The sequence below is a fragment of the Impatiens glandulifera genome, chromosome 6 (assembly GCF_907164915.1).
Source record: "Impatiens glandulifera chromosome 6, dImpGla2.1, whole genome shotgun sequence".
In the NCBI taxonomy this organism is placed as follows: domain Eukaryota; kingdom Viridiplantae; phylum Streptophyta; class Magnoliopsida; order Ericales; family Balsaminaceae; genus Impatiens; species Impatiens glandulifera.
In genome coordinates, this window is record NC_061867.1 from 34,428,482 (window position 1) to 34,500,570 (window position 72,089).

Consider the following 72,089-nt stretch of genomic DNA (forward strand, 5'->3'; position numbering starts at 1 on the left):
ATGCAGAATTGGAAATTTCATCCATCAGTTGACGTCTTGTCCTTCGAGGAGAAAAAGGATTTCCAATTATCAGTTCTGGTGGATGATTTCTGTTCCATCTAAAGTTGGAACTAAGGGGATTGGTCACCTGAACCGGTGACACCGCGACATCCAAACTCTCAACTTCTTGTTGATCAGGAGTTTTCACATCTGGTTGAGCTTCAACCGGATCAGTCAGAGGATCGGATAGAGCCATCCGCTTGTCCAAGGTTTCTTCTTCTTCACTCACAGATTCAAGACTAGCCGCTTGCAGTCTCTCAGCAAGATCAATGGATTCATTGGATTTGCTCTCAACAGGCTCATCAAATACTACATGAAGGTATTCTTCAACAGTATGTGTTCTTTTGTTGTATACTCTGTAAGTCTTGCTTACTGATGAGTATCCTAACATGAATCCTTCATCTACTTTAGCATCAAAAGCAGTTAAATAAACCTTTCCATTGTTATGGATAAAACATTTACACCCAAAAATCTTAAAGTAAGAGACTGTGGGAATTCTCCCATAATACAGTTCATAGGGAGTTTTATCAAAACGTTTGTTAATTATTGATCGGTTTTGAGTGTAGCAAGCAGTACTAATGGCTTCTGTCCAGAACCTCTGAGGAACATCTGATTCAGCAAGCATAGATCTTGCTGCTTCTTTCAGAGTTCTCACTCTTCTTTCAGCAATGCCGTTTTGCTGTGGTGTTCTGGCACTAGACAACTCGTGCCTAATTCCAGTCTCCTCAAGATACGATGATAGGTATCTGTTAGTGAATTCAGTTCCCTGATCACTTCTAATACATGTGATATTTAGAGATTTCTGATTCTGAATTCCTCTAAATATCATAATCAAATTTTCAGCAGTTTTATCTTTTGATGGTAAAAATGCAACCCATGTAAAATGTGAAAAGTCATCAATAACAATTAAGACAAATCTCATTCCTCCTACACTTTTTACAGGAATTGGACCAAAAAGATCCATATGTAAAAGTTCTAGGATACGGCTGGATTGTGATATTCCTTTACTTTTGAACGATGATCTGCCCTGTTTGCCTAACTAGCAAGCAGTACAAATCTTTTCCTTTAAAAACTGAAGGTTGGGTAAACCAATAACTAAATTGTTTGAACAAATATTGTTGATGGTTTTAAAATTCAAATGGTTCAAACGTTTATGCCATAACCATTTCTGGTCATTCTTGGCAATCATGCACATAGGATTAGATGTCTCTTTTTGCCAATTCATTTTATATGAGTTTCCTACTCTACTTCCAATTAATAAAATGTTTCCATCTTTGTCTTTAACTAAACATGCATGAGTTTGAAAGTCTACTGACAAACCATTATCACATAATTGACTGATACTGATTAAATTATAACACAAGTTGTCAACCAGCAGCACGTCATTAATAGTTAGGTTACCATGGATAATCTTACCCTTACCCATGGTCTTACCCTTCTTGTTGTCACCAAATGTGATCTTAGGTCCAGAGCAATCTGATATATCGGTGAGAAGTCGTCTGTTTCCTGTCATATGCCTGGAACATCCGCTATCAAAATACCATACAGATTCCTCCAGTCGTTCATTTATTCGTACATACATAAATAAATATTTACAATCTTTTGGTACCCACCTTTAATTGGGTCCTCGGTCAATCAGTCCTTTAGGAATCTATATTTGAGTTATTCTAATGGATTTCTCATTCTGAGATGTAACTAATGCGTATGTTTTTGACTTAGCAGACGACTTTCTGCTAGCCAATGATCCTTTAATCTTTGAAGAAGGTTTTCTTTTAAAACTCCTTGACTTAGAGTCAGGTTTTAAGTTACCAGACTTATTAGCCTTTTCTAATTTATTCTTGAGTCAGCTAACAGTTGGTGGAACATAATCTATTTCCTTTTTGAAAGCAACTTCTTCATGAATAGGATCAGATTCAATGTTAGTCATACTCCTTTTGACAAATTTTATTGGCTTAAACTTATCAGTTATAGAGGTTGACTTTTTGCATGACAGATTAGGGTCATTGCTGTCAAATTCCAAACCGGATCTAGATCTAGAAGGTTTCAACATGCTAATATGATATTTGACAGCATCTCCTGATCTTGTCCATGCACTGACAATATAGTTCAGTCTCTTGTTTTCGGGCGAAAGAGTTTGAATCTGTTCTTTGAGCATCTCATTCTCAGATGAGATCTCTGTTAGGTTTTCATCAAAAACATCTGATTCAGGTTCTTGCTTTGAAGAGAAAGCAGTTTATTCATATTTAACTTTTATTTCATAAAAAGAGTCAGCTAACTTCTTGTACTCAACATCCATTTAATTGAGTGCATTAGTTAACTCCTCGTCTGTAAATTCTAGTACAGAGATATCATTTACCTTAGATTGGTCATCTTTCATCAGACATGTTACAGCTTCATTCTCTTTTTCAACAGGAGACTCCTCCGAATCGCTGTCAGCCCATCTGGATTTATTCTGACTGCAAATGAATGCTTCCTGGTTGTTCTTTGCTTGAGGGCTCACTCCGTGGATCTAGCTGAGCTTATCCCATATTTCTTTTGCAGTGGAACAGGACTTAATCTCACAGAACATCTTCGTGTTGAGAGACTGGAACTGAATGTTCTTAGAAAAATTATCCAGGTTGTTGGTCACATTATCTTCAGTGGTCCACTCAATTCTTGGTTTTGAAATCTTTATGGGGCCATCGGTGATGACACTCCACATATCATAGTCAATAGCAGTCAAGTGAGCTTGCATTCTTACCATCCACACATCATAGTTGTCCTTTGACAGAAGAGAAATTTCATTGATGCAATACATGATTTGGGTACTTGATGCTTGAGAATAGAAACAAGGCTCTGATACCAATTGATAGGATCGGCTTTATCGTTAGAGACGGGGGTCTGGCTAAGGATGAAGGCTTATGAAAACGGTTTGATAGAAATCATGTTAAGGATTAATATTTCTTTGTATTCTACGCAAACTTGTGTAAACACTTGAAACAGATTCAAGGCGGAATTGTTTACTTGGGTTTGAAGCACAAGATGAAATATGAAAAGATGACAGAAATGAAGAACACAACAGTTTGTTTATGGATGTTCGGAGAAACTCTCCTACGTCACCCCTTCTTCCAACCACCGGAAGGATTCACTATAAGATGATAAGAATCAAATACAGTTTACACAAACTTAGCTCACTATTGAACATAACACTTTCTGTTCAATTTACAAGATGAAGAATATCACTCAGCTAAGGTGCTTTGATTCTAGCTTTCTCTCTCGATTCACACACAGTACAATCAGAAAGAAGTTTCACAGAATAAGTTCAGTAAGCAAGATGATTGAGTAGTCTCTCTCTCTGCAAAATCAGAATGTTTGTTCGTTCGGCAAAATTCTTAAGGCAAAAGTCACTTCCTCGTCCGTTGTCCTTAGGATTTGTTTAAATACTGAGCAGGAGCTAACGGTCGAATCTTCAAGAATGATACGTGGCACTCTTCCATTGGAAAGCCTCCATTGTACACAGCAGGTTCTGAGCACAAGGATCGTGGCCGTACCGAACTGGTAGTGCGCCGAATATTCCATCAGGAATGTACCTGCAAAACGGGTAATGTGAGGAAAATTCTCTTACGTGGCATTCCTTGATTGGATGCATATAGCTGTTGTACTAATCTTCACTGGAAAGTGGAGCAGGAGTAGGGTACAGCTATAGCACGTGGGTAGGAGAAATGCTAGATTCAAGAGTACTGTTTAAACAGAGCATTAGACGTATTTTAGTTAGACGAATTTGAGGAAATCAGTCTAATGAAATAAGTCAACTCCTTCTAATAAAAAATGTCTATTAGACCACCTGGTCAAATAGAATTAGACTCGCGTCTAATTACAATAACCATTAGACGGGTACGTCTAACTCCACTGAGTTAGACTACACGTCTAATTCCGGTTCTACATCAGACTAATCTGAAAGAGTTAGACTCACGTCTAACATTCACTAATTAGACTACCCGTCTAATTATTAAATAACCATTAGATCGACACGTCTAACTCCACTAAGTTAGACTGACGCGTCTAATTCCGGTTCTACCTCAGATTAACCTGAAGGAGTTAGACTCACGTCTAACTTTCACTAATTAGACTACCTGTCTAATTCTTAAATAACCATTAGACCGACACGTCTAACTCCACTGAGTTAGACTGACGCGTCTAATTCCGGTTCTACCTCAGACTAATCTGAAGGAGTTAGACTCACGTCTAACTTTCACTAATTAGACTACAAGTCTAATTATCCAATAACCATTAGACCAACACGTCTAACTCCAATGAGTTAGACTGGAACGTCTAATTCCGCGTATTCATTAGACTATCCATATAATTCTTTACGTCTATTAGACTTACACGTCTAACTCCGATGAGTTAGACTGTACGTCTAATTCTATTAGACTCACGTCTAATTCCATTAGACTTACGTCTAATTCCGTGCATTCATTAGACTATCCGTCTAATTCTTTACACATCTATTAGACTTACACGTCTAACTCCGATGAGTTAGACTGTACGTCTAATTCTTTACGTCTATTAGACTTACACGTCCAACTCCGATTAGTTAGACTGTACGTCTAATTCCATTAGACTTACGTCTAATTCCGTGCATTCATTAGACTATCCGTCTAATTCTTTACACATCTATTAGACTTACACGTCTAACTCCGATGAGTTAGACTGTACGTCTAATTCTATTAGACTCACGTCTAATTGCGTTAGACTTACGTCTAATTTTATGCGAGTGGAGATCAAAATCGGTCTAATGACCCTCATTAGATCCAAGTGTAATAACGTGTAGTCTTAATACACCTGTATCAAAACTCATAAATTATTTCATCATCAAAATATCATTGGGTAAATTATTTCAACACTTAGTCAAAATAATTTGACCCAACACCGTTAATAATCAAGTTCAATAAATCAAGTATTATATGGAGTATGTTTATCGTGAGTATGGGATTGATAATGTTTCCGAGGGATTGGGCCGAGATCAAAGTTGTTGCCCTAAGTAAGGCGAAAAGTAATAAGTTTCCAGCAAATGTGTTTAAGTGCGATTTTGCTTTAATTATCTATCACCTATGAGTCAAAAGAAACGTGTGAGTATTTGGAAGTCCGTAGAAGTGTGGGAAAAGTTTGGAATGATATCGTGTTCGATTATGGAGATATTATGAGGACTTGGAGGTGAATTCCCGAGGGCGAGCAAGAATTGAACTTATGTCAAGAATAGAAGATTCTGTATAATAAAGTCACTAGTTCAAGAAATTTCATAGTTAGATAAAATGATAAAAACGTTTAGGTTAGAAATTTCATAGTTAGATAAAAAGATAAAAACGTTTAGGTTGTAATGTTATAAGACTTGTAATTTATACGTTTACTTTGTTTACTCCGAACTTGTTATCGTTCTAGGTTGTTAGAATATATTCTGTTTTTTTTTTTTTTAGTTTTTTTAATAAAATGAAACTAGGTCGTTTTTCCTCAAATAAAAGAATATATAGCAATCAACACAATCAATTATAAATAGATCATTTCCCAAAATACTTTAGAAATAAACCAAAATAATTTGTGAAATTGAGTATTATTAACCATGGCTAGAATACAACAATTAATCCTCTATAATTAATTATTAACTGTAAAGGACCCTCTAAAGGCTAAAATATCTAAAAGTTAAAATGAATACTAGAATTCGATAAATAAAACTAGATGTAAAACTAATAAAGTTGATATATTGTTTTACAATCTTTAATCATGACAACGTTGGCCGATTAATTTATTTAATTATACATGATTGGTTATATATAACGCTATAAATCGTGAAATTTTTACTAGTAATATGTGTCATTATTGTATGTGTCATAAGGAAGAGAGATTGATGATTCACTTATTTTTGTATTGTTATTGTCTAGAGGTGACTAATATATAAAAATTTGTGTGAAATATGAATGAGACTCACTAGGTGATACACAAATCTTTGGTAGTTAGAAGTTTGGATGGAGTCGGCTAATAATTCTCCATGGATTTCGAACCTGAACTCTGATTTGACATATCTACATATTTAGGTTATCATCCCGATTATTTTATAATAGATTATCTGTTTGAAAAAAATTGTTAAACCTTAAATGATAATAGTCGTCTAATGCGTATCTTTCATAATATTATTATTATATTGTTTTTTTAGATTCGTTTTTCAAAATGTCTAGAAGTTAGTCGAGGATCTACGAACTTCTTAATTATGAACAATATATTTATATAATTTGTTTCATATTTTTAATTTTATAATGTAATTTTGTAATATGATTAAGCGATGATTATTATTATTATTATTATTATTATTATTATTTACAATAAAAAAATAAATAAATAAAGTCAAAATTAACCTAAATAAATTAATAAATAAATAAAGCCAACTACTAAAATAAATATATACTAACGTACAGCTGTTTTCAGAGAAAAATTGAAAAATTGAAAAATTGAAAAATTGAAAAATTGAAAAATTGACACACAACTCTATTATACGATATAGTTGAAAATTTGACTTTAATGGTTTTTCTTTGTGTCATAGAGATATAGAGATAGAGTGCAAGTGAACTGGAGCTTCTCTGGAAACAGCTGGATGTTATTACATATTTATTTTAGTAGTTGGCTTTATTTATTTATTTAGGTTAATTTGGACTTTTTATTTAATTTTAATGTAATAATAATAATAATAATAATAATAATAATAATAATAATAATAATAATAATAATAATAATAATAATAATAATCGGTTTAACCACGGTACAAAATTATATTAGAAAATAAAAGTCACCGAACATAAAATATGAAATAAATTATATAAACACATTGTTCATGATTAAGAATGAAAAGTTAATAAGTTTTCAGGAATAACGATTAACTCCCCCATTAACATTTTAGACTTTTCAGAAAAAATCTAAATAAATATTATAATAATAACACCATTAATAATACGCATAAGACGTTTACTATCATTTAAGGTTTATCGATTTTTTTTTAACCAGATAATTCGTTGGAAAATAATTAAGATGATAACTCAAATATGTAGATATATCAAATTAGTCGACTCATTCCAAACTTCTGATACACATATCACTCATAATATAGCTTTCATACCAAGAACAAGATCTAAAATAAAATATTTAACTAATAGACCTTCTTCCAACCAAAATAATATGAGCTCGAAGTATGACACTTGTCTGACCTAATAGTCTAACTTAATATTATTTTATTGTTATGTGTTTACCTTTTCAGTTATAGATCTCAATATTTAATTTTGTCATAACTTATATTCTATTAATTTAGTTTTTTTTTTCTAATTTGATAATGTAGTTGCTATTGGAGATTAATGAAAATATTACAACTTTTATCCAAAATAAATGCAATTCAAGTATTCAAAGTGACATAAAATATAAAGTTAGGGTTTATAGGGGTAAAGAAAATACACAAATTACGTACATAGAGTTAAACAATCAACTCCCATTCAACTAAATAAATATCATCTTGGGCAAACCATATTTTTAGAGATCCAAAATAATAAAGAAAAATCGTTTGATTCAATCGGACCTAAGGTGCTTTCCATCAAAGGGTATCTCCAACCTTCGTTAATGATCGTCCATCACTTCGAGAGACCCATTTCCGCATAGAAGAAGATTAGGTACACAAAACAATTTGTTTTAAAATTTTTAAATATATTTTAAAAAGTAAATAAATCAGATTAAAGACATGTAATATTGTATGCATATGTACTAATAAAAAACATAATTAGTTAGTTAGGTTGATGACTTTGAGATGTTTTTGATAAGAATAAAACGTAATAATCACCACACTCGTGATAATAAATTATTCCTCACAATTGATTGGATCTTTAGGAACGAAAAACAACAAACATAAAAGAAAATATAAATGAAACAAGAACACTAAGAATTTAACGTGGAAAACCTCCTCAAATAAGGTGTAAAACCACGAGACTTTTGTCCAAAAGAAGTTTCACTATAATTAAATGTTAAACACGAAATAATTGAAGATAAGAGCTAAACAAATAAGAGATCTCACTATCTCTCTACAAGTATATGCTAGATTTCTTTTGATAAGCCACTTCCTCTACCTTTTATTGCAGAACGAGAACAGCTCAAGAGTCTTTTACCAATAAGACAACTTTGCCCCTATTTAATACAAAAATACTCTTGAGTTTCTGGACTTCTAGGCTTCTGGGTTTCTAAACTTCTGGGCTTCTAGCTTCTGGACTTCTTAAAATGGACTGGGCATTTTATTTCATAGTTGGGAGCCCAATCAAATAACCCAACAAACTCCCCCATCACAACTATGGAAGGGTTGTTGTCAAACCCGCGGTTGAAAAAAAACTCGAACTTGCCTTTTGGTAGTGTTTTGGTGAGCATATCAGTGCCATTATCATCTGTATGCACTTTCTCTAAAACTAACTTTTTATCTAGAACATCACGTATCCAATGATAACTCACATCAATGTGCTTCGATCTAGAGTGAAATGTTGAGTTTTTAGCGAGGTAAATCACACTTTGACTATCACAATAAAGCACGTATTTATTCTACACAAAACCAAGTTCAAATAATAATTTCTTAACCCAAATTAATTCTTTACAAGCTTCAGTTGCTGCAATAAGTTCAACTTCAGCGGTTGACAACGCAACACATTTTTGAAGTCTAGATTTCCAGGCAACAACTCCCCATGCAAAATTAATCAAATAACCAGAAGTAGATTTTCTATCAACATCACCTGCCATATCAAAGTCTGTATAACGAACTAAATTCGGACTCTCATTTCCAAGGCTAAGTCTCAAACTTGATGTACCTCGAAGATATTTCAATATCCATTTGACAGTTTCCCAATGTTCTTTTCCTGGATTGGAAAGGAACCTACTCATAGTGCCAACGGCATGAGCAATATCTGGTATTGTGCTAACCATGGCATACATAAGACTTCCAACAGTAGAACCATAAGGAATATTCTTCATATCTTCTTTCTAATCATCGTTAGAAGGAAAAAGTTCAAAGCTCAATTTAAAATGTGATGCAAGAGGTGTGGAAACACTATTGGCCTTCTCCATATCCTAAGCAAATAGTTTGAAGATGATGTTCAAGGATTTTGGTTATTGACTACTCTACCCGATTCGTGGGAAACGTTTAAGGTTTCTCTTTGTAATTCTATTGCTAATGGTGCAGTAACTCTACAAATGGCCAAAGGTGGCATCATGAATGAGTAATTAAGAAGAAAATCTCAAGGGTCTTCGATAAATTCAAATGTGTATGTTACTGAAAATAGGGGGGACAGACTAACGGGGTTGGAAAAGACAATGCGAGACATAAGAGTCGAAGTAAATCCAAATCCAAGTACAAGTCAGTTGAATGTTATCATTGCGGTAAAAGGGGGCACATTAAGAAAGATTGCTTTAAGTTGAAACGCGAAATGAGCAAATCTAATCAAAATAAAGATGCTGGTGAAGATCGCATGTCAATAGCGACTTCAAATGATCTTGTAATTGTCCACTATGAGAATACAATTAACCTTGTATGTAATGAGTCGATTTGGGTGTTTGACACCGGAGCTTCCTTGCTTGTTACGTCAAGGAAAGACTATTTTACGTCTTATACTTCAAGTAATTTTGGAGTATTGAAGATGGGTAACGACGGCTAAGTAAGGTTATTGGTATTGGTGACGTTTGTTTGGATTCTGGTAATGGGTCAAAGTTATTACTTAAGGATGTTCGACATGCTCCAGATATTAGGCTGAATTTGATATCAACTAGAAAACTTGATGATGATAGTTTCACGAGTAGTTTTGGTTTTGGAAAATGGAAACTTTCTAAAGGTAACTTGATTATAGCTCAAGGAGAGAAATATTCTAATTTATATTTGATACAAACTTCGATATGCAAGGATAATGTGAATGTTGTACAGAGTAAAGATGCTTCTAAATTATAGCACAAAAGACTTGGTCACATCAGTGAAAATGGATTGAATCTGTTGGTTAAGAAAAATGTTATTTCTGGTTTGAGTGAGACCGATTTGGATAAATGTTCTCATTGTGTTGCTGGAAAACAAACTAGAGTATCGTTCAAACATAATCTTCCTTCAAGAAAGTCAAAAGTCTTAGAGCTGGTGCATTCAGACGTTTGTGGTCCTTTAAAGGTACGAACTATTAGTGGTGCTCTTTATTTTGTAACGTTTATTGATGATCATTCCAAGAAGTTTTGAGTATATGTTTTGAAGTATAAAGACGAGGTTTTAGACAAGTTCAAAGAGTTTCGTGCTCTTGTTGAAAGAGAGAGTGGGAAGAAGATCAAGTGCATTCGTAGTGATAATGGTGGTGAATATTGTGGTCCATTCGATGCATACTGCAGACAATAAGGGATTAGACATCAGAAAAACACCTCCAAAGACTCCTCAGTTGAATGGTCTTGCAGAAAGGATGAACAGAACAATTATTGAGATGATTAGATGTTTGCTTTCAGAAGCAAAGTTATCTCAAACATTTTGGGGTGAAACATTACTCACAGTAGTACATGTTATTAATTTGAGTCCTACAGTCGCTTTAGACGGTAAAGTTCCAAATAAGGTATGGACTCGTAAAAATATTTTGTATGATCATTTACGAGTATTTGGATGCAGGTGCTCTGTTCATATTCCAAAGGATGAAAGATCAAAGTTGGATGTGAAGAGTCGAAAATGCATTTTCTTGGGTTATGGCCAAGATGAATTTGGTTACAGATTATACGATCCAGTTGCAAAGAAGCTTGTTAAAAGTCGTGATGTCATCTTTTATGAAGATGAGACTATTGAAAACATTGATAAAGCTAAAAAATAGTGAGTTGAAAGAAAAAAGCGATTGGATAGATTCAGATCCAGTTCAATTATTTGAATCACCTAATTCAACAGAACATCAGTTGCAACAGGATGATTCTCAAGATGAACATGACGTTCAAGTGGAGAATATTAGTAACGAGCAATAGGAATTATCTACAATTCCATCTAGAAGATCAACAAGAGATATACAACCTTCTATGAAATATTCTATTAATGAATATGTTTTAATGACCGATGGGGGAGAGTCAGAGTCATATAAAGAAGCTATGGATAGTGAATCCAAGCATAAATGGGTTGATGCTATCAAAGATGAGATGAAATCTCTACACGATAATCATACTTTTGAGTTGGTAAAATTACCAAAAGGAAAGAAAGCTTTGAAGAACAGGTGGGTATACAGACTGAAGCAAGATGATCATACTTCAGCTCCACGATACAAAGCTCGTTTGGTTGTCAAAGGGTTTAGTCAAAGAAAGGGAATTGACTTTGACGAAATTTTCTCTCATGTTGATAAGATGACTTCAATCAGAACTATATTGAGTTTGGCAGCTAGTCTTGCTTTTTGGAAGTTGAACAGATGGACGTGAAAACGACATTTCTTCACGGTGATTTAGACAAAGAGATTTATATGGATCAACCTGATGGTTTTGAGGTCAAGGTTAAAGAGAATTGTGTTTGCAAGTTGAATAAGAGTTTGTATGGATTGAAGTAGGCTCCACGACAATGGTACAAAAAGTTTGAGTTATTTATGAAGCAACACGGATATAAAAAGACTACTTCCGACCATTGTGTGTTTGTGCAAAAATTCTCTCTTGATGATTTTGTTATTCTGTTACTTTATGTTGATGATATGTTTATTATTGGTCAAAGTGCTACGAGAATTGATAGGTTGAAACAAGACCTAAGGAAATCCTTTGCAATGAATGATCTTGGACAAGCAAAGCAGATTCTTGGAATTAGAATCAGTCGTGATAGAAAGATGAAAAAGTTATGGTTGTCTCAAGAAAAATATATTGAGAAAGTGTTACAAAGATTCAATATGGAGAATGCTAAAGGTGTTGGCACACCTTTAGCGAATCATTTTAAATTGAGCTCTGAATATAGTCCTTCAAATGATGATGAGAAGGAATATATGAAGAATGTTCCCTATAGTTTAGTTGTTGGTAGTCTTATGTATGCTATGGTTAGCACGAGACCAGATTTAGCTTATGTTGTTGGTACTGTTAGTAGGTTTCTTTCAAATCCGGGAAAAGAATACTGGGAAGCGGTGAAGTGGATATTGAGATATCTTAGAGGCACATCAAGTATGAAACTTTGCATTGGAAATGAGAATTCAAATTTAGTTGGTTATACCGACTCAAATATGGCAGGTGATGCTAATTTAAGAAAATCCACTTCAAGCTATTTGATTAATTTTGGAGGGGGGGCTATTTCTTGGCAATCGAGACTACAGAAGTGTGTTGCGTTGTCAACCGCGGAGGCTGAGCTTATTGCATCAACAGAAGCTTGTAAGGAGCTGATTTGGGTTAAGAAGTTATTATTTGAACTTGATATTGAGCAAGAAAGGTATGTGCTTCTCTGTGATAGTCAAAGCGCTATTTATCTAGTGAAAAATTCAACATTTCATTCTAGATCTAAACATATTGATGTGAGGTATCATTAGATACGGGATGCGTTAGATGAAAAGTTGTTGATTTTAGAAAAGGTGCATACAGACGATAATGGCACCGATATAATGACTAAGGCACTACCACTAAGAAAGTTCAAGTTGTGTTGTTCAACTGCCGGGTTGACAACATTTTTTCCATAGTTGTGAGGGGGGAGTTTGTTGGGTTTAGTTTGGGCTCCCAACTATGAAAAAGTCCCAATAGGGTTCAAGTTCACTTTTAATTAAGGATATTATAGTATTTAAAGGGTTATGTTATAACCTAATTGCTCTAATATTTAAAGAGTGGCTGCCGTCATTAAGAAACAGAAGTCAAAAATTTAAAAGAGATGAAGAAAGAAAATCTTGTATTAGATTTTTGCCTACAGTCGCGCAGGTTCATCAAACTCACGATCGGAGATTCAAACGGAGTTTTTCTGGGCTTAAAAGTTCTTCCTAATTTAAGTTTTTATTTGACTTGTTTGGGACCAAAAAAGTTGTATCTTTTTGGGTATGCCCTTTTATCTTTCTATGGTATTAAAAGGTTGTTATACCTTGTTTGTATTCCCGACTTTGATTTTAGTGAAGCTTAAACTAGACGTAATGTCGCGTGGTTTTTACTCCTTGATTTGAGGAAGTTTTCCACGTAAAAATTTTGTGTGTGCATTGTGTTATTTATTTCCGCTTTTACTTGTGCTTTATTTGCTCCTAAGTTTTTCAATCAAGTAAGGAATAGAATATACGTTTTTTCCCAACAGTAAGTCATCTAATCAATTTAAATAATTATTTTACTTAATTATATTAATGTAATTATGGATGTAGGGTTATTTAACTTCTGTTATTTACTTTAGTTTCGGATAGATTGAAATTAGTATTATTGTAGTATATGTGCTCTTATTTATTAAAGAATATCTTGTGGCTTCGAAATTTTATTTATTTTAATTTTTTATATCCCTCCCTCTTTCCTCCAACATTCATTTATATGTTGAAACGGGAGTATCTTTTTACAAAATTAATGAATTTAGAAGGGTGTGTAAAATTTTGAATCAATTAAAGTTTTCAAAAAGGTGGTGTGGAAACTGACAAATAAAAGAAGAAACAAAAAGAAAGAACACGCTAAATATTTGATAATGAAGTTCGGTTACGTCTCCAAACACTAATACTATCAATTAATAAGGAAGAAGAGATAATATTGGGTGCATAAAATCAAAGGGAGGAGAGTTTCTTTTATAGATTAAGAAACTTCATTCACTCCCATCATCTTCCGATATTTGATTATAATTGTGCCAAAAGTATGAAAATCTTCACCTAGACACAATATCCAATAAAATCTTCATCATTAAAAAATAATTCTTAAGTACTTCCAATTTAGCACACTTTAGCGCTGACTTAAACACGCAAGATATGTACAAAATCAAAACAATAATTAAATTTGGATTTTGTCACCACCTTGGTCAGAATATCTGCAGGATTCTTTGTAGTAAAAATTTTATGGAGAAGTACTACCTCTTTTTCAAGAATTTCCCACACAAATTGATATCGAACATCAAAATGCTTCGATATTGCATGAAAAATATGATTTCCTGATAAGTGAATAACATTGAAAATTAGAATATACCACCATGTGTTCATGAGCAATTAATCCCAAGTCTTTTAGCATTCTTTGAAGCCAAATTGCCTCCTTCACAACATCCATAATCGCCAAATACTTTGCCTATGTTATAGACAAAGTAACTGTTTTTTTTTAGAAATGGCTTACTTCATTAATTTAAAAAGACCCAAAATGGGTAAAAGGAGTACAAGAGTCAAAATTGAGCTTACAATAGTTTGCTCAAAGTCAACACACTGTTGACTTGACTGCAAATTAGATTTCAAACTGATTGGCGCTTTGACTAGCGTGAACAAATAGCCAATTGTTGATCTTCGTTTATCTAAGTCACCTTCATAATCAGAATCACAATATATCCAACTATACATTAACCAAATGATTTATCCTACTCAAATATTAAATTGATATCTGTTAGGATCGGGATTTCCCTTGGAGGACCGGGGTTCCGGTTTCAAGGGAGAACGCTTAACAACACAACACACACATACTAGTGATAGTCCGGTTAGAGACTAAAACCGCTTCTTAACACTACACAAGTTGCCACAAACCTCTTGAACCGGGTTCAAGTGCGGAAATTGTTTGTTTCAACTTGAAGCAACACACACAGTTCAGTTTGAAGGTTATTTAGGATATACCGGTTTAAGAAGAAAGCCGGTTTGATTTAGGAGTATATTAGTTATCTTGGTTTAGATGTTTCGGTTAAGTTTGAGAGAGTAAGCCGGAATATGAAGGTAAAGAACACGAGACAGGATTTTATGGATGTTCGGAGTTTAATCTATTACGTCACCCCTTCTTTTCAAACAATGAGAACGATATTCACTAAGGAATATTACACAATCACAACACACAATCCGAACGAGTAACAGCTCGTCGGTTACACCACTCACAATGATGTAATATAATACTTTTACACTTGGTAAAATACACACACAATACACAAACACTTTCAGGAATTTCAATTACTATGCGTAAGATCTTATGTTTTCTGTTTCTTCTCTCTTGAATAAGCTTTTTCGTAGTGATCTCACGCATGTGTTTCTTCTGCACCATGAGCTTCTATTTATATAGAAAATATGACAACGGTCATACTTTTCTCTCTCCTCTTGATTGGTCATTTGGAGTCACGCCGATCCGGTTTAGAAGTTCCGTGCAGGCTTTGTAATTTCGGACACTTGACAGTCATACACTCAGACCGGCTTGCATTTTTGACACATAGCATGCATGCACCAAGTCATCCGCCTGAATTAGAGGTTGCTTGTAGAGTTGGATAACCAGTTTCATCATTGTTTTCATTGCATGCTTCTAATCCGGATCTTATCTTCTTTTGTATTTTCGAGAAATCTCTATATCGTCATATTACATCATTTTCTCAGATTCGCCACTTTTCATATTTTCCGTTGAACTTTTATGATCTTCAATAAGAGTGTGTCAGCCGGATGAATCAGCTTTGGCTAGCCGATCTGGTTGAGGAGTTCAGTCGGTTTTATAGACTATGACCGGATCATTGAATCATGTATTTCAGCTGGTATGATGCGGCTTGATTTGTACCTGCACAATAATATTGAGATTGATTAAGTTCTTTGGCTGGTTAAAATTAATCTACTTAATTTTTCTAACAATTTCTCCCTTTTTGATTATTTAGAATAGATATTCAAAACTTGTAATATATGGCCGGTTTAAAAATTAATCTACTTAATTTTTCTAACAATTTCTCCCTTTTTGATTATTTAGAATAAATATTCAAAACTTGTAATGTATGGCCGGTTTAAAGATTGTTTTGAAAAATGTTTTTAGTAATTTCTTCCTTTTTGATACTTTTCAAAGAAAAGTGTCAAAATATGTTGTTTGAAATATGTATGATGAACCTAAGCTGGTTGAAAGAGTTGATTTTTCAAGAATTAACTTTATAAGTAAAATAAAAGGAAATTAGGTGTAATAAGTTCATAAGTTCAAGACATAAATAAAATAAGTAAGCTATGGATCGGATGGTCCTCCCTTTTCTTGCTCTTTGAGCCTTTTCTCCTGCTCGACGTCCCATTCCTTTTCTCTTCGATCCGCATCCATGCTCCATCCGGCTAAGAGGCTTGTTCTTCCGGGAGGTAAGGTGTTGAAGGGGAAGGATCCACTTGTCGGTCTGGTTGGTCGAGATGGGGGAACAGCTGATGTTCCTTGGCTTGTTGATAGAGCGGATGAGGACAGTGCAGCTTTCTTCTTCTTTGGTTGTAGAGGAGTGTCATCCTCTTCTTCAACGTTGAGTGGACCGAGAAGGCCACTTTGTTCTACCCGGGTCAATAATTCAGCAACTTTCTTTCTTTTAGTCAGTCGCCGTGTCACTACTCCTTTAGCCTGAACCGGTGTGACTTGTTTTTGTTTTGCCTTTTCTGTCTCATCAAATTCCCGGGCTATTCTCGAGTCATTTTCCTCCTGTTCTTTTCTCAACCGTTCTTCTTTTTCCTCTTCGGCTTGAATTCGAAGGGATGCTTCCGCATCGGATCGGATCTAGTCTTGAGTGTTAGCCGCTTTTAACTTTGTCAGCTCCTCAATCTGAGTCGCCATAAGTTGCATCGTTTCTAACAACGGAGCGGTTGATGACTCAATTGTTTCTTTAACCGATTCAATCAACTCGGCTTTGAGTGTAGAGGTTCTGGCTTCCGTGACATTGTGTCATTCATTCATTGAAGTGGCAACAGCATTATCGATGATACCCTTGATGTGTTTAGATGTATGCTCAATTTTATGACTTAGTTGAGTATGAACTGACATTGCAGTTTTTGATTTCTTTTGGCCGGTGGAATTGTTGTTATCCTTAGAGGCAGAATGAGAGGGGGACTTACTTGGAGGGATGGGACTGTCGGCTTTATCCTCATTTGGATGCGGTTGAGAACCCTCTTCCCGGTTCCCTGCTGCTCTGGAGCTTTCCCCAATTTCAAAGACCGACTTACTTCGATACTCGTCCGAATGAAAGAGACAGTCATTGCATATCGGTTCTAGTTCTTCCTCTAGCTATTTGATGTTGAGGAGGGTATCGTTTCTCACCTTGGTGAACCGTTCAATCATTATCTTTTCCATCTCATTTGGATCCCTTTGAACGTTCTTGAATGCTTCATCCAATGCCTTCAGCCTGGCCTGCTCATCGATCAGGGATCCTCTTGCTAATGTCATCGAGATAATATCGGTTTTTGCAAGACCGAAGGCTTCCTCCTCAATGACCAACAGTTCCGATCAGTACTTGTTTACGGTAAGATCGGGAAGCATGTGTGAGAATTTGGTTTGGCTTCTGATCCTGCCCCACAAGTGATAAGGACGCGTTATTCCTTCAGTCGCTTCGTTCAGATGAGTTGATAGTAGCTGAAACATGTTCTCTACTTCCTGTTCAGAAACCGGAGGAGCAGAATCCGGTATGATTTCGAGTTGTTCTGGTTCCTAAGTAATGGGACCGGTTGACCCATTCTGAGATCCGTTTCCTCCATGCATCGGAGGATCATCCTTAGTCACTTCTTGATTTTCTTTATTACCCGGATTTGAGCCTTCCGACGTAATAACTTGGTTCATTGGCCCTTCTTGAGCCGGTTCTAGGTTGGATCCGGTTGGGACAGAGTCTCCCACAGTCGAACCGGATGACTGTCTTTCTTTATTATCTCCCTCTCGCACCGGAGGGACTTCAGTTTCAATATTGTTCGTTTCTTCGACCGGATTGTCTTTGGTTTGATCAGTTGCACCAACCTGACCAGGTTCTTTAATAATACTCGTCACCTCTTCTTCATTAGCACGGGTGACATCTTGTACCACTTTCCCTATAGTATTCTGAGCAGATTTAGAGTGGACGGAGTGAGTACTAACCTTGTCAGACGGATAGAGTGTTGAGGAGACAAGAACCAGAATGTCAATCCTTAAGGGAGTGGGTTGAAATAGAGGATCAAATGATCGAGGGGATTGCTCGGAAGGAGTTTTCTCAGCATTATTTGTCTTGCCAGCCGCTTTCTTCTTAGCCGGCTTCTTGGCTCTCTTCGCCACAGACTTGATTCTTCATGTCTTCTCTTTCGCCACTTCGGTTTCTTTAGCTTTGCCCTTACCTTTTGGCTCGACTTCTTCACGGCCTGCGCCTTCCGGTGCAGCCGGTTCGGCTTCTTTAGAACCCCTAGTCCTTGGAGCTCTTTCCTTTGCCGGTTTAACAATCCGGGTCTATACACTCTCAGCATTCATGATTTTGGAGTTAGAGAGAGGTGTACCTTCACTTATTCGGATCTTTAGGTGTTAAAGGATTTTCTCGATCGGCATGGCGTAAGCTTGAACCCGATCATTTGTCTTGGCAACCACTTCGCATAGTTGCTCAAATAAGATGCAACTCCAGTCAATCTTATCATCGCGGACTATGGCCATCATCATTTCTAGCTTCAGCCGGGTCATGTTATCAAAATTTCCTCCTTTTCCTTTTAGGGATTTGGAGACGATATCAAGAAGCCACCGGAACTCTGGATTCAAAGTATTCTTCTAGCTAGTGTGATCCACTAGGTCACCCGCATCTTTTGAAAGGGCTAGTCGGACCGCCTCGGAGTCGGCTTCTGATAGACTGGTTTGGAAATCTCTTCCGACAGTTGGTAACCGAGGGCTTCAGCAAACAACTCCTTAGTAACCTCAAAAGTAGTACCGCTCACAATGGCGGTGATAGTTCTCTTCGTCGGACTTGCCTGGTTGAGGAACTCCATGACTTCATCCTGATGAAGGACAAACGGACTAGAGAGAAACGTTTTCAGCCCAGAATCCCTCAAAGATCCGATCAATGCCTTGTATTCATTGGTTCCATTTTCGTCGATGTCTTTGAAGTCGACCTGCAAGATGTAGGTGAAAAGAGGGTTATCTCGTCCCATGATGATTGATAAAGATGATGAAGATGATGAAGATGATCGAGAGAGATAGATATGCAGATTTGCTTTTGGAGTTTCTAGAGAGAGAGAGTGAGTGGGTGAATAATGATTTAACTTCCAGTTTATATAGTGGGCGGTTACTTGACGGTTAAGAAACTGAACCGTCGCTTGGTTCTTGGTTTTGGCACCAAATTTCCCTCCAAAAGTTACTGTAGTAACTTTTTGGCGGTAAATAAGGGAGGTAAATTTGAGCGGTAATCTAGGGGCGGTAACTGTTGGCGGTAAACTGTTGGCGGTTAATTTGAAGTTTAGCCGAATGTTAATGTTTAAGATTCATTGCTTTAACTGGAAGCTTTGTTAACCGGAAGCTTTTAGTGTTTGACCGAAGTTTTGGTAAACCGGAAAGATGATGTTAAGCTTGAAGATTTGGCAAACTGGAAAAATTAAGTTGAGTAGTAAGCCGGAAGAAAAAAATGAAAATATTATAAATAAGCCGGGAGAAATGATGATATAGATGGTCACCTGGTCGTACAACAAAATGACCGAGATGACCGAAAACAAAAACAAAAATAATAAATTTTAAGACTGTTAGAAGTCTCCTTCTTCTATTTTCTCGATCCATTCCTCCACGGTATTGTCGGTCCGGTTCTCGATTCTTCCGATTCAACTTTCCAGCATGTGGCTGGTCAGTGTGTTGGTCGGACCTACAGGGATTCTTGGTCCAAGATTGGGGATGACGGAACGAATGTATCGGGTTATTTGAGGGAAAACCCGATTCTTCTTCTCGGGGCTTTAATGAGCTCCTTCAAGTTGTTGAAAATAAAAGAGGCCCAGTTTATGGGAGAGAGTTTGATTATAGAGATCATGAGGTCAAACACTTCCCGAGAGTAGTTTTGATTCGCCATTCGGCCCAGAATGGACCGCTGGATCAAGTCCTGAAGGACTTGGAAGTGGGGAGCTAGGTCATCTTTCAGACTGTGGTCTTCAACCGGATGAGTGGTGCCGGATAAGATGAATAAATAATGTTCTTTGAAAGTGGGGGTTGGAAAATTCGAAAATCCTTCGGATGGTAGGTTGAAGAAATTTGTGAATGACTCTTCAGTGAGCCAATATAATACACCTTCAATGAAAGTAACGATGCTGACATTCTCCCTTACGTGTCCATTGTTGAAGAACTCGTGCACCTCCTCTTCGAGGATGGTGTTCGATCCTTCAAGGAAGGTTCGTAAGCCGGATATGAGCAGAGGTTGAATAAGAACACCTTCAAATCTGGAGTTGATAACCGATTCAAAGTCAATGATGATTGAGTTCTGAAGTTCAGCATTCATCTTGAAGAACAAATTGAGAGACGGAAATATGAAGATGAAGGTTCAAAATATAGAGAGAGAAAGATACTTCTGAAATGTGATTTGTTTGTAGAAGAATGATGTCTTTATATAGTGCAGGCGGTTGAGGAGCATTTAATGAGAATATTTTGAAAAATCTGACCGTTTATGCATAGTCAATGAATGCATTAAATGTTTGATGTCTTTTCAAGGGAATAACTTGCTTGGAAAAGATGTGATGTATACTAACTAGTCTATCCGGACTAGGCGCGCCTTTTGGAGAGTGAATAAATTTGTTCCCAGGAATGATTTTAGATTGTTCGATGTAGAATATTTCAGAATATTAATGTTTTTATTTTCTCAAGATTTGACTAAAAGAGGAAAGAAATGATTTTCATTAATAGATGTACCGAACCAGTAGTACAACAAAATTACCGGTTCAGTAGAATAAGAAAATGAGATGTCATGGTTAAAGAAAGGACATGAAAAGATTAAACGTTGGATGATCCAACGGTTGAGGTCTTCTTAGTCGTTGCCTTGTCCCATCGGTCGATCATCTCTTGAACTCTCTCCTTGGTTAGCACATGCTTCGGGTGGAGAGTGACAAATGGTCCAGAGTGGATGTCGAGACTAGCACAAAAACCGCTCTACTGGGGAGCGTAGCCGGTTTTGTTGGTGGTGATCATCTTCTTCAGATTGATGAAAATGATCTAGGACCAGTTGACCGGGGTGCCAACCGTGATAGCAATCATCATTTCAAATATTTGCTGGGTATAGTAGTAGCTCTTTTCCCTACCCAAAACTGTTTTTCCCAGAATCACGCTGAGAATCTAGTACTTGTGAGAAAGTTGACTCTTAGGACCCCAGGTTTTAATCGGGATATTAGAGCTTGAAAACAAGTGACACATTTCTTCAATGGTCACCAGAGAGTATGTGAGATCGGTTACCCCTTCAGTGGGTAAACTGCAGTATTCGGCAAAATCCGTCTCGTTGAATAAAAAGGTTTAGCTATAGACTTGCGCCAGGATGATATCCCGGTGCACTTCTTTAGCGGTTTCAAAGAATTCATCGACTACCAAGTAGTCGATGATGAAACGATTCTCCAAGAATTTTCTTTGCCCGGTTTTTTCAAGGGTAAGAAACAATCCCTTAATGTCGTATTCTTCATATTGGTATATCGAATCGAAGTCGGCTAAAAGGATCTTTTTAGAGAGAGGAGAAGAGTTCATGTTTTTGTGATAAACTTTGCTCAAGTATTTTGTTGATAATGTTCTTGTGAGATGTTTTAAGATATGAAGGGTTATTTATATAGCCAAGGGTTCGGCTAGGTTAAGGATGTGAGCGTGCTTAGTGATGTCATCAAGTAATTAATATGAGGTTAACTTGTTTAGATGTACAATGTTTAGTTCCAATGCAATAGTAATGATGGCTAAAGATTTTCATGATTAAAATAAATATATGGACAAAATGTTAGTCTTCCTCTCTTGATGATGGACACATGTCGTCATCTCGATTGAGGTAGACTATTTTATGATTTATAGGTTCCATTTTCAAGGTATGCATGGAAACACGGTCAGCCGTCCCAAGTTAGCCGGAAAACTTCAATTTACCGAAATCATGATGATTTTATTGGTTGGTTTTCCATGACTGGTTTTATCGAGATAGCTTATTCTGGTGTGAAGAAATGTCGAAATAGATCGACATTTGTTCAACTTTGGATTGAACTATCTGTTTTACCAAGTCATTTGAACCGCTCAATATAAATACATGTGATTTGATATTATGAGATTGTCATGCATAACCGGAGACATATTTCCGGTTAGCATCCTTGAATGTTTAATTTCCTATTTATGTACGGATTGAGAAGCGAGAGCTTCTTCCTGAGTTCATACCCCGATTTTTCATGATGATGTATGTTTGAGAGAATGCATTAATGTTTATGGCATAAGTTGTTTACTATCGGTAAGTCCTAAAATATTTCTGAAATAAGAGAACTTAGCTTCTTGTAGCGGTTTAGTGAAAATATTGGCTACTTGTTGTTCAGTTGAGACATACTCCAGCCGGATGTGTTTTTGCTGCACATGCTCCCGGATGAAATGATGTCTTATGTCAATGTGTTTAGTTCTTGAATGCAACACCGGATTGTATGTGATTGCTATTGCGCTTGTGTTGTCGCAGAAGATTGAAGATTCTTCGGCATTTACACCGAAATCCCTAAGCTGCTGTTGGATCCAGAGGAGTTGTGCACAGCAGTTTTCAGCTTCTAGGTACTCCGCCTCTACGGTTGAAGTAGCAACTGAAGTTTGCTTTTTGCTGTACCATAAGACCAGCCGGTCTCCCAGAAACTAACAAGTCTCACTTGTACTCTTTCAATCGATTTTGCAGCCTGCATAGTCTGCATTAGAATAACTTATTAGATTAAAGTTGGAGTCTTTTGAATACCATAATCCCACGTCTTGGGTTCTTTTCAGATATTTTAGAATTCTTTTAGCCGCGGTATAATGTGATTACTTTGGATTGGCTTGAAATCTCCCGCATACTCCGACCGCGAACAGGATGTCCAGTCGACTGGCTGTTAGGTAAAGTAGTGAACCAATGATTCCTCGATATGCTGTTATGTTTACTACTTGACCGTCCTCATCTTTATCTAACTTCATGGATGAACTCATCGGTGTAGCCGCCTCGGCACATGTGTCCATTCCAAATTTCTTCAACAGTTCGGCTGTGTACTTTGGCTGACTTATGAAAGTTCTCGTTTCAATCTGCTTGACCTAAAGAACTAAGAATAAACTCAATTCTCCCATCATACTCATTTGAAATTTGTCAGTCATCATTTTTGAAAATTTATCACATAATTTTGGATCGGTTGATCCGAAAATGATATCATCAACATAGATTTGAACAAGTAATATGTGTTCCTTTTTCTCAAATTTGAAAAGAGTTTTATCAACCGAGCCTATTGTAAACTTGTGATCAAATAAAAATGCGGTTAATGTATCATACCAGGCTCTTGGAGCCTGTTTCAAACTGTAAAGGGCTTTGTTTAGTCGGTAAACATAATTCATGTGTTCTGGATTCTTAAAGCCTGGAGGTTGATCAACATACACCTCTTCATTTATTTTTACCATTTAGAAAAACACTTTTAACATTCATTTGGTAAACATTGAAATTTTTGAAAGCCGCAAATGCCAAAAATATTCTAATGGCCTCAAGTCTAGCCACATGAGCAAATGATTCTTCAAAATCAATGCCTTCTTCCTATTTGTAACATTGAGCCACTTACCGGGCTTTGTTCCTCGTAACTAAACCGTCTTCATTGAGTTTATTTCTGAATACCCATCTTGTTTCTATGATCGATTTATGTTTCGGTCTAAGGACTAAGTACCAGACTTTATTTCTCTCAAACTCGTTTAATTTCTCTTGCATTGCTAAAATCCAATCGGGATCTAGCAAAACTTCATCCACTTTTTTCGGCTCAATTTGTGATATGGAAGCTGAGTTTTTATAGTGTTCCAAATTTTGTCGCCTAGTTCGGACGGGTGATGAGATGTTACCTATTACTAGTTCAAGTGGATGATTTTTATTCCTTCTGAGGTTTATCCGGGATGTGTCTTCCAAGCATCCACTTGGCTGATCAAGGTTAGACTGGTCGGTAGGCTGAACAGAGTCAGACCGACCAATTTCTTCAATTGAAACTGAAGCGTCAACTTTCTGCGGTAAGGCAGCTTGATCAGGCTGAGGTTCAGTATCAACCGCTTGATCATTGACAAACCGTCTGTAAACCAGAACCTCATCTTCATCATCAGAATAGATATTGAAATTTTCTATTTTGTTATGAAGGTCGAAGAGTAATGCAGTGTTTCGTTCAACCAATTCATCAAAATAACATGAGATGTTTCTTCAACCGTTAAAGTTCTAGTGTTATAAACTCTATATGTAATACTTACGGCTGAATAACTCAACATTATTCCTTCATCAGATTTAGCATCAAATGCGGTCAAATAAATTTTGTCGTTGATGTGAATATAACATTTACAGCCAAAGATCCTAAGATATCGGATATTAGGAACTTTGTCATGCTATATTTTAAAAGGAGTTTTAGTAAAACGTTTAGTAATTAAAGACCGGTTTTGAGTATAACAAGCAGTATTGATAGCTTCGGCCTAAAATTTTTTAGCAACACCCGAATCAGCTATCATGGACCTTGCGGTTTCCTTGAGAGTTCGGATTTTTCTCTCAGTCAGGCCGTTTTGTTGAGGTGTTCTAGCACTAGACAACTCGTGCCTAATACCAGAATCATTAAGAAAAGTAGTTAAAGTACTATTTGTAAATTCAGTTCCTCTATCACTTTTGATTCGGTTAATTCGAATAGATTTCTCATTTTATATTCTCAAAAGTAGTTTTATTAGATTCGGCGTAGCTTGACTTTTAAATTCCAAAAATGTTACCCAAGTAAATCTAGAATAATCATCAACAACTACCATGGTATATTGCATGCCTCCTAGACTAGTTACTCTAACCGAACCAAACAAATCCATATGCAATAATTCTAAACATCGTTCGGATTGAAAGTTTCCATTGCTTTTGAAAGATGATTTTATTTGTTTTCCCATTTGACATGCAACACATACTTTATCTTTGGAAAATTTGATGTTTGGAAAACCATGAACCAATTCTTTAGAACATATAAAGTTTAAGGTTTTGAAGTTTAGATGGTTTAGCCGTTTGTGATAGAGCCAGTTCGGATCATTCCTAGCTATCATGCAAACAGGATTTTCAATCTTAGTTTTCCAATCAACTTTGTAAATGTTTCCAATCCGGTTTCCGGTTAATAATGTATCACCTTGATGATTTTTAACAATGCATGCATGTTTATGAAATTCAACCGTGTACCATATATCACACATTTGACTTATACTTAATAAGTTAAAATGCAAGTTTTCAACTAAAAGCACGTTATTTATAGATAGGTTACCATGGACAATCTTACCCTTGCCCACAGTTCTACATTTTGAGTTGTCTCCAAACGTGATCATTGCTCCGGTTTCATAGATGATATCGTCTAGAAGTCCGATGTTGCCGGTCATGTGTCTTGAACACCCGTTGTCCAAGTACCATTCCGAGTTCTCCAACCGCGTGCTCCTCCTAACCTACAAAAAATAAATATTTACAACTTTCTGGTACCCACATTCAGTTGGGTCCGTCGTTGATTAGTCCCTTTGGGATCCAAACTTTAATAAGTCGGATCACTTTCCCAGTGATTGTCTTAATTGATTTTCCGGTACCCGACTTGACAATTTCTTGTCTGCCGAATAGTACCTTATGTTGTTGTGATGGTGATGCTATATTAGTTCTTGTTGAACGTGTATTGGTTTGTCTATTCACTGACCGGTTGGCTTTCCTTCTCTCAGGATGAAGTCATTTCTCCGAGTCGGTTGGACTTACATATTTTATCTCTTTTTCCGATTTTAGGTTATGTTCTGCCTCAATGTTGGCTGAAGAGCTCTTGACAAATCTTATGAAAGGAAGATTGTCTTTTGTGAGTTTCATCCCATTTAGAGAGGTCTTGTTGTCGGGTTTGTCGTTTTTGTAACCGAGACCGTATTTGCATTTAGGATGTCTTTTATAGTTACACATTTGATTTACGGCTTCATGGGATCTTTCCCAAGCAACCGTAACATATTTGGTTCTTTCATCGTCTTCGGTTACCGGTTAGACTATCTCCTTGAGCTTCTCATTCTATAAGGATAGTCCGACCGGTTCATATACTGTGGTTTCGCATGGCTCACCAGCGGTACCACTTGACTCTCCGATTTCATAGTTTGACCGGGTCGGTATATAAGTAGACAAGTTTTTAAACTCAGCGACCATGTCGTTGAGTGCAGTAACTAGATCTTCTTTAGTAAATTCATCAGATGCGAAATCAAATACCTCTTATTCATGTGCCATGAAGCATGTAATTCTTTCTTCTTCGTTTTCGGTATCGGAGTTAGCCCAATCGCTTCCACTGTCGGATGCGATGAGTGCCTTCTGGATTTCATTTCCTGCACCGATTTGCTGGTTGTTGTTCATTTGATAGTTGTTTCCTTGGTTGTCATTTCTTTGGTAATCGTTCATGTGGTAGTTGTTTCTTTGGTAGTTGTTTCCCTGATAATTGTTTTCCGGTTTTCGGTCGTCTCTCCTCGGTTTCCTGCATTCCGACCTGTAATGACCAAAACCGTCACAGTTAAAACATCTTAAATTTGATTTATCGGCATAGTTGTAGTTGAAGTTGTTGTTCGATGGTTGATTCTTCTTCATGAATCTTCCGAATTTCTGGGCTAACATGGCCATCACGTCTTCACTAATCTGGTCAGCGCTTTTGACGGAAGCCGGAGTGGTTGATACATGGACCGCCGATTCCACCGATATCACCAAGGCTCTGGTTGCGGTTGATGTTGAAGCTTCATCTTCGATCCGGGATTTTATCTCGAATTCGTAAGTCTTCAGGTCCTCAAACACATCGTGCAACTTCATTTGTCCGAGGTTGCTTGATTCCCTCATCACCATGGTTTTGATGTCACATGCACTAGGTAAGGATCTCAACGCTTTTATGATGATCTCCCGGTTGTCATATCTCTTTCCAACTGTGTGTAGCTCGTTGACTACACTAGTGAACCGGTCACTGAACTCTTTCATGTTTTCTCCCGGTTTCATCTTGATGTTCTCATATTTTTGAGTTGCCACCAAGATTTTGTTCTCCTTAGTTCTGTCATATCCTTCATGGATCTGAATGATCGTTTCCCAAGTTTCTTTGCATTTTGACAATCTAAGATTTTGTTGAACGTGTTGTCATCTATCGCTTTGAAGATATATGTCTCATACAATGGTTGTCCAGGTTGTTTCTTCTTCGATCTTCATCCATTCATTCTTCCGTCTCCTTGTTAATCTTTATCGGACCCTCCTTTAGAACTTTGCTCATCTCATCATCGAGCGTGATCAGATAAAAATACATTTGTTTCTTCCAGCCGCTAAATCCTTCACTGTTTAGCATCAGTGGTTTGTCGTTGTGGGTCATGCTTCCCATCCCCATCTTCTTCGGTTGCTTGAGTATTAAGATTCCTGCTCGGATACCACTTGTTAGGATCGGGATCGTCCTTGGAGGACCGGGGTTCCGGTTTCAAGGGAGAACGCTTAACAACACAACACACACACACTGGTGATAGTCCGGTTAGAGACTAAAACTGTTTCTTAACACTACACAAGCTGTCACAAACCTCTTGAACCAAGTTCAAGTGCGGAAATGGTTTGTTTCAACTTGAAGCAACACACACAGTTCGGTTTGGAAGGTATTTAGAAGGAGATATCGGTTTTAGGAGAACGCCGGTTTGTTTTAGGAAATTATTAGTTATTTTGGTTCGGTTTAGGTGTTTCGGTTAGGTTTGATTGAGTGAGCCGGAATATGAAAATAAAGAACACGAGACAGGATTTTATGGATGTTCGGAGTTTAATCTCCTACGTCACCCCTTCTTCTCAAACAGTAAGAAGGATATTCACTACGGAATATTACACAACCACAACACACAATGCAAACGAGTCTTATTTACGGCTCGTCGGTTACACCACTCACAATGATGTAATACAACACTTTTACCTAATAGTAAAATGCACACAACGCACAAACACTTTCAGGAATTTCAATCATTATGCGTAAGATCTTATGTTTTGTGTTTCTTCTCTCTTGTATATGATTTCTCGTAAAGATCTCACGCGTATATATCTTCGGCACAATGAGCTTCTATTTATAGAGAAAATATGACAACGGTAATAATTTTCTCTCTCTACTTGATTGGTCATTTGAAGCCATGTCGATCCGGTTCAGAGGTTGCGTGCACGCTTTGTCATTTCGGACACTTGGCAGTCATGCACTCAGGCCGACTTGCATTTTGACACATGGCATGCATGCACCAAGTTAGACGACTGAATCAGAGGTTGCTTGTAAAGTTGGATAACCAGTTTTATCATTGTTTTCGTTGCATGCTTCTAATTCGGATCTTATCTTCTTTTGTATTTTCGAGAAATCTATATATCATCATATTACATCATTTTCTCAGATTCGCCACTTTTTATATTTTCTGTTGAACTTTTATGATCTTCAATAAGAGTGTGTCAGCCGGATGAATCAGCTTTGGCCAGCCGATCCGGTTGAGGAGTTCAGTCGGTTTTATAGACTATGATCGGATCATTGAATCATGTATTTCAGCCGGTATGATGCGGCTTGATCTGTACCTGCACAATAATATTGAGATTGATTAAGTTCTTTGGCCGGTTAAAATTAATCTACTTAATTTTTCTAACAATATCTATAGTATCTTAGTTATATTGTAAAAAACATTTGATCTTTGCTAGTGATCCTTGCCTAGATCATGCATGTATCGGCTCACAACAAAAACTGATTTGTGAAATATCAGGTCTTGTACATATAATTGCATACATCAAGCTTTCAACTTAATTTGCATATGAGACTTTTTTCATGTATTTTCGTTCTAAATTTGTCTCTAGAGATAATCGAATGCTAAGTTTCAAATAAGGAGAAATTGGTGTACTTACACATTTTATATATTTATTAATGTTAAATTGTTGTAATACCTTTTTCAAATATTATTTTTGTGTTAGGCAAACTTCTCTTTTTTTCTATCATTGATTATCTCTATGTCGTTAATTTTTTTTTCTTCTCCCAAATCTTTATATCGAACTCTTTACTCAATTGGGTTCTCAATTTGTCAAATTAATCTTGGTTCTTTGATGCTATCAAAATATCATCAACATACAAAAATAGATAGATATAAGACTCATTTTACAGTTTGCGCAAATACACACAGAGATTGTATTTGTTTCTTGTGTACTTGTGGTCTATCATAAACTTATCAAATTGATTGTACCATTGTTTCAACAATTATTTCAATCCTTATTTTGAAGACTCAGCCGTCATGCCAAGGACAAATATTCAGCTCTGATACCACTTATTGTGGAAAATTGATAAATAAAAGAAGAAACAAAAAGAAAGAACACTAAAAAAATTTATAACGGAGTTCGTCAAATGTTACTTACGTCTTCGAACATTAATGCTAGCAATTAATAAAAAAAAAATATTGAATGTATAAATTTAAAGGAAAGTTTCTTTTATAAACTAAAAAAACATTCTCCACTCTCATCAGAATTTTAATTGTGTTAAAAGGTTAACAAAAAAAAAAGTTTACTAAGATTTGAAGAAAAGTTTTATAAGAATTCATAGAGATTTAGTTGAAACACTAAAATTTTCAGTGAAACTTAAAAAATATGTGAATTTAAATAGAATAATGCAACTCTTACTTAAACAATATATGAATAAATTTTCTCGTACAAAAATATTAAAAAACAGAAAATGGGATCAAACCTAGCAAACCTAATTTATTTGTATAATTTTAAATTAGATATTTAAAATTCATTAGAGTCTATGTTCACGGATTTAGGTCTCAAGTTCAAGTAAGATCATATATAATTGTGAGAGTTTTGTTAACTTTTTTAATTGAAAAATAATCTTAAGAACCAACAAATTTGAATTTATATTAAAACCTTTTTTTGGATATCTTTTGCTTGAATATACTGGATTGTGCAGAATTTTTCAAAATTTATTACTTCAAATTGCTATTCCATTGTCGTATCTTTTGGGGGTAATTTTTACCTTTTTATTTGCGTTGTTTATAAAATGACTAATTAATGAAAACAAAACTAGTGCTGTAAACAAACAAGGTATAATCATTTTGTTTCTCTGTTTGGTCTATTCTTATTTCTACGGTAAATTAATGAAACAAAAAACAAGTGAAAATAAAAACCTAATCTTTATTGTTTAGCCAAAAGCCCAAAGAGGCGGCTTTATGGACCGTTTGTTCCCTTTACTGTGAGAGAAAATAAGAGGATCTATCGAAACCGTGCCACACAGTGTCTGCTGGCGAGTCCAACGACAACGGCGACGAACGGAGGAGAGGAGGACGCGCCTCTGCTGCCCAAGGAAGAGCTAAAAAGGGTAGTCGCAATTTTGAGAGAGATTTTGGAGGCACCAGTGAACGGATCTTCTGATCTCTACCCTCGATTTCGGAGCTCTTGACGGTCGTTATAGCTGTATCAGAGAGACGGCCGAGGTGCAACACCCCATCTTGAAGACTGGTGCCTCTTTTATTCTGATTTATGTAAGGTTCTAATTCGTTAGATGACGCTAGATGAAACTTTTGCAAAAATTCCTTCATATTGTTCTTACCGAGAGATTACTTGCTGAAAAGTCTGAAACAATAGTGACCCCATGAAGATGTTTAGAATAGTAGGAAATGAACAAAACGAAGATTAAGTGTGTTTTAGAATAGGAAGAATAGATCAGATTTGAATGGGATATTACATTTTGGCTCAAATTGGCTTGGTTTATAGTTAGCATAATTAAGGACTAATTTTTATGATAAACGGATCTAATCTTAGAAGTTGAATTGAACTTAGGATTCGGAATTTTAAAGTTATGAATTGTGGAATGAGAAACAAAATGAGTGAGTAGTTCTAAAGGAACTACCATCGTCTTGATCCGCGAGTCCTAATTCTTGGCATTTGGGGTACTTATGCAGCATTTTGCATGGACTCCATAAAATAAAAATATAAAATCCCATAAAAGTTATAAAGAAAAATTCCAAAAAACAAGAAAAAAGAGTTGAGAGTGAGTTCTTGATACATACTTTGAGATTTAATTCTTGATTTTGTATGTTATTAGGACTCTAATCTCCAAAATCAAACGAGGGTTTGATGAAACCACATTTGTTATTTTTTAGCTTCTTCCACAATGAATTGGATTTGACTTGAGCCTAGGAGAACTTCAAATGACAACAATGCTTCTAATACATTTGAATGAGATGATTTTGATGATATGCTTTCATGCTATTTTGTGATGAATGAATATGTTGTCATAAACTTGATTGCACATCTTGACTTGATAGTCATGATGAATTTGATGATATGCTCGAATGCCATGATTTTCCAAACTTGATTGCACATCTTGATATTCATGAATGTTTGCTAGGCTTTGATGAGATGTCATGGACATGCTTTGATTTAATGTACATGATTATGTGATGTAATGAATCTATGAGATGTTGATCACGATGTGATTAACTTGATGCATGCATGTCTTGAGTGTTCTCTTGAGTTAATTGTTTGAAATGAATGTGTTCAAATGATTAAGATGTGATTATGTTAATGGCATGAACATGTTTAGATGCTATGATTACAAGCATGCTTTTGAATTGCTTACATGATGAATGAGCTTATTAAATGTCTTGGTTTGATGAGTCATGATTGACATGATGCTTCCCATGATTATAATTGTTCTCTTATGCTTTGAGTTTTGATTAGATGACTAAACATAGGGTTGAAAACTATCGAATAATGTAGAACCTTGTCATCATGGAAGGAAGCTTGAGGATCATCATCATAGCATGAGATGTTTAAAGATTGAAGAAGACATCCACTTATTGATCACTCATTTGGACTAGAAATGTTGGGCTTTGTTCTTGAAGGCCAACCAGGCATTATTCATTGTCAAATCCAAGTTTATTCCCAATCTGAAACCAATTGGGCTCATTTCAAAACCATTCCATTCCTTTCTTTTCATTTATCTCCAAAACCACCCCAAAAACCAATAGAAATAGAAAATGAAAACGAAATGGCAAATAACTCAATTCGAACTAACCAAAAGACTTAAGAGTAGAGACCGTCTTTTGGCACATGGCGTATAGCTGTGAGGCCCTCCCTCATGGGTAACTAAACACCTAATCCATTCAATCTCTGGTTCGCACAATTTTTTATTCTTTCCCGGTTACTTATAGAGAAAACCGTGGTGACGATTCTTAATAAACTAAGCTGTAAATTCTGACGCATTTACGTATCTCCTTGTATGCTATTTCCTTTTCTCTACGAAAGGGGAGGTTGTAAAAGTCATTACAAACGTCAATAATTCTTTGCTGATAGACTTAATAAAACCCATGTACTTGATTCTAGTATGAACCATTTGAATCACTTCTCAAATAGTTGGTAGCTCGCTGAGTTAAAGAGAAGTCCCAAAAAGGTCAAGAGTTGTGGTAGTAGTCATAAGCTAGTTTAGTTTCACTGGGTGGTTTTCATCTTCTTGACTGTAATTGTGTCTTATTGATTTTTCCAAACTACGACATCACAGTAAACTTGTCTTAGACATGTTCCTTTTCGAAATATATTGTCATTACTTGTGTTGGTTGCCAGCTTATGTTCTATTTATTCTTATCCGATTTCCCCTTCAATTGTTCTTTCTTTCTCACAGTACTACAATGTTGTAATAAAACATAATTCTGTCACTTTATACTATGTCATGTGTTTTCCACCATAACCTCTTTTTCTCTGTCAAATAGGACCATATGAATTAATCACTCTCCAGGACCACAATTCAAGATCAAGCTCATTTCTTTTCATTTTGCATTTCCAAATGGTTCGCAAACAATTTTGGGACCTCAAAACAGGTGTGTACCATAGAACTCTTTTAAATATTGAACTTTATGTTTATATAGTTCTAATTTGCCCCAAAACATTGTTACACGTATCTCAAGCTTTCTTTCTCATTTGCTCGGGTCCAATACCTTAACATAGGATAGAGGCTGAAAACTGAAAGTGAAGATGTTACTGACCATGGTTGTTAAAATCTCGATTTAATTCTTAAACCATACTACATTACATAACTTTGTCTAACAAGTCAAATTAAGTTAAAATCTTAAATTAGTGAAAATCTTAAACTCAAAATTGATTCGAAATGTTTATAGAATATTTGGATTCTATGATACTACAGGGTGAAATAAAGAGACGAGAGATTACGAATTTCAAAATATTTATCATTTAGTTGAGAATTTACATATATTGAACCTTATAACTATATCTATTTGCATTCATTTTATTGATAATTGCATTTCATTGGTCATTTCATGAATCATCAATGTAAAATAGTGTTACTGTAAAAGTATTTATCGGTGTTCTAAATGGCGGTCGAGGCGGCGGTAGGTGGTCTCCTACACCGCCCCGTCTATACATGAGGCGGTCATTAATTATTTAATTATTTATTATTTTTAATTAATTAATCTCTAATATTAAATATATATATATATATATATATATTTAATAAAAAAAGACTTTTCAACATCTTAACGTATTTCTAGAAGTATTAGGAGTATGTTCAGATCAATTCCAAGCAATCCCAATTATGTTAGATATTTAGATCAAAAACCGAAATTTAGATACATCAGATAAGGAACATGAAAAAAATGTTGATTTTGAGTCCGATGAGAGAATTATGAATGTAGCTGATGGTCCATATATAGATGATTTAGAAGATTAGTTATGCTTATTTTTGTTAAATGTTACTATATTAGATAGATTATGAATATTAATTTGAACTTTTGGTAAATGGTAATTATAGAATATCTTTATTATATTTATATTTAAAATATTTTATACTTATATAGTGAAATATTTCAACCGCTTAGGCACCGTCGCCTAGGCACCCGATGCAGTCACTTACCGCCTCGCCTACCGCAATTTAGTACATTTATGATGTTAAGTTTTTAGATTATATGATGCCCTTAGAAAAGTTGTTTCAAATTATGAAGAAATGTTGAGGGTAGACAGTCAAATTGATATTTTATAAGAAATTATATAATTTCATTCATGAAGATTCACAATGTAAGATTTGAAAAAAATCGGCAAAGCATGGAGATCGTCTTTGATTTGAGTATGGATTATTTACAATCTTACTTGATCAGAATGGGTTTTCTTATTTTTAATTAATCTCTACGATTTCTATTCAAATTATGAATCCAAAAACTCTACTTTCAGGTCTTCCACTTGCTAAAGCCTTCAATACAGAGAAGTTCTTGACGAAGATAGGACTGGGTGAAGATGATCGCTACATATGGAAGCAAATTGGTAAAGCTCTCCTTTGCACATATGCAATATTTGGTACTGCTTGGGTTTTAAATGAAACCTCTCCGTTTGGTTGGTTTAATCTAACGGTTAGACCAAAGGAAGAGAAAGAAATGGCTCACTTATATGAGCGAAGAAAGTTCCCATATCCAGGGGATGCTGAGGCTATGGAGGAATTTATTGCTAAAGGAGGTATGATTGGAACAACAATAGGCCCAAAGGGGTTGACTGAAATGGACAAGGACTCTTATAACTACCAGCAAGATTTGCAAGACAAGAAATTTGAACAAGAAGCTACGAAACTGTGGTTGAGGATGCGAAATGAAGTTATTACGGATCTTCAGGAGAAAGGCTACGACATTGAATAAACAAGGGGGGAGTATTTGAAGTTTTTTACTGTTGGTTTATATAAATAAAATACAGATGCAACATTTGATTTCATATTGATGGTTGATCTAGTTTGTTTTTACATGATGAACAAATAATAAAGATATATATTAGGCTTGGTTACTCAGAGCCTATAGTTTGTTTTTTAAATAATTTTGTTTATTATGTTATTTAGGTTAGATGACTATAATAATAACATTATATTTAATATGATTAATGATGATCTTGGGTGATGCAAAGGTTGATCAGTACTGATGCTAGTTTAGCCAACATGCTTCACCCAGATTCAAATTATTTTTCTTTTAATGAAGAAGATAAGCAATAAAATTGTGACTAGAAAAACTTTGGTTATTTTGATTAAAAGAAAGAAGAATGTGGACATTGCTGTTGGAGGGGCGTGGGGTGGGGAAGAAAAAAGCAGGCAAGAACAGAAAGAAGGTCCCCCAGTGGCAGAGCAATCATTTATGACCTCAAAACATCTATCTTCTCAAAGTTTCTTCACACTCAAAAGCAGCTTCACTTTTGAATTTTTTTGGACTAATTTATGTCATTAGCAGCAGCAGCAGCAATGGTACAAAGTGATCATTTGATGTACGTGTAAAATGAATTGGGCCACAATTTGTTTTGGGTGATTGTCAATTTTCTTGTTTGTTTTTGCCAACATATATGTTTTCTTTTCTTTTTTTTGTTCATGGAAAAGAGGTTAAATCTAGTGTCGAGAACAAAGGTTTAGATATTGTGGGTCTGACTAAGGCAGCTCGAACCAAATATGCCTCGGGCTCTTTTGATTTGTGTCATACCAATATTATTTATGATGGTTCAAATAAGGAATTACAAACAGTTTTAATTAAAAATGGAATGGAAGAACATTCAAAAAGTGTCTTATTATTACCCCCACTGGGCAAGAATATGTGTTGGTTGGACATGGCTTCTTGGGATACATGAAACATTCTATTCTATTTGTGGTAGATCCATTGATGCAGTTTGCCGAATGATAGATAAGGATAAGGATATTTGTTTAGCTGGAAATTTGATGATAATTTGAGATGAAATCAAGTCCCATCTGAATTGCATATGCCTCGGACTCATCTAAAAGAGTGTTTTTACAAAAAAATGATATATTCGATTGGAATGCAAACAATAAATATGCAGCTGTTAGTGTACCAATTGTTGTTTTTAAGGGTCATTCCGACCTTTTTTGGGTAGAACAAATGAATCCCTGTGGTTAACAACTATCAATTTTATCATAACAACTACTTTTTTCCGATAAATTTTCGTGTTGAGTTGGATAATTCATTCATTTTGTTATGTGACATTCGGACCATTAAGCTTTATACATATGTTTTTGTTTTCCTTCATTGAACCACTTCTATTGTTTCACTTTTGTCATCATTTTCATTGTCTAATGTTTTAAACAAAAAGATAGATATATATGTAGGATTGCCAAGAAATCGTGCCATATACAAAACAGGGTTTGGTGCCTACAAAATATGCCATAAAATCCATCATCATGTAACCTTTGCTATCATTGGATTTGGGGGGACCAGGAAAGGGAAGGACTCCACTAAACGGACAGTTGTACACCCTACGCGACATCTCTCTCTAGGCTAGCTAGATCAATTTGTTTCAGACTTTTCAATGCTTCAAACTCATTTGGGAACACAAATATTCTACACAACCATATAACAAGACAAAAGTCCAAAACTCTCAACATTTTCCTTCATTATGTTGCAAAACAGAATCAAACATTTTACACTTAATAATACACTATTAGATTTTAAATGAAAGATGATAATGATAATGATGATGTTGTGTACCTTAAGAGATAAAGATCAGATCATAGAATGGGTGTTCTTGGCAGCCATGGGTGAGTTCATCGACATTCTTTTTCCAGACTTGGATTTCCTACAACCCCATTGTGGCGTCAAATGGAACCTCAATAATCCATTATCAACAACAGCAGATTGTTTTGAAACTTGGGTTCTGTCCAAAACACAATCTTCTCCCCCTTTTTTAACAATCTGTCTTCCTGAAACACAACTTCCACTCCTCGTTAGATTCGGGTAACCATCCACATTGATGACTGCATCTTCAAGTTCTGGCTGCGCGAAGTTGCCGGAGACATCCCTTTGTTTAAACCCAAAATTGTTTTTCCATTTCTTCCACCTCCCAAATTTAACATCATTGGCATCCCCCCTTTGGCTAATTTTCGCTTTCATGTGTGAGTTTACTACATTAGACTTATCCGCATGTAGAAACTTTGATATTTCATCAACCTCCCCTCCTATTGCTGTCTTCTTATGAGAACTCTTACTTGAGCTTGAACAATCAAAACTGTTTCGCATCTGTGAAGACGAAGAATCTGAGCAACAGGCGGTGTCATCTTCTATAATTGAATCTCTCTGCATTTCATTTGTTCCGCGATTATCGAACCTGTTTATTGGAGCTAACATTACGTCTTCAATCACAGAAAGCATTGGAGCAAGACGAGGAATTGTCCTGGCAATCATATACCCATCCCAGGAAGCTCTATGTTCATCAAACGAGAACCTTGGATCATCAAATGATATCCGACCAGTATCTACAGAAAACCTTCTTGGATCGACATCATCACAGGATCTCCGACCGAGTCCGAAATCTCCAATCTCTGATTGTCTTTCCTTCAAACCTCGTACACTTATCTTCTCAGATTGCGGGAAATGTTTACCATTATTGCCAGCGGCACGATTACTGTATGAATCAATCCGATTTTTCTTCTGCTGCTTTTGACTCCATTTCTTCAATTTCCGGCTAAACACAGACGCCGCACTCCAGAAACTTTCTGCAATATCCTTCAAATCCCTAGCTGATTCACGTCTGCTTTGACATTCAATCTCTATATGCTCCTTCATAGTCTTAAGATCTTCTTCCATTACCTTCTCATCATCACTAATAATTAACCGAGCCGCTTCTCGTGCAACTCTACTACTCTTCCTCGGCTTATCACTCATTTCCACAAACCCTAAGTTCTTCGATTCCACTTTGTTAACTTCAGTTGTTGAATCTATTTCCACATCATCGTCTCGATTGAAAAGATGGCTCAGTGTATCCCGAACAGCCACATCGCAAGACTTCCTACGTTGCTCAGATACTCCGGCAATGACGCCGCATTTACGATTGGAGTACGATTTACATCGTCGGAGCTCTCCAGTAAGAGATGACGACGGATCTCCTCTCCCGACGATGTCACTGACTTCGTGTTCTTCGGTGTCGACGGTTGTCGATGGTTCAAGGAAAGCGAGGCGATCGCGTAGACAGGACGCGCAGAAACCTGTTACAGACTCCGCTGGATGGCGGTGGCAAGTAATGTGACGGCGAGGCTGGGTTCGGGAGTCGCGAGGCATGACCGGAGATGCACAATAATTCCAGAGAGAGAGAGAGGAGAGAGAGAAGAGAGAGAAATGGACACAACAGTACAATCTGAGCTGGTCTGGTCTGGTTCTGTGTTTTGTGATTCCGATAAATCCTTCATAAAACGCTTCATCCAGCCACTCCCACTTCCCACGCTCGTGTGTTTTTTCTTCTTCTTTATAGAAATATCAACAATGCCCTTACACTTTAAAATAAACTACTATTATTTCCTTCTTTTTAACTAGGGTTTCCCTGATCTCATGTTATTATTTCTAAATATATATCTATTTTTTTAATTATTAAAATATTACTATTTTACTTCTTAATTTAAATCATTTGATAAAAAAAATGTTGTGAATGAAATATTAGTTTAGAGGTTGCTTGATTATGAGTTATTTTAAAATAAACTTTCCTTTTTTCAATAATAGTTTTGTAGATTTTTTTTAATTAAGATAACAGCCTATCGAAGTTCTGTTCAAAAACTTAGGCCTTGTTCGGATTGGAGTTTTTTAAAAAACTCAGAAAAAATTAATGATTGTTGATGATTTTGAGGAGGTGATGATTATTTTTGGTAAAAAGACTTAAAAAGTATTGATATATAAATAAAATAAAAAATAATAATATAAAATGAAGGGTATTTTAGTATTTTAGTTAATGAAATTAGTGATGAGATTGTTGAAAAGTGATCGATTGGAAAATTGATTTTGTTTGAGTTTTTCAAATAATCCAATAAAAACAAGGTTTTAGTACGAGAACATTAATTATATACCTCACAAACACACTTAATCATTCAATAAGACACGTAATTTTTAATCTTGTTCCAACTCAGGATTTTAGGGTGAGTATAATTCTTTTTTTATAATAGTTTAAAGGTTACTTGATAATGATTTATTTTGAAATAAACTCTTTTTTTAGTTTATTAGATTAACATGTGATTTGTTTATGTTTATTATCAAAATTCTTTAATATTTAATAAATTAGTTAAGATAATTTAAAGGTATTTAAATGTCAAAACATGAACAAAATAACTTTAAAATAATATCTAATTTACCAAGATTTAAACTTGAGACCATAATATATATCATTATAATTCCTTTTATTAATTATAATATAAAAATATTATATTTTTTTAATATAACATAAAATATAATAAATTAAATAAAAATAAAATAACTGTTTTTTTTCATATACTTATAAAATGAGTAACTCTCATTTTGATTAAAAATACAAATCAAATATTTTACTAAAATAGTTGAGCTATATACCCACATAAAAAATTATTTTATTTAAGAATTTCAGATTTTTCATAATCAAGGATTTTTGTAGAAAATAATAAAAAAATATATATTTATGAAGTAAAACTAGACATGATAATTAAGTCTGCACATTACTTGGATTAGCCTAGTTATTAAATCATTTTGAAGTATGATAATGCTCTAAAAAAATATTTACAGAATTAAAAATGATTTAAAGTTGCAATATTTGGTTTATATAAAATAAATTTAGAAAGGAAATAAGAACAATAAGACCAGCCGCAGCAGGGGATTAATTAAGGTGTTATTTGGGTGTCAAAAGAGGAGGGTGGGAGGCAGCAGGGGGGCAAAAATGGGGATCAAATTTTGGGTGTCAAAATTTGATACGGGTGTCAAATTTTGTTTGGCCAATGAGACGCTGCCATGTGGCAGTTTAATATTTACTTTTGATTTTAATTTTCTTATTTTAAAAATACATTTTAATAATAATTGATCAATAAAAAAAAAAAAAAAATTATATCAATATTTTTTATTTTTCACGATCTATAAATAGAGACGTGGTTTGTGTCATTTGGACACCAAAAAAAATATTGTTTGTGGTGAATGAAGTGATGAATAATATTGTTTGTGGTTAAAAAAAAAATGAAATTATGTATATGTTTAAATGATGTGGAAGTGAGAGAAAGTGAAAAAGTAATTTTGATACCTTGAATAACACGCTGCTGTATGACATGTTAAAAAGTGGGTGTTAAAAGAGGTGTTAAGCTGACGTGGCAGGGTGTTAAATGAAAAAATTTGACACCCTGCTGTGGGTAGTCTAAGTGGGATGACAGATAGAAGAAAATTCTTAGGAAAGGCATCTATCTAATAGAGTACTATTTTTATTTGTATGTGCATTTAATATTATTTTCTCAAAATAAAAAGAATTTAATATTCTTTTGTCAAAATAAAACAGTCGCTTCGGTAGTCGTACCACCAGATGCGGTCGTCGTGGCTTTGTTGGAGTATCCAAGGATCAATCCAAGGCTAATTTATTAGTTTTAGCCCTTCATCTTTTTTATTTTTTTAACAAGAATGAACCTTTTGGGTTAGACCCTATCTTTTAATATTGTTTTAGAAAAACTCGAAGTGTAATTACATTTTCTAAATTAAATTTGAGGTGTAATAATTTTATGTTATAAATTAACAAAAAGGTATTTAATGTAATTTATTAAAAATGATATTAAAGTATATTAGGATGATATTGGAATTCAATTCCCACATAATTTTGATATGAAAATAATTTGAATATACAGTATATATAATATTAAGATATTAGTTCGACACAACATATTAGGATAGTTGAGGTACCAAGTATTTTTGTCTAGAGGTCAATTCGACGTTAATTTATTAAATTAAAAAAAAAAAATTGGTTCGACATTATAATTTTCAAAATAAAAAAAACAAACTATTAAAATTTTCTAAATTAAAAATTATATATTAGTTCGAAATATTAACTAACTAAACTAATATATATATATATATATATATATATATATATATATATATATATATATATATATATATATATATATATATATATAATATTTAGAATTACAATTTCAAGTTAAAAAAGTAAAATTGAAATTGAAAAGGATAAAATACATTGGTTTGAATTCTTTTGGAATTATAATTTCAATTTTATGATTAAAAACACACCTTAAAGTTTATTTAATAGGTTGATGTGGTTCATATTGAAGATTTGTGTATTATTTTTAATAAAATACTTAAATAATATTAATATATAATGATAAAATAGTTTTTTAGAAGGAAATATAATTTATTTTTATTAATAAATTGAATTATGTGATTGATAAAATAGAGGATAACTCAGTCTTTTTGAGGGTCTGAATTCGAGGCGGTCAGATGACATTCGCTTAATCACATTTCAAATGAGAAATTAACTCAAAATAACTCAAAATAAATAAAAAAATATAAAATGATGTTTGTTTATTTTGTGATTTTTTTTAACAAAACTCATCAGAAAAAGATTCTAGATTCAAAATTACTTAGTGCATTATTTTGGATTTTTTTTAGGTTATTGAAGGGTGACTATGCAGCCACCACCAATCCCGTGGCCTTCGTGTGAACCAAGTTAGATATGGTTTTTGCTTCAAGTCCAGCATGGTAAATAATTGGTGTCTATCAAATAAAGATGAATGCAACCATTGTGAATATAAGTTGTTAATAGTAAGAAAAAAAAAGAGAGTGTTATGTAAAAAGTAGAGAAGGATCTAGAGCCCGCTCACCTTGAAAAAAAAATTACGGTTAAATGTGACATTATCTCTAATTTAAAATATATATATAATTTAATATTTTATTTATTTAATTATTAAAAAAATGATAAAACTTACATTTATTTATTCATTTTATCCAAAATTTTCTCATTATTTATTTAACTCACCGACAGCTGAATCGTGGGTCCGTACTCGATAAAAGGGATAGAAATGTTGACATGTGAGTGATTATAGATAAAATTTGAACCAATATATCTAAAAATCTTAACCGTTAAATCGTTTCCACTTAAGATGTAGACTCATAAAAAAACAAACAAATTGTTTTTTTTTTCTCTAACCACTTTATTCTTCTAACCATCATCCTTATTCCCTACTATGATACTTCAACATTTTACTTAATGGGTAATTTCTCCATATATTTACTCTATAAATCAAATAGCATATAACATGATTCATAAATATAAAATAATTTTATTTATTATATATTTGTATGTCTTAATATATAAATTTAAAAATAGTCATCTAATCAATATATTCCCATTAAAAAAAAAGAGAAACGATTAATACAGCACTTACCTAATTTGGTAAGAAATATAATTTTTTTTTCTTTTTTATATTTTTTTCAAGATATATTTTTTATTTCTTGTCAAATTAGTACTACTTAAGTACTGTATAAAAATGTTGTATAATGGTGCTGTAAAAATCATTTCACTAAAAACAATTCACCATTATTAACCTCTATAATTATTATTTTTTAAAAGAGAGTTTATATTTTTTCCTACTAACTAAACAAATTATAAAAAAGAGTCAATATTCCACATTTAATTATTCATTCATATTTCAAAGCACAAACATAATATGAAAATAATATTTAAAATTAATTTATTAAAGAAATATCACATCATTTAAAGTGATTATTGTAACCCCGGAAAACCCTTAAATCTCGACGAAGCTCGAGATTTAAAAATTTTAAACATCGATTTGCGTGTCAAGAATCTTTTTAAAAATAAAACATTATTTTAAAATATTTTTAAATAATCCCAGACAACTTTTAAAATTAATTAAAAGAAGAATTAATTTAAATTTAAAGTTAAATAATATTTGGATTTGCAGTAATCAAATTATAATTTGATTTTTTTTAGAAATCCGTTGTTTAAATTAATTAATTTAAAAGATTATTCATTTGAAAACAGAGTCGCTAATTGATTTTCTGATCAATAAAAATATGTACGTGTACAAATGTATTTTTCACTAGAGTTTCATTTTAGTTCGATGTTTGGTGATAATCGGAAAAGTGCTTTCACGATTCATTCTTCGTATCCGTTTTAAAAACGATATCTATTTATAAATTTGGCTTTTGAATATCGGTTGTATAACATTTTATTTTAACAAATTATTCTTTAAGACCCATACATGCGTATGTTTGTGCGTATTTAAAAAATTATAACAATAATTATTAAATATTGATACTTGTTGATGATGACTAGGGAGGAAAATACCTAAATAATATTAGTATTCAAAGGCATTAAGGTTTAAACATAAATCTCAAACATGCCTTTACTAAAATATTTTTTTGTGGAGATATCTCAAAATTATTTTGAAATCATTTTCTAATTTTTTGGGATTTTAAAAATGGTCTGGGGTTCCAAAATTACAAAAATAATTTTGGCATTTTTAAAAAAGGAACCAAACAGGACTTAAGACTAGTGTCCTCGGTCCTAGAAGAACATTGGTCAAACCTCTCGGTTGCTAGATGAAGAACATCGGTCGGACCTCTCGGTCCTGGCTGAAAAGCCTCAGTCGAACCTCTCGGTCCTAACTTAATTTTTTGGTCGGACCTCTTGGTTCTAGTCACACCTATCGGTTCTCAAGAACATCAAAATTGCAGATTTTTCAATTTTGATGGAGATTTGTATCATTTGATCTAAGTGCTAGGGTAGTTTCACAAAGCTCTCAAGAACATTAGAAACATCATCCCAAGATATCATTCGACTTAGGTAATGATCAATTTGTTCAAAACAGTTTGAAGGCCAAAATTGAGTTTTTTAGTTTTAGAGATTAATAAAATGTAAGGAGCTTATTCCTTATACTTTATATATTTTATTGATACCAGAACATGAACACTAGAAATTCATTTGGACCAATTCAAAATTGAAAATTTTCAATTATTTTGAAAATTTAATTTTGATTAAACATGATCGGGATGGATCAAACACGATCCAAATAGTTGTCCAACATCATTTGAAACATGTTGGGAAGGTTTTTAAGCTACTGTTCTTGAGGATTAGTTTAAGAATAGAAAACTTGTTTTAAAACTTTTTAAATTTTAAATTTGGGTTTTTTGATTGAGATCGATTAATCGATCTTGGGTTTCACAGAAAGCTCATAAATGATCCTATGATCGATTTCTAATCATCAAATTCAAAGCCCAAACATCATACAAGCTTATGAAAACTGAAATATACAAATTTCAATTTTAAACTGGAAGTATGAATTTAAGGATGATTAGAAATATACTAAGGATTGAAGATCACTCATTATGCCTCAGGGAAGCTTTTGGAATGCTTGTATCCAAGCTTTAAGGTTTGGAACGAGATTTTGAAAAATCCAGAAGCTTTAGGCTTCAATGGAGGATTTATTGTAAGTTCCGATTTGAGGTTGGAGATCTTATCTCTTGGCTTCAAAATTGTTAAGGGAAGCTATTTATAGCCTCCCGAATTCGGTTGAAGGAGTCAAGTGGATTGAATTAGTCAAAATTCATTCATAGTATTTTGGTTTTTCTTCATCCTAGTTACTCGCTTAAGGTCTAAGATTATAGGAGAAATGATCACCATGGTAGGGTGATCATATGTGGACTATCGACATAATTTAATCTTTGAAAAATCAAATATGGGATTCGTTCTTATCTCTCCGTCTATCACGATGAAGAAGACGAACCAAGCGAAAAATGATGTCGTTTTGGGTGTAAACGCGGATGTAGAGCATTCTGTCCGCGTTCTATCTAGGTTCCATCTATCGTTGGGTGTTTCGTTGCATTTCAACTAATGGGGCATTAGCGAATTACCTACTTCGCGAGCACGCCTTTGCTTCATTTTAGCGGGCGACGCGGGAGACTCTTGGGCATAGGATGAAAATCCAATGCTGATCTGATGGTCGTGATTTCTACTGCATCCGTTCTTTAGAGTTTCGGCCACATAGTATCACATTTTTTTTAAAACCTTAAGGGTTTGTTTGAAATTGATTTTTTTTCATCTTTTTTGCTTTATTTTTATTTTTTTTAAAATACACAAAATTTTAAAAATAAATATGAAAAATATTTTTCCAAATTATTTTATTTTTTTTTGTATATTTTTTAGTTAAATAAATAAATTTTGGGGATAAAATGGGTACCACATTTCATCCTAAATTATTTATTTTAATCCCTTCATTTTTTCTTAAAATTATTTTGAGATAAAATGATTATAACATTTATCCCAAATTATTTTATTTATTTTATTTGGACATTATCCCTAATTAATTAGGTATTAATTATCACATTAATTAATCTAATTAATTGTTTAATTAGATTTTTGACATTGAGGTTAATTATTTTGATTTCATTTATTTAAAAATAAATTAAAATAATAATTTTAAATTTATAAATTGGTTTTGTAGATTTTTAGTGTTTAAAGAGTGTCCCTCTCAAATCGAGTTTGAATACAACAAACTAGTTTTGAAAATGTTGATTCGAGTATGACATCTAACACTAAGTTTATCTTATCCAATTTATATTGGGGGTGTTTAGAAAGATAGAACATGTAGCGTGTTGTGGCTGGAGTGACCTAATGATGCCGTTTATACCATTCATCGATGTGCTTCCAAGCGTTGCTCATGGATCTTTCCTTGGTGATTATCATAACAAGGACAATTCTATGAATCATGTTTTACAGATCTTAATAAAGTATCTATAAATTCTATGGGATAATGATGTAAAGATAATTATAGGCATTAGAAAAATCAATTCCTGTTTAACATTAATATCAATAGATTATTTAAGGTAGTCATGTACAAATGGCTAATTGGTTTAATGTCGCTTGATGAGACATAAAAAGACATGAAAGTTTTAATAACTTTCATGCGGGTTACTAACAAGTAACATCTTAGGGTGATCATAGGTGTATGATCGCGAGACTAACGACAAATCAGTCTTAATAAAAGCTGATAAGCTTTGCATATAGGGTCTACTAAAAGGTAATGCGTAGAGCGATCATATACAAATGATCAGGTTACTATCAACATATAGGTTTATCATGGGAACTAACAAACTTTCCACACAAGTTACCAACATGTAATGTTGGAGGCGATAATGTATAAATGATCATGTTACGTACCAACATATAAATTTTTATTTTTGTGAGTTTGAAAGAAATACCTATTGAGGAATAGGATTTTGAGGTACCTATCGAGAGATAGAGTTTTGTTTTGGAGCACCTATTGAGAAATAGAGTTTTGTTTGGAGTACCTATCGAGAGATAGGATTTTGTTTGGAGTACTTATTAAGAGATAGGTTTTGTTAGGAGTACCTATCGAGAGATAGGATTTTGGAACATATTTGAGCGATAGGGATTGAAGTACCTATTGAGATATAGGGTTTAATTAAAAGTACCTATCGAGAGATATGGTTTTGGAACCTATTCGAGCAAAAGAGTTTGGAGTACCTATCGAGAGATAAGTTTTGGAACATATTCGAGCGATATGGTTTGAAGTACCTATCGAGAGATAGGGTATTTTAACTTATTCGAGCGATAGGGTTTGGAGTACCCATTGAGAGATGGGGTTTTGGAACATATTCGAGCGATAAAGTTTGGAGTACCTATCGAGAGATATGGGTTTGGAACCTAATCGAGCGATAGGGTTTGGAGTACCTATCGAGAGATAGGGTTTTAGACCCTATTCGAGCGATAGAGTTTGGAGTATCCATCGAGAGATAGGGTTTTGGAACCTATTCGAGCAATAGGGTTTGAAGTACATATTCGAGCGATAGGGTTTGAAGTATCTATAGAGAGATAGGGTTTTGTTTGGATTGGATCATGTACGAATGATCTCTGTGCTTGTCGACAGACAAGGCTTAGATACCTATCGAGATATAGGGTTTGTATACCTATTCGAGATATATGATTTTGGAACCTATTCGAGCGATAGGGTTTAGAGCACCTATCGAGAGATAGGTTTTATAATCTATTCGAGCGATAAGGTTTGGAGTACCTATTTGAGCGATAAGGTTTGGAGTACCTATTCGAGCGATAGGGTTTGGAGTACCTATCGAGAGCTAGGATTTTGTTGGATTGGATCGTGCACGAATGATCTCTATGTTTGTCGACAAATAAGACTTGGATACCAATTGAGAGATAGGGTTTGGATACCTATTGAGCGATATGACTTTTTTGTGGATCACAAACAAGTGATCTCTGTACTTGTCGACATACAAGACTTAGAGCTCTATCGAGCGATAGAGATTTGACTAGGCCATGTACGTATGATCTTGAATGCTTACCAATGTGTAAGGCTTTATTTTTTAGATATAGGGTCGCACATGGTGTTGCGAGAGAGGATACCTATCGAGAGATAGGGTTTGATTACCTATCAAATAATAGGGTTTGGGATAATTATCGAGAGATAGGGTTTAGATACCTATTGACGAATAGGGTTTATGGACGGAATCGTGTACGAAGGATGTCTCGACCTATCGACAAATAGAGCTTTGGCGAAATTGTATATAAACGATGTCTCTACCTTTCGACAGATAGGGATTTTAGCAGAATCGTATATAAACGATATCTTGACCTTTCGATAAACATGGTTTTAGAAGGAATCATATATAAATAATGTCTCGACATATCAACATATAGGTTTTGGTAGAATCATGTACGAATGATCTCTTGACCTATTGACATATATGGTTTTCATATGGAATCATATACAAATGATTTCTTGACCTATCGACACATAGGGTTTTGGCATAATTGTATACAAACAATGTCTCAACCTATCAATATATAGGGTTTAGGGTGGAATTATATACAAACAATGTCTCGGCCTATCGACATATAGGGCTTTGATTATAGATCATATACATATGATCTCTAGTCCTTGTCGATAGAAAAGATTGTTAACGGTTCATCTATAAATGATCTTTGTGCTTGTCAACAAACAAGGCTTGAAATAGAATCGTATATAAACGATATCTCGTAACTATCAACATATAGGGTTTTAGAAACGGGATCGTGTACAAAGAATTTCACATACCTATCGACAAATAGGGTTTATGTTTACCTATTAACAAATAGAGGAAGACGAGATCGTGTACGGACGATCTCACGTACCTATTGACAGATAGTTTTTGATGCCTAATAACAATTAGTGTTTAAAATAGAATCTTGTACGAACGATTTCTCGTACTTATTGAAAGATAGGGTTTAAAAATGGGATCGTGTACGAACGAACTCACGTACCTATCGACATATAGGTTTTATGTTACCTATTAACAAACAAGGTTTTGAAAACAGGATTGTGTAAAACGATTTCTCGTACCTATCAACATATAGGGTTTTGATACCTAATTACAATTAGTGTTTTAAAAACGGGATCTTGTACGAACAATCTCACGCGGTATATAGTTTTTGGGTTACCTATTAACAAATAGGGTTTTGAAAATGGGATCGTGTATGAACAATCTTACGTACATATCAAAAGATAGGGTTTTAATACCTAATTACAATTAGGGTTTAAAATGGGATTCTGTACGAACGATCTCACATACCTATTGACAGATAAGGTTTAAGTTTACTTATTAACAAATAGGGTTTGGAAGACGGGATTGTGTACGAACGATCTTACATACCTATCAACATAAATGTTTTGATACATAACAACAATTAGGGTTTGACAATGGGATCATGTATGAACAATCTCACATACATATTAATAGATAGGTTTTGGATACCTAATAAAAATTAGGGTTTGTGAAACGGAATCGTGTACAAACGATCTCATTTACCTATCGATAAATAGAGTTTTGGATACCTAATAACAATTAGGGTTTGATAACGGGATCGTGTATGAATGATCTCATTTACCTATTAACAGATAGATCTTGGATACCTAATAACAATTAGGGTTTGTGAAACGGGATTGTGTACGAACGATCTCACGTACCTATCGACATATAGGTTTTGATACCTAATAACAATTAGGGTTTGAAAATGGGATCGTGTACGGACGATCTCACTAACCTATCAATATATAGGTTTTGATACCTAATAAAATTTGAAAATGGGATCGTGTACGAACGATCTCACGCACCTATCAACAAATAAGGTTTTGGATTGCTTGTTAACAAATAGGGTTTTGAAATAGGATCGTGTACGAACAATCTCATGTACCTATCATCTTATATGTTTTGATACGTAACAACAATTAGGGTTTAAAAACAGGATTATGTACGAACGATCTCACGTACCTATCGACATATAAGTTTTGGGTTACATATTAACAAATAGGATTTTGAAAACGGGATCATGTACAAACGATCTCATGCACCTGTCGAAAAATAAGTTTTGATACCTAATAACAATTAGGGTTTGAAAATGGAATTGTGTACGAATGATCTCACGTACCTATCAATATATAGGTTTTTGGAAGACTCGATTTGCTTATTTTCTTTTGTAGTATCGGTCCTGGATCTTTACCTTTTAAGGGAATATTTCAACATAATCATTTACCTTATTTCTTTACAGAAGTGTCTTTCACAGCTATTTGAAATTCGTTAGTCGACGATTCCAAACTCTATTTATGGACATATGACTCATGTTTTTGGATAAAAGAACATATTTTTCCCCAGTTCCCATCCTTATTTCTTTTTATTCGAGATTGGAATGAACCTTTGATTCTTCTAAATGAATAATGACGTTTACAGATTCAAAACGTATTTAGGGCTAGGCTTTGAATATCTTTTTCGTCCTTGATGATGGTTTTTCTTTAATCAAGGAATAAGATTTATTTTTCCCCAACTTTCGAGATATCAACTATAAATTCGATCTCATGTACAAACGATTATCCAAAATCATAACTCTCGAAAAAACATTGATGTTTGACAAGAGTGCAACTATTTTTGGTTGCTCGACCCTGAACCACATTTCTTGAAAGTCCACTCATCATAAAATATTTTTTAGAGAGGTTTATTGACTTTCTACTTTGGGTTTTCATTTTCCATTTTCTCTCTCTTTTTTTTTGTTGACTCGCAAGTATATCTAGTTGAATCGGTACATTCTTGTCATTACCGTAACAATCAAGATTAGAGTCTGAGTGAGCAATGAATGGTGATTTTAATACCAAACCACATGAGCCATTTTTTTGTTCGTTTTCGGGGTGTATCTATTACAATCGATACATTCTACTTTTACCATAACAATCATGACTAAGTCTAAGTGAGCACAAAGTGTGATTTCAATACCTCAACCAACACATAAACATTTTTCAATTTTTATTTAGAGATTTTGGGGTTTAGTCTGGTTTTCATTTTTGCATTTTCATTTTTTTGGTTTTTTTTTCCCAAAGCATCGAGTTTCAAACCTCTCTTTAAAAAAAATAACGATATCCCACCAAGGTAGCCTAGTGGTAAGAGTCGACTTAAGAGATCAAAAGGTCACGGGTTCGATTCAATTTGGAAGCGCTTTGAGTTTAAGCGTGGAGTCATGGTTGTGGGGTGTCATGCTAGCTCTCCTTTATTCCAAAAACAAGTAACGATGATGTGTCCTTTCTCAATTTGGGGCTTTAGGACTCACTTTTATGGGGTTTATTCGTATTCTTTTTCTTCGAAAACCTTCTATGGAGGGTTATTCTTTGGATAATCGCATAAACGAAAAATAGCTTATGACCGATATCTCTTAAACCAAAGTCAATGTGAAATAATCGGTTTTGTTTTGAGAATATCATTCGGATGGAAGCGATGTTCTTAGCTTCGCCCTTACTTGTTTCCTAAAATTTGTCTCATCGGCATTAGGATAGGATCAATGTTATATTCCTTTCTCAAAAGATTTTCTCTTTCTCTTGAGGAAGGGACTCTGGGGTTTTATTTATTTATGTGAGTCCAGGCCCGATAACATACAAGTTGTCTACGTATGTTATCTCCTTTATTTTTCTGCATGAGAAGAATCAGGTCTCCGTAGTTCAGACATGAGTCATCTATCCATGTTGCAATTTTTATAAAACTTGGGATTGGATTTTGTTGAGTTAACCTTCTTTAAGGTCGAGCTTTGAACTGTTTTGTGCATAGATTGATATTATACAAAATATCTTTTAAGCACATCGAGATTGCTTGGTGCAATGAACTCTTCACCTTCTATTGTAGATAGACGGACAACTCCTCTATAGAGGATATTCTTGATTAGGAAGGGTCCTTTCCATTTGGTCGAAATTTTCCCTAGGGTCTAGGAGTTTCCGAATTCTCTTAAGAACTAGATCACCTTCCTTGAGGTTTCTAGGTTTCACCTTTCTATTGAAGGTGTCTGACATTCGGTTTTGGTAGGCTCAAGTTTAACATAAACCGTTTAATCTTTTGTCCTCCCTTAACGTTAGTTGATCATATCGAGATATGACGTATTCTTAATCGATAATGTGGCTTTCTAAGAGTATCCTTAGTGTTGAAATCTCGATTTAATGGGTTGTACGACGTCCATGCTATAAACCAAGGAGTAAGGGGTTTCATACATCAAAGTTCGAGCGATTGTACGATAACCCCATAAGGAATATGGCAATTTCTCATGTCAGTCCTTGTATGTGTTGATCATTTTCTTGATAATCATAATCAAGTTTTTGTTTGCCGCTTCAACCAAACCATTGATTTGAGGTTTATAGGGTGAGGATTTATGATGCTCGATTTTGAACTCGTCGAGTGATTGCAACACTTTTCCTTGGAAGTGTTGACTATTGTCTGAAATCAAGGCGTGATGAACTCCATGTTAGGATCTAGATCGCCGCTAGAGAACCGGGGGTTGGACCGGTTAGCGGTTCACACTCGAAGGGTGGTGGTTAATCCGGTTAGAGATTAACACTGGGGTTTCAATACTACACAACCTGTCACAAACCCTTGAACTAGGTTCAAGCGCGGAAGAGGTTTGCTTTCAAGTTGAAGCGGAACGCTTGTATGATAGGCAGAAACGGTATTGTATAATTGAGGTTTGAAGTTTGATGGGTCGGCTTCGGTAACCTGGAAGTTCGGCTTGGATAGGGTTAAGTCGGTTATAGTGGTATAAATCGGTCAGGTAATGAAACCGGCAGACAATAAATAACAAGACAGATTTTATGGATGTTCGGAGATAAAGCTCCTACGTCACACCTTCCTCTCGAAACCGCGAGAAGGATATTCACTAAGGAATACAAGTACAAACCGATCGAGACTTATTTCCTGCTCGATAACACTCTTACAATTTACACCGAAATTGTAAAACACACTTTAACTTTTAACACTTAGGCTTTCTAAAGCAGCACAATCTTATCACTTGTAGTGAATTCTCTTAGCGCTCGTTATCTCAATGTATGTCTCTTGATGTCCCACGTTGTCCAGCATTTACTCTTCTGCAACTGCCTCCTTTTATAGGTGAAATATGCCAACGGTCATATTTCACTTCCTTGAATCTGATTGGCTGGGCAGAGGTGCAGTGATTCAGTGTTTCAGAGGTTCAGACCTGCGGTCGCTTCCTCAGACCTGGTATGCTGTCTCAGACCTGTCGGTCTGTTCTTCCGGTGTGTAAGACAAACCTGCCGGGTTTGTCTTTTACTTGATGTAGGCACTGTCTGTTGAACAGTTGTCTGTACTTGGAAGATTTCCTTTCTGTCTTATCCCGAAGTGGAAAGATCCGGTAGTACTGTCTTCTGCAGCCTACAGTCTTTCCTCAGACTTGCATGAATATGGAAGTGTTCAGTCTGTTCCTTTGGTATCGTTCTCAACAGATACCCGAATTGTCTTCTTGTACTGGTCGGTCATTTGACTTAGCCGAAAGGCTTTTGGTATGAGTGATGTAACCGGACTTCTTCCGGTTATTTCTCTGCCTTGTGGATGATCGGTTGTTTGATGATTCCGGTTTTAAGCTTTGGCCGATCCTTTCTTTGTGCGGTCACGTTCCGAATACTCTTGGTCGGTTTGGTAGTTTGACCGGCTAGTTTTCTTAGCTGATTCTTTTGTTTATCCGGTCCGGTTCCTTGTTCCTACATGGAAAGTTTATTTAAGTTAGGTTTATTTGAACCGGTCTTATTTTATCTAACACTCCATATCTAGCAATGATGTTAGTCCGAATGAACTTTGCCACTTGAGATGATTTGAAGACTTTTTAGGAGGTTGCTTTAACCCATTTGGTGAAGTAGTCTATTGATACAAGTATGAATTCGTGTCCATTTGACACGTGGTGATAGATTTTCCCAATGACATTGATGCCCCATGTAGAAAAGGGTCAAGGAGATGTCATATTGTAGAGGAGTGAGGCCAATGTATGCTTTATGTTAGCATATATTTGACACTGATGACAACTCCTTATATAGTTCACACATTCTTGTTCGAGGTTTTTCTAGCAGTATCCTAAATAGAGTATTTTTTTTTAAACTAAAGTCATTTCATTCATGTGTGGGCCACAAACTTCTAATTTCGGATTTATTCAATAATTTTAAAAGAATACGACCATGAGACTATTTGTTCACATTTAATTCAACCCCTAGACTTTATATATGTCCACTCTTGTCTATAAAGTTCCCATTTCAACAAATTTGAAATTTCTTAGGGCTTGTTTGGTTCCTTTGTCACACCAAACAACCTTGTTTCATCAATTGGAGCCTCTAAATCATTTTAGAAAAATTCTAAAACTGGAAAGTTTATTTAAGTTAGGTTTATTTGAACCGGTCTTATTTTATCTAACAATTTCTCCCTTTTTGATTATTTTATTTAAAATTATCAAAATCATGTAAGTTTGCAACCGTAGGCCGGTTGTTTTGTTTGGCCGGATTTTTGAAACTGACTTGGGAGAATTTTTCGAAAAAATGTTGAGAAAAAATTTGGAAGAGTCTTTATAAGAGTCTTTATCTTTTATCTTATCAATTTCTCCCTTTTTGATTATTTTATTTAAAATTATCAAAACTAAGTAGAAATGCAAAAGATGGCCGGTTTCAAAAAGTAACTTATATATATATATAGATAACCGAAAGAGACAAAATATATATAAAAGCACTAAGGCAATAAGAGGAAAGGTAGTCCCTATTCAGAGTCCGTGAAGTCATATAGGCTCTTCTTTTTCTTCGGTTGCTGCTGACCGGTCGGTTCGGATGATCGTCGTCTTGTAGACCGGGACCGCAGTTGTTCTTCGACTTCATCTTCGACTTGGTCGGCCTGCTGCGATGCACTCGGGATGACCGGTTCAGAGACCTCTCTGAGCAGCTCGGCAATTTGAACCTTCTTAAGGGCCTCCTTCTTAGGAGCCTTCCTCTTCCGTTTTTTCGGCGCTGAGGCGGAGGCGGCCGCCTTCTTCTTCTTGTTTTCTTCGGCGTAGCCGTCCAGCCTCCGTGCTTCCCTTTCCAACCGTGCGGCATCCTCCGCAGCCTGAGCGGCTACTTTTTCAGCAAACCCTGGGAATATGGCCCCAGCCTTTTTAATTCGCGCGGCTTCTTCTTCCGCTTCGGTCAGCTGAGATGAGCGCGGTGCCTCTTTATCTTTTCCTGCTTCGGCATCCAGCGCATCCTGGACCCTCTTAGCTACTTGAGCATCAGCCGCTACAGCCGCGGCGTCCGCGTTCACCTTAGCCCTTAGAATTTCGGCCATTTGTTCGGAAAGCGCCTTCACTTCGGCCACGAGACCAATATTTGTCTTTTCGAGTTCGGAGACCCGGTCAAGTGTCGTGCCGACCAGATCAACACTTATCGCAGTCAACCGTTGATCTGTATCTCTCTCAAGCCGGTCGAAATCTTCCTTTAAATCGGAGGTCACGTCCTCCAGAATTGCAGTTCGCTGAACAAATTTATCGCGCTGAACCGCCTCTTCCTGCAGACCGTCGCCGAGTTCCAAGAACCGTTCTTGATTTCTCTCCAGAACATGCCTTGTGGCGTCGGCGAACTTGAGGGCCGAATCAACTATTCTGTTGTATCTATCCTTGAAAGGTTGAACCACTGTATCTTCGAACTCTTGAATACGGTCATCAATCCGTACCGATGTGGATGCTTCAAGCTTTTGAAGTCGGTCCTCAACCCATTCTTTAGTAAAGTCTGAAACAGGGACTTCCGGTAGTGGGGGAGGTGATTGCTCGGCGAGATTTGGATCAGCTCCTTCACTGGATTCTATCGGTGCCGCATTCTCCCTTGGAGGTGTTGGGCAGTTAGCCGGAAACCTTTCGATCTTGGGAGCAGTATAGACCGGTACCTGCATTCGGCTGCATATGGCTTCCAGCCGCTCGACTTCTTGAATTAGTTCCCCTTTGGCTTTTTCAAGTCTTGCTAACACCCGCGGCGCTACGGTGTCCACCGATTCCATCTTGTTGAGCTCTTCCGTAATTTTCCGGATTTTTGTCTTTAGTTTCCGAAGCTGAACCTTTGGTAACAAGAGACAAGTTCGGTGTTGTACCTCTTGGAGTGTGTTGGAGTTAGTAATGTTCATCATCAGGTCCTCCACTTCCTCCAGTCTGTTGATGCATTGCTCATCTGTGTGGCCCGGTAGTATTGCTCTATACGGTGTATCAAACCGGTGCTCGTGCCACTCCAGGTATAGTTCTTCAACCGACTCGGCTCTTCTTCTGATGCCTTGAAGGAGTTTCTCAGCTATCCTATCGGCCTCTGCTTCTTCGACCTCCTCCCTCTCTATGTTCCCGCCTTCATCATCGGCTTCTTTATCAGCCTCTTCTCCACCCTCTTCTCCACCCTCGGTGGTCTCAGGGTTGGAGTTTGGTGCGGCATCATTGGGGCTCTGGGCCGAATCGTCTTCATTGACCGTTCTATCATCCTCGGTCTTCTCCGTGTCGGTTCTCTCAGAGATGGAGGCCGACTCCTCATCTTCAGTTTTCTGCGGTGGTTCTGAGAAAGTAATCTTTTCTTTGCCTTCGGCCTTCGCTTTTGCTGAGGCCGCTTTCTTGGCGATTTTCTTCTTTCGGCCACCTGAGGCCGGCTGCGTCCTTTCAAGAAATTGCCTTGATCTGATGAGGCATCGTTCTGCGACAGCGACGCCGGGACCGAGGTCGAGATTTAGGTGAAGGAAGATCTTACCTAGAGGAACGGCGTATCCCCACGACCGGTTTGAATCCGGTTTCACCATGTCCATTAGGTTACTGAACACCGATCTTGCCCAGTTGACCTCCCTTCCCTCCATCAGACCGATTAGCATCTTGATTTTGTCTCTTGTGAGGTTGCTGAGGTTTCCTCCCCTCGCCAGAATCGCCCTTGCGAAGATGTCACATACCGGGATATACTCCGGCTTCAACATTTGTTTGCTCTCGGATGTTTTGATCGGCTCATTAGTTGCCGATAAGATCTGGCAAGCCGCCTCAAAGGTGTCCTGCTCTATTTCTGCCGTTGCATCCTGGCCGGTTGTCGGAAGACGCAGGCTCTCGGCCACCAATGCTTCGGTTAGCACTATATCAGAGCCGCATACAGTCGCGGTGATCTTGTCGTAGGAGATGGTTGCGGTTTTGAAGAACTCTTCGACCGCATCCTTGTATATAACATGAGGACAGCCGAGGAAATATTCCAGACCGGTTTTGATTACCCGGTCAATAACTTCCTTCGCCTCGGGCGTACCATTCAACCGGATTTCCTCGAAATCCACCTGAGAATAGAGTCTGAATAAAGCCGAATCACGCCCCATGTTAAAGAATTTGAGAATGTGTGAGAGAGAGCCGCTTCAGAGAGTGAGAGAGCTTAGAGAGAGAAAGCAGATTCGCGTGAGAATGAAATAAAATGACCGAAAGTCCCTTTTATAGATGCGGTTTGGAAGCCCAACCGTCCCATCAATAATGGGCGGGAATTTTCCCTCCAAATTGAAAGAGACGGCAAACTGTGGGCGCCAAACCTTGGGCGGTAAACCAATAAAGGGAGCGACAATTTTGAGCGGGAAATTTCCCTCCAAAAGTCTTTGCTTATGTCATTGATGACGCACTCTTTTCTTTGAAACCGATTGATTGAACGGTGTCTAAGTCTAACCGGTCATTTTGAGTGATCAGATTGTTAACAGATTATTTTCAGCAGATTTTATGTGACCGGATAAGAACGCGGTTATAGTTTGAAGATGTGAACCGGTTACTTAGATAAATGTTCAAAGAATTAAGAAGACACGGTCATTTAAACTGAAATGATATTAAAATTCAAGAAACAGTAGAGAAAGGAAACCGACATAAGGTTCGGTACAGAGATAGGCATACAAAAACAATGTAAAGTACAGCCTATTGAAAAGACATTCTTCTCCAGATTCGGTCTATTGCCGAATCCCTGTCGAGGATGTTTGAGGAAGAAGCCGGTGTGCCCAGTCCGAACTCTGGTCGGTACCCAAGAATCAGCTTGCTAATATGCGGTGCATAACCGAGCCCTTTCTTGGTCAGCACCATATTCTTTAGGTTTTCCCATATGATCGTTGACCAGTTGATGGCCGATTCGCAAAGAATGTGGGTCATGATGTTGTAGGTATTCCTAGAATACCGTTGATTCGGTGATTGACACAGAATCGACCGGGTCACGATTTCGAGAAGCAGTTGACCGTGACTAGCAAGCTGGGTTTTTGGCCCAAAGTGTTCCACCGGAGAAGGGCTGGCCGACAAGTATTGGGCGGTTTCAAATCCCGCAAGGTCCTGTATAGTCGGAAAGTCAGAGAAACTTTCAGTGGGCAGACCGAATAGTGAGGCAAATTCAACCTCGTCTATCCAGAATGTATGGTCTCTGACAGTAGAGACGATGTACTTTCCCCTGATGCAGGCGCTTCGAAAGAAGGCCTTGACATCGTCTAGGAGAATAGGACCGGCCTCTTCAAGAAAAGGTTGAAGACCGGTTTCAGCGAGAGATTGATACATGAGTTTCTGCTTAGTAGTACAGTCCCTCTCGCCCATGCAAGAGTTGAAATCAATGCTTAGGAAGTTTCCCAGAGTTCTGCTCGGCATGATATCGGTATTGAGAGAGACGGGATTCAAGAATATCAGAAGTGAGTTTGTGCTTTTCGGATGTGATAAAATGAGTAGAGGATGACTCCTTATATAGGATCGGTTTTAGAGGGAAAATCTAAGCATTGATGGTCAGTTTTGTTTTATTAAGGAAAAGAATCTTTACCTTTTCAAGGCGCATGGGGAAGCGGCAGATTGCAAAGCCCGAGGTAGGTATTAGTTGGGAAGTAACCAGGTTAGTTGGATATTAAATGTGCGGGTGGTTGGGGGTTATCTCATTAATTGGGATTATCTCGTTAAATGCACATGAACATAACCGATATTAATTAGATTGAAGCCGAAAACAACAGAGACAATGCCGAAAATGGCATAGAGAACGATAAAGAAAACATGAAATCAAGAAAGTCATAAATAAAGCCGAAAGAGACATGGATAAAGCCGAAACGATCAAACTTGAGTTGGTTAACAATACACCTGGTGCATGAAGCAAAACGACCGGGTGCAGGAAGGAGTGTCTTAGGGTGCATAGGAGTCGACGTCACCGTTGTGGCGGTTTCTTCTCCTCCAAGCTCTCTCGAACCGCCTATAAAATGGGTCGGTTACTTCTTTAGTTAGCACCTGAGCTTGGTTCAAACCTTCGTCGGGACAGGTTGGAACTCCAAGCTCCACAAGGAGACAGCTAAGTTGGGGGATGAAACCGATTGATCGGATGCCGACCATCCAGATAAGGATGTCAAAAAGCACCCTAGACCAGTTTACCGGTGTGCCGGTGATTATAGCTGCCATCATGTTGAAGTTCGAGACGCTGTAGGTATTTGTAACATCCCTTCCAAAGATGCTCTTACCGATCACATCATTTAGAAGCTGATATTCAGCTCTCAGTCGCGATTTTGCTCCGTGATCTTCAACTGGTTCGTCAGACCGGGAAAAGGCGACGGAGACCTCGGCCTTTACATCTGCCGGAATGTCTAGATCTGTTATCCCGTGCCTTGGCAGGCTGAGACACCGCGCAAAGTCCCGTTAGGTGAAGTCAAAGACAATTCCTCCCACTTTGGATTGAATGTGGGTTTCAAAGTGGGGGTGCCCCTAAACACCTTTGCGTGATAGAAGAATTCCAAAATGGATTCCGGATAGATGGTATGTTTGTCGTCTAGGAAACACTGAAGGCCGGTTTCCTCTAGAGATTTGATCATTTTATATATCTCATATTGATCTGTGGTTGAGCAGGATTGAAAATCAACCTGAAGATTGTTGGGAAACTAAGACATTTTTTCCTTAGTGAGAGGATGTTCTTTTGTCTTGTGAGTGTTGTGGTGAATGTTTACTTCACTTAAATACTAGTTTAGGGGCTATCCTATTGTCCAGGTATTAAATGAGATGATATGTATTAACTGCTAGATAAGAGATTTTGCATGAAATAGGCAGGTTTGCAGTCTAGGTATCGGTCATAGGCCTGGACTGTGAAAGATATCAAAAGATCTTCACGTCTTTTTAGGCGCGACCAATTTATTTTGAAAAGGCAATGTTTCAGAACAGACATCTCTAAACACTGATAATTATTCCACTTCTGTTTGGAGTTTAAATAATCTAAGATGACCTGCTTTCGAACCGGTCAGTCATCAGTTGTTCATCCCGATGCGGTTATTTAGTGCATGCACCAAGTAGCCGGTCGGTTTACTCTATCTGATGAACTGGGCGGTTCTTCCATAGGTAACTTGAAAATTTAAAGTCCAACAGTTTAGGAGGAACTACCGGTTTTGTCTGTCCGAGCCGGTTTCCCTTTAAGCATCCTTAGGAAGGATCTGGCTAATGTCGGTTAAGCCGAGAGTAAGTCTGAATTGAGAGAACTTAGCTTCCTGTAGAGGCTTTGTGAAGATATCGGCTACTTGTTGATCGGTCGATACGTATTCCAGCCAGATATGCTTCAGTGTGACATGTTCCCTGATGAAGTGATGCCTTATGTCGATGTGCTTGGTTCTGGAGTGGAGAACCGGATTGTAAGTTATCGCTATGGCACTCGTGTTGTCACAGAAGATCGGGGACTCTTCGGCTATGACACCGAAATCCTTCAGTTGTTGTTGGATCCAAAGGAGTTGAGAGCAGCAACTTCCGGCCGCCAGATATTCAGCTTCTGCAGTGGATGTGGCCACCGATGTCTGTTTTTTGCTGTGCCATGACACCAGTCGGTCACCAAGGAACTGACATGTTCCGCTGGTACTCTTTCTGTCAATCTTACATCCTGCATAATCTGCATCTGAGTAACTCGTTAGATTAAAGGACGAGTCTTTTGGGTACCACAGACCGACATCAGGTGTGCCCTTTAGATACTTCAGTATCCTCTTTGCGGCTGTGTAGTGGGATTGTTTTGGATTTGCTTGGAATCTCCCACACACACCAACTGCAAACAGGATGTCCGGTCTACTTGCTGTCAAATATAGGAGGGAACCGATCATTCCTCGGTATGCAATCTGGTCTACCGATTGGCCCTCATCATCCCTGTCTAGTTTAATGGATGAGCTCATTGGAGTAGCCGCCGAGGAGCAGGTGTCCATCCCGAATTTCTTTAGTAGCTCCTTGGTGTACTTAGGTTGGCTAATGAAGGTTCCTTCCTTGAGTTGTTTAACCTGAAGACCTAGGAAGAAACTTAATTCTCCCATCATACTCATTTCAAACTTGTCAGTCATCATTTTTGAAAACTTATCACATAGCTTAGGATCGGTAGATCCAAAAATGATATCATCTACGTAGATTTGAACAAGTAGGATATGTTCCTTCTTTTCAAATTTAAACAATGTTTTATCCACCGAACCGATGGTGAAATCATGTTGTAATAGAAATGCGGTTAGTGTATCATACCAGGCTCTAGGTGCTTGCTTTAGACCGTATAAAGCTTTATTTAGCCGGTATACATGGTTTGGAAATGCAGCGCTTTTGAAACCGGGTGGTTGTTCAACATACACTTCTTCTCGTAGGTCACCGTTCAGAAATGCACTTTTAACATCCATTTGAAAAACCTTAAAGTTTTTGAAAGCTGCAAAAGCCAGAAAAATCCTAATGGCTTCAATCCTGGCTACAGGAGCAAATGATTCTTCAAAATCAATGCCTTCTTCCTGTTTGTAGTCTTGTGCCACTAATCTGGCTTTGTTCCTTGTGACCAAACCGTCCTCATTGAGTTTGTTTCTGAATACCCATCTTGTTCCTATGACCGATTGATCTTTCGGACTAGGGACTAGGTACCAGACCTTACTACTCTCGAACTGGTTTAGCTCTCCTTGCATTCCCAAGATCCAATCCGGATCTGACAATGCTTCATCTATTCTTTTCGGTTCAATCTGGGATATAAAGGCTGAGTTAAAATATCCTTCCAGAAGTTGACCCCTAGTTCGAACAGGTTCTGAAGGGTCACCTATAATTTGCTTAGGAGGATGTTTACTGTTTCTTCTGAGATTCAGTTCAGGGATGTTTACCAAATTACCGTTTATTTGATCAAGGCTAGACATGTCGGTAGGCTGAACGAGATTGTCAGACCGACCGACTCCCTCGGATTGGACCGAAGTGTCAACTTCCTGTTGTGGAACAGCTTGATCCGGCTGGGTTTCAATGTTACCCATTTGGTCATGGACAAACCGCCTGAAGACTGGAGTCTCATCTTCACTATCAGAATGAATATCATTATTTTCCAATCTGTTGTGTAGATCAAAGCATGAAGCAGTATTGCTTTCAACCGATTCATCGAAAACAACGTGAATTGTTTCCTCCATGGTTGCAGTTCTATTATTGTATACTCTATATGCTTTACTTACTACTGAGTACCCTAGTATGATGCCGGTATCTGTTTTTGCATCAAAAACGGTGAGTTGGGTTTTACCATTTATGTGTATGTAACACTTACAACCGAAAATCCTGAGGTACTTAAGTTTGGGAACCCTGTTAAAGTAAACCTCATACGGTGTTTTGTTGTGAAATTTGTTTATTAAAGACCGATTTTGTGTATAGCATGCAGTGTTGATAGCTTCAGCCCAAAATTTTTGAGCAATACCGGAATCGGCTATCATGGACCGTGCGGCTTCCTTGAGAGTCCGGTTTCTTCTCTCGGCCAGGCCATTTTGTTGAGGAGTCCTAGCACTAGACAACTCGTGTCTAATGCCGGATTCGTCAAGATATGCAGTTAATGTACTATTTGTAAATTCGGTACCTCGATCACTTCGAATGCTATTGATGCGGGTTGATTTTTCATTTTGCAAGCGCTTAAGAAGTGTGATCAGGTTTGATACGGTTTCACGTTTAGATGGTAGAAATATTACCCATGTATATCTAGAGTAATCATCAATAACTACCATGGTGTAGAGCATACCTCCTAGGCTAATGACCTGAATCGGTCCAAATAAATCCATGTGAAGAAGATCTAAGCAACGGCTAGATTGGATGTTTCCTTTACTCTTAAAAGATGACCTAGTTTGTTTACCCATTTGGCATGCTGAACAAACCTTATCCTGGTTAAATACTATGTCAGGAATGCCTTCAACTAGCTTTTTACCGCGAATGTAGTTTAAGGTTTTCATGTTTAGATGGTTTAGTCTCTTGTGCCATAGCCAGGTTTGATCAGTCTTAGCTATCATGCATATAGGATATTCTACTCTAGTTTTCCAGTCTACCTTGTAAATGTTACCTATCCTATTTCCGGTTAATAGTACGATACCTTGAGAGTTCTTAACTAAGCATGCATGTTTAAGAAATTCTACAGTGTATCCAGCATCGCACATCTGACTAATGCTAAGTAAGTTAAAACGTAGGTTTTCAACTAAAAGTACATTATCAATAGTTAGGTTACCATGGACAATCTTACCCTTGCCCACAGTTTTACCTTTTGAGTTGTCACCAAAAGTGATTAAAGCACCGGTTACTGTTCTGATGTCGGTAATCAATTTGCTGTTTCCGGTCATGTGCCTGGAGAAGCCGCTGTCCAAGAACCATTCGGAGTTTCCTAGCCGTTTCTTTGAGTCCTGCAAAATGTACATATTTACAACTATTTGGTACCCACATTTACTTGGGTCCACATGCGATTAGTCCCTTAGGTACCCAAACCTTAATAAATCGGACGGTTTTCTTTGCTAGGGTCTGAACTGTCCTTTTGGCACTCGGTCTCGTGTATTTCGGTTTTCCTTCAAATGTCCTAAATGGTGATGGTCTTTGGTTCAGTGATCTATAGTTTGACCTACGTGGTTCAGGAAAGGCTTTCTTATGTCTGAGGATTTTGGCTTTTCTTTTCACTGGGTCAAGCCATGATTCGGTTGGACCAACATAGTCGTATTTTAGCTTTTCTTCCCTATAATATGCGGTCTCCTCTTCTTCAGCGGTCCAGGTGCTGTTAAGAAATTTTATAAAGGGAAGGTTTCCTCTAGTAAGCCTTGCTTTCTCTATGGGTTTTCGGTTTCTAGAGCTATTCTCTGTGTACCCTAGGCCACACTTACAACGAGGATGTCTGTAGTGTTTATTCATGTTCTTCACTATATCACTAGATCTCTTATAGGCGGCCATCTTATATTGAAGTCGGGCATTTTCTTCCTCGGTTAGTTCTCTAGTTGGTTCACTAGATTGTTCGGTCTTAGGATCTAACTCGGTTTCTAGAGTATGGGTATCATCAGGTTGTATGGCCTCTGGTTTAGTTATGATGAGTACCTCTGGTTCTGTTGAAATGGGTACTATGGGATCGGTTCTAATGTTGAGGTGCTTGGGTAGCATGGTTAGTAGGTTCTTATATTCTTCTACCATGTCATTCAATGCATTATATAACTCATCTTTAGTGAATTCCTCACAGGGAGAGTCAAATACCTGTTCCTCATTTGCCATGAGACATGTGAGTTCATCGTCACTGTCACTATGAGCCCATAGACTTCCTCCATCGTCGGCTATCAGTGCTTTCGGTACTTCACTTCCTTCACCGATTTGTTGATAGTTGTTTCGGTCATTCTGATAGTCCGGTTTCTGGGTATCCCTCCTCGGTTTCCTGCATTCCCACTTAAAATGTCCCAAACAGTTACAGTTATAGCATCTTACATTGGATTTGTCACCATAGTAGTTGTTTGTCGGTTGACTCCTTTTCATGAATCTCCCAAACTTCTGTGCGAGCATTGCCATGGCATCCTCAGTAAACTGTTCGGCGGTTCTGATCGGTGCGGGTGCAGGAACCGGTATCGGTGTAGGTGCAGGAGTAGGTGCAGCCGGTTCTGTAGATGTGATTAGTGCTCTGGTTGATGTTGAAGCCGAGACTTCCTCTTCGGTTCTAGATCTCATTTCGAACTCGTATGCCTTCAGATCTTCGAATACATCGTATAGTTTCATCTTACGTAGGCTCTTTGATTCCCTCATTACCATTGTCTTTATGTCCCAAGCACTAGGAAGAGATCTCAAGGCTTTCATAACTACCTCTTTGTTCTCATACTTCTTACCTAGAGTTGCTAGTTCATCTAACACACCAGTGAACCGGTCACTGTATTCCTTCATAGCTTCTCCTGGTTTCATTTTGATGCTTTCAAACTTCTGTGTGGCCATCATTATTTTGTTCTCCCTTGTTCTTTCATTTCCTTCGAAGATCTGGATAACCGTGTTCCATGTTTCCTTCGCGGTTTTGCAGTCTCTGATCTTGCAGTATGTGTTTCTGTCTACACTGTTTGAGATCCGGTTTCTAGAATGGTTGTCCAGATTGTTCATTCTCCTATCTTCAGCCGTCCATTCTTTTCTGTCTTTATCAATGAATATCGGTCCTTCGGTCAGAATGAACTCCATTTCATCATCCAAAGTAACTAGGTGCAGGTGCATGCGTGCCTTCCAGTTGGCAAAGTCATCACCTTCTAGCATTGGAGGCCTATCTTGATACATGCTTGCTTGAATATTGAAACTAACTGCTCTGATACCAATTGTTAGGATCTAGATCGCCGCTGGAGAACCGGGGGTTGGACCGGTTAGCGGTTCACACTCGAAGGGTGGTGGTTAATCCGGTTAGAGATTAACACCGGGGTTTCAATACTACACAACCTGTCACAAACCCTTGAACTAGGTTCAAGCGCGGAAGAGGTTTTCTTTCAAGTTGAAGCGGCACGCTTGTATGATAGACAGAAACGGTATTGTATAATTGAGGTTTGAAGTTTGATGGGTCGGCTTCGGTAACCTGGAAGTTCGGCTTGGATAGGGTTAAGTCGGTTATAGTGGTATAAATCGGTCAGGTAATGAAACCGGCAGACAGTAAATAACAAGACAGATTTTATGGATGTTCGGAGATAAAGCTCCTACGTCACCCCTTCCTCTCGAAACCGCGAGAAGGATATTCACTAAGGAATACAAGTACAAACCGATCGAGACTTATTTCCTGCTCGATAACACTCTTACAATTTACACCGAAATTGTAAAACACACTTTAACTTTTAACACTTAGGCTTTCTAAAGCAGCACAATCTTATCACTTGTAGTGAATGCTCTTAGCGCTCGTTATCTCAATGTATGTCTCTTGATGTCCCACGTTGTCCAGCATTTACTCTTCTGCAACTGCCTCCTTTTATAGGTGAAATATGCCAACGGTCATATTTCACTTCCTTGAATCTGATTGGCTGGGCAGAGGTGCAGTGATTCAGTGTTTCAGAGGTTCAGACCTGCGGTCGCTTCCTCAGACCTGATGGTCAACCTCAGACCTGGTATGTTGTCTCAGACCTGTCGGTCTGTTCTTCCGGTGTGTAAGACAAACCTGCCGGGTTTGTCTTTTACTTGATGTAGGCACTGTCTGTTGAACAGTTGTCTGTACTTGGAAGATTTCCTTTCTGTCTTATCCCGAAGTGGAAAGATCCGGTAGTACTGTCTTCTGCAGCCTACAGTCTTTCCTCAGACTTGCATGAATATGGAAGTGTTCAGTCTGTTCCTTTGGTATCGTTCTCAACAGATACCCGAATTGTCTTCTTGTACTGGTCGGTCATTTGACTTAGCCGAAAGGCTTTTGGTATGAGTGATGTAACCGGACTTCTTCCGGTTATTTCTCTGCCTTGTGGATGATCGGCTGTTTGATGATTCCGGTTTTAAGCTTTGGCCGATCCTTTCTTTGTGCGGTCACGTTCCGAATACTCTTGGTCGGTTTGGTAGCTTGACCGGCTAGTTTTCTTAGCTGGTTCTTTTGTTTATCCGGTCCGGTTCCTTGTTCCTGCATGGAAAGTTTATTTAAGTTAGGTTTATTTGAACCGGTCTTATTTTATCTAACACTCCATATCTAGCAATGATGTTAGTCCGAATGAACTTTGCCACTTGAGATGATTTGAAGACTTTTTAGGAGGTTGCTTTAACCCATTTGGTGAAGTAGTCTATTGATACAAGTATGAATTCGTGTCCATTTGACCCGTGGTGATAGATTTTCCCAATGACATTGATGCCCCATGTAGAAAAGGGTCAAGGAGATGTCATATTGTAGAGGAGTGAGGCCAATGTATGCTTTATGTTAGCATATATTTGACACTGATGACAACTCCTTATATAGTTCACACATTCTTGTTCGAGGTTTTTCTAGCAGTATCCTAAATAGAGTATTTTTTTTTAAACTAAAGTCATTTCATTCATGTGTGGGCCACAAACTTCTAATTTCGGATTTATTCAATAATTTTAAAAGAATACGACCATGAGACTATTTGTTCACATTTAATTCAACTCCTAGACTTTATATATGTCCACTCTTGTCTATAAAGTTCCCATTTCAACAAATTTGAAATTTCTTAGGGCTTGTTTGGTTCCTTTGTCACACCAAACAACCTTGTTTCATCAATTGGAGCCTTTAAATCATTTTAGAAAAATTCTAAAACTTCATGGATAGTCAAAAATAATATTTTCTATAAGAATAATATTTTTCTTTAATTTTTAGGGCCCGTTTGGAAAATGACCTAATTTGAAAAGCTCACATCTCGAGCTTTACATCTCAGAAAATTGCAAAATTTCTACAAAGGATCCATAAAACTATTTTTGACCTCCACAAAGATTTTCATAATTTTCAGAATACTTTTGGAATAACACTCATTTTAGAGATGTTATATTAGGAGTTTTATAGCTCCAAAAATTCCAAGCTCGAGTGCAAAGTGTTCCTAAGAATATGGTCGACATGCACAAAGACATTCAAAATTTTCCAACATTTTGGGAAAATTCTTGATTTCGGTCGTGTAATAAATGGGGCTTCAGTTCTCCTTTCAATCCTTAATCCACATCTTTCTACACTCGTGAACTCCTTTCCGTTTATAATGATTCACAGTTCGAACTCGGCAAACAAACTTCAAGTAACATGCAAATCGACGAATTCACATTGAAGTTGACATGTGCCCGAGGAGCATTCTGGTATTTCATTATAACGTCTTTTGTCTAGAGAAAACCTATAAAGAGCTTAAAGTCACCTTTGAACTAAGCATATGATTATTCTCTAATTAGACTCAAGACATGATAATGAAAACTTGAAGAATTCTAAATGACTTAAATATCAACCTTTGTCTAAATCTAATTGAAGCTTAGAGTCATGTTTAAAACAAGGAATATGGTTAATACCTTATATTGAACCTTTGTCTAAAGAATGACAATTCTCCACCAACTATGTAGTTGTGGCTGCATTCTTTACCGTCGATCTTTTGATGGACAAAACATGCTCTACGTAGATCAATCATAGTCTAAAAGAATCATAGAAGAAGTACATACCGAGAATTGTGCCCCCCACATGAACGACATGATACTCTTAAAGAATTACTGGTATAACTAGACAAGATTGCATATTTTATGTCAAGAAGTGTCATCAATGTCAAATTTATGCTAACTTGAAGCATACTCCTTCTTCTCTTCTCTACAACTTGACTTCTCTATGACCTTTTTTCACACGGGGGATCAATATCATCAAAAAGATTCATCTCCACGCTTTCAATGGTCATGAGTTCATTCTAGTTTCCATGGACTATTTCACTAAATGGGTTGAGGAATCATCTTTCAAGATACTCAAGTCCTCCCACGTGGCGAAATTTATCTGGAGCAATATCATTATTTGATATGAGGTTCCTCATTCGATGATATCTGATAATGGTCGTCACTTCCAAGTCAAGGTGCTCGAACTCTTGGAAGAATTCAAAATCGAACATCATAACTCTTTGCTCTATGGACCTCAAAAAATTGGAGTTGTCGAAGTTGCGAACAAGAATGTGATCTCTATCTTAAAGAAGACCACACAAACATACATGGATTGGCAAGAAAAACTCCCTTATGCTTTGTGTGGATATCAAACGACTACTCTACGTCTACAGAAGAAATTCATTATTTGTTGGTTTATGACATGGAGGCTTTTCAGTCCATTGAACTGGATATACATACACTTAGGGTACTCTTAGAAAGTCATGTCATCGAAAATGACTAGCTTAGATCTAGGTACGATCAATTCTCCCTTCTTGAAGATAAAAGGCTTGACGCCTTGTGCAAGATACAAGTCTATCAACGTCGCATGTTGAAAGCCTTCAATAAGAAAATTAAACCTTGACATTTGGTAGTTGGAAACTTATTCATTTACAAAACCCGAGAGCTTTAGGATCCAAGAGGGAAATTCCAATCGAAATGGGAAGGACCCTATATCATCAAGCAAGTTTTCTCCGGGGAGCTGTACGTCTCACATCCATGGATGGTGATGATCTTTCTATCCAATATAACCTTGATACACTCAAGAAATACTATGTTTGAAAGCAAAAAAGTGAATTCCCAAAAGTCAGACATCTTCTTTGAGTTAATGTCGTATCTTTTCTTTCAATATGGCTATGATTCAAAATAGTAAAGATTCAAAATAATAAAGATTACTAGTTTATACTAGTGGCATTTTAAGAGAAACATTCTGCATCCTTTAGTCTGACTACTAAAGTATCATTTTCCCCAACAGATTGAACCCATGTACAAGAATTTCTAATCATACTAGGAATATCCCGAAGCGAAAGTCACAAGGTCTCTTGAATCCGACTGTCAATAACCTTTTCCTCAATAAGCTACGTCCTCATGCGCACTTCATGATCATACTAGGAATATCTCGAAGTGATATCACAAGGTCTCTTGAATCCGATTGTCAAGAACCTTTTTTCTAGCAAGTTGCATCTTAATGCAAAGTTATTAATCATATTAGGAATACCCCTAGATTTGGTAAGGCTCCTAATTTATTTAGGATTGTTACAATTATCATATCCTCTAATTTTCACACAAAGAATATCTTCTTCTATAGATTATTCATTGAACCCTCATGCATACTAGGGGGATTTTAAGAAAATGTATGAATAATAAAAATATCATTTGTTTGTCATTACAAACATTCCTTAGTGGATTATGAACCAAGGCTCTAGTCCATACTAGGAGCATTCCAGCAATAGAGTCATCTAGGCATCCAACTCAATTCATGCAGACATTCTCCTGATACAATATGTTTAAAATAAAAGAAAACTATAACATCATAAATATAGTTTTAGAGAACATAATATATTTGATCTTCTAGTCATTGCATTAAAGACGAATCTCCTTGGATCATTTGTCGGACCCACACTCTACAAAAGGGGATTTTTTTTCCAAAAAATGCATCACAACCTTCTTTAGTGGTAACCTCTAACCCATATGTTAAGGATGATGATATACCCTTGTGGTATTTGAATTCTTGATATGTCTTAGATCGTGAATGTAATCGTGAATGTAATCGAAATTTCTCTGTTGAAATCTTTCAGTTTTAAACACTAAGGTAACCTCTTTTGAACTATCAAATTCCTTCAGCATCGTTAGGGTGTAAGCTATAAAATTTCTCTATTGAAATCCTCCATCCTTGAACGCTAAATTAACCTCTTTTGAACTGTTCATTTTTTTCAGCATTGCTGGGGTGAATGCTTCAAAATTTATATTTTGAAATCCCCCAGCTTTGAACGGTATCCTATTTTGAACTGTCCAATTCCTTCAACATCGCTAGGATAGAAGCTTCAAAATTTCTCTTTTGAAAATCTTCATCATCGCGTCGATATGAGAACTTAGTATTTTGTTAGTAATTTCTCATCATCGTGTCGATATGAGATCTCAGTGTTTCACCAGCAATTTCTCATCATTGTGTCGATATGAGAACCTAATGTTTCACCGGCAATTGCTCATCATCGCGTCGATATAAAATCTTAGTGTTTCACTAGTAGTTGCTCATCATCGTGTCGATGCAAGAACTTAGTACTTTGCTAGTAGTCGCTTATCATCTTTCGATACGAGAACTCGATGTTTTCTAGGCGTTTCTCATCATCATTCTTATGGATATGAAAACCCAATATTTTCGGAAGTTCTTCACCATCTTTCGTTATGAAAACTTTATGCTTCTTATGTTTCCTCACTATTCTCCTATAAGACATGAGAACATGATATCCCCAAGGATAAAATATTATGTGTGATCTTGGGTAGACATTCATTATTTTGGAATAATCGAAAATTTTATAACCAAGAACAAATTATCGTCCCAATGTGAATCCCGGTCAGCATGACTCAACTCTCACCTCTATCATTGATATAACTAGCATTTATTCCGTGCATTTGCACGAGTATTACGGTATAATGTGATAATTTTTTCATTTTATTTTTAACCGTTTTAAGTTTATGGACAGGTCAACCCACAATCCGACTCAAGTATCCATTTACTCTCACATATATATTCAAATTAACCACAGCTCTCGACCCGCAAATCCGGACATTTTAAAAATTAAGCATCATTATATATATAGATCCCTCGGTCTCCACGATCAGGTAATCGACGAAACCCAAGATGCACCACAACTCATGGTTGTTGGTCAATTATATTTTGTTTTTAGGTGTTATTATTCAAAAGGTATCGTGGAACTGCCAAGATACATCATCTCGTGGATGTATGTGGAGTCTCTACATGAGAGTACATGGTTGCAAGACAGCTTACTACGATCATGTGTGGAATCGAAGCGCAAAAAGTTCTTAACACATGCTTTGAATATATTGATATTATGTTTACATGTGTTATCACTTCTTACGGGTACTTTGCAGGAACATCGCTATAATTACACATTATTCCTCGAGTATATGTTCCCCAAGTAAGGTAAAATATAACGGAAAATGCATGACTCTAAGTCTTCTCTTTCATTCTCTAGTCAAATATTTTACATTTTGGGTTTATAAAAGTGGTGCATATTTGATCAAACTTGGACACACGTTTTAAAAATCGTTCTCCAAACTCTGTCCAATAGGGATATTCTATAGACACCTCATTTTCACACCTCAAAATTAAAATAAATATGTTCGGTCCAGTATGATGATCATACTTGATTATTGGACCAGAAAAACAAAAATTAGAAACACTTTTCAAATTCGGCTCAGAATGACCCTTGAACAACGGTCCACACGCCAATTTTTAAAAATACCCAACTTTCATATGATCAAACACCTTCAGATTGACCGATTTTAAAAATCATGAAATTTGAGCATATATTGTTATTGAAGAAAATGTACAGAACACCTATTTTTAAGCTTGTTCTTGTATACATACGTCACTTTTGAAAATTGGATTGCTATGGTTGGAAATATAAGACACTTTCCGATCAAATGACACGAGTCCCGAGTCTTCATTCAATGGTTAAGGTGGTCTATGCAGCCCGACAACATGATGTAAGTACACCAACTTCATTCTTGGAGCGAACTGAAACTTGGTGTTACTTTGAAAATTCATATCTTGACTCACTTCACCTTTTGGTGTAAGTGAGCAATCATTGGAAATATCTTTGAGTTGTCTTTCTATTGATAACAATCAACACTCATGTGTCGACCTACACCCCACGCTAGGTCGCCCGTATGCCAGGTTGTTCATTTTAAGATCAATGAGGCTCCATCATGAATTGAATAGACTTATGGCCTGTCTCAAACTTATTATGGAAAGATGAAAGGATCGGTGGCACCAATAGAAACAGGGGTCTAACTATTTATGACAACTTCGTATAAAAACGGTTTGATAGAAATCCTGTTAGGGATTTAAATCACTTTCTATTCTTCACAAACTCTTGAACGATTCAAGTGCGGAAACGTTTGCTCAGGTTTGAAGCTAAGTACCGGTGAAGGAGAATATGACAGAATGTAAATGACACATGGATGTTTGGAGAAAAACTCTCCTACGTCACCCCTTCTTCCAACCACCGGAAGGATTCACTAAACTTTTCTTAGAATCAAATACAGTTGCAAAGCTAGCTCACTGTTGAACAGAACAGACTCTGTTCAACTT

General features: G+C 36.5%; 2 protein-coding genes across 3 annotated transcripts; one reads left to right on the forward strand and one right to left on the reverse strand.

Moving 5' to 3' along the window:
• The first annotated feature begins 30,224 nt into the window (after positions 1-30,224).
• On the forward strand, positions 30,225-34,867 carry LOC124941071. Of its 2 annotated transcripts, none has more exons than XM_047481330.1 (3): positions 30,225-30,530; positions 32,788-32,898; positions 34,262-34,867. In XM_047481330.1, exons 2-3 carry the CDS (start codon positions 32,865-32,867, stop codon positions 34,714-34,716), a joined length of 489 nt encoding a protein of 162 aa, XP_047337286.1. In that variant the 5' UTR covers positions 30,225-30,530; positions 32,788-32,864; the 3' UTR covers positions 34,717-34,867. The 2 variants fall into 2 exon arrangements, with proteins under 2 accessions (XP_047337286.1, XP_047337285.1); XM_047481329.1 differs by having other exon boundaries at positions 30,226-30,561; positions 32,791-32,898.
• Positions 34,868-36,567: 1,700 nt separating this feature from the next.
• LOC124943541 (protein OCTOPUS-like) lies at positions 36,568-38,118 on the reverse strand. The gene has a single exon (XM_047484038.1). The coding sequence runs from the start codon at positions 38,116-38,118 to the stop codon at positions 36,568-36,570; it is 1,551 nt and encodes a 516-aa protein (XP_047339994.1).
• Positions 38,119-72,089: the final 33,971 nt, after the last annotated feature.

Bases quoted from the DNA above. Each gene is read 5' to 3' on its own strand.
- LOC124941071 (XM_047481330.1), top strand. From the start codon at position 32,865: ATGGTTCGCAAACAATTTTGGGACCTCAAAACAG. The intron at 32,899-34,261 runs GTGTGTACCATA...CTCTACTTTCAG, and splicing joins ATTTTGGGACCTCAAAACAG to GTCTTCCACTTGCTAAAGCC.
- LOC124943541 (XM_047484038.1), bottom strand. From the start codon at position 38,118: ATGCCTCGCGACTCCCGAACCCAGCCTCGCCGTCACATTACTTGCCAC.